General features: G+C 42.1%; 2 protein-coding genes and 1 long non-coding RNA gene across 6 annotated transcripts; 2 read left to right on the forward strand and 1 right to left on the reverse strand.

Annotated features, from left to right (window-relative positions):
* The first annotated feature begins 8,260 nt into the window (after positions 1–8,260).
* Positions 8,261–57,753, forward strand: IL1RL2 (interleukin 1 receptor like 2). 4 transcript variants are annotated; one of them, XM_032255542.1, is made up of 11 exons: positions 8,605–8,885; positions 9,398–9,467; positions 10,288–10,522; positions 13,105–13,300; positions 22,720–22,879; positions 33,089–33,160; positions 39,351–39,480; positions 40,264–40,400; positions 47,102–47,245; positions 54,110–54,271; positions 56,695–57,753. In XM_032255542.1, the coding sequence occupies exons 2-11, from the start codon at positions 9,410–9,412 to the stop codon at positions 57,186–57,188; spliced, it is 1,788 nt and encodes a 595-aa protein (XP_032111433.1). In that variant the 5' UTR covers positions 8,605–8,885; positions 9,398–9,409; the 3' UTR covers positions 57,189–57,753. The 4 variants fall into 4 exon arrangements, with proteins under 4 accessions (XP_032111436.1, XP_032111433.1, XP_032111434.1 ...); XM_032255543.1 differs by lacking the exon at positions 8,605–8,885 and having other exon boundaries at positions 9,120–9,675; XM_032255545.1 differs by lacking the exons at positions 10,288–10,522; positions 13,105–13,300 and having other exon boundaries at positions 8,261–8,622.
* LOC116534807 (60S ribosomal protein L23a) lies at positions 44,890–45,421 on the reverse strand. Its single transcript, XM_032255546.1, has one exon. It carries the CDS (start codon positions 45,413–45,415, stop codon positions 44,945–44,947), a length of 471 nt encoding a protein of 156 aa, XP_032111437.1. The 5' UTR covers positions 45,416–45,421; the 3' UTR covers positions 44,890–44,944.
* Positions 57,754–61,204: 3,451 nt separating the features above from the next.
* Positions 61,205–61,718, forward strand: LOC116534809. The gene is made up of 2 exons (XR_004261881.1): positions 61,205–61,401; positions 61,503–61,718. It is a non-coding gene; the product is annotated as an uncharacterized LOC116534809 (long non-coding RNA).
* The last annotated feature ends 9,943 nt before the right edge of the window (positions 61,719–71,661 follow it).

The following is a 71,661-nucleotide window of genomic DNA, read 5'->3' on the forward strand; positions in this document are numbered from 1 at the left end:
CCTGACAAAAACAAGCAATGGGGAAAGGATTCCCTGTTTAATAAATGGTGTTGGGAAAACTGGCTAGCCACGTGCAGAAAGCAGAAACTGGACCCCTTCCTGACACCTTACACTAAAATTAACTCCAGGTGGATTAAAGACTTAAACATAAGACCTAACACCATAAAAACCCTAGAAGAAAACCTAGGCAAAACCATTCAGGACATAGGCATAGGCAAGGACTTCGTGACTAAAACACCAAAAGCATTGGCAACAAAAGCCAAAATAGACAAATGGGACCTAATCAAATTCCACAGCTTCTGCACAGCAAAAGAAACAATCATTAGAGTGAACCGGCAACCAACAGAATGGGAAAAAATTTTTGCAATCTACCCATCTGACAAACGGCTAATATCCAGAATCAACAAATAACTAAAACAGATTTACAAGAAAAAAACAAACAAACCCATTCAAAAGTGGGTGAAGGATATGAACAGACACTTTTCAAAAGAAGACGTATATGAGGTCAACAAACATACAGAAAAATGCTCATCATCACTGGTCATTAGAGAAATGCAGATCAAAACTACATTGAGATCCCATCTCACGCCAGTTAGAATGGCGATCATTAAAAAATCCACAGACAACAGATGCTGGAGAGGATGTGGAGAAATAGGAATACTTTTACACTGTTGGTGGGAGTGCAAATTAGTTCAACCATTGTGGAAGACAGTGTGGCAATTCCTCAGGGACCTAGAAATAGAAATTTCATTTGACCCAGCAATTCCATTACTGGGTATAGATCCGAAGAATTATAAATCATTCTGTTATAAGGACACATACACACAAATGTTCATTGCAGTACTATTTACAATAGCAAAGACTTGGAACCAACCCAAATGCCCCTCGATGATAGACTGGACAGGGAAAATGTGGCACATATACACCATGGAATATTATGCAGCTATAAAAAACGATGAGTTTGTGTCCTTTGTACGGACATGGATGAACCTGGAAACCATCATTCTCAGCAAACTGACACAAGAGCAGAAAATCAAACACTGCATGTTCTCGTTCATAGGCAGGTGTTGAACAATGAGAACACATGGACACAGGGAGGAGCCTACGGTGCACTGAGGTCTGTAGGGGGGAACTAGGGGAGGGACGGGGGGGGGGGGGGATTTGGGGAGGGATAACATGGGGAGAAATGTCAGATATAGGTGATGGGGAGGAAGGCAGCAAACCACATTGCCATGTATATACCTATGCAACAATCCTGCATGTTCACATGTACCCCAAAACCTAAAACGCAATAAAATAAAAAAAAAGACTTTGTAAATTAAAAGTGATATATAATTAAAAAAATGTGAGCCTTGTTATTAAATATTTATTAACATCAATTTATTATTAATTTATCACTTTACCTGTCCAAAAAATGATAAAGGCAACATTTGTGTAGACTTTTACATTTTACAAAGGGCTTTAATTTATTTTTTCCTTTGACCCAGAAGGTGAGCAAAATTGGTGAACTTGCTGTACAAAATGCATGCCCGAAAGCTTGTTAATTCTGATGGTCAGACATGACCCCTGGTCAGTGCCTCCATCTTACAGCACTGCTAAAGGGCAGGTGACTGTCAGTATCTGGGGACAAGGGGCAGTTGGCAGGTTGGCTTAGAGTCTGAGTCCACTATAAACACTGCCTCCACTATCTACCTGGGGTGAAACCTTAGGAAAAGTAATTTGAGCCCCCATTTATTCATTATATAGGTATAATATCTAAGTCATAGAGTTAGGATTAAAAAGATTAAATATGTTATGACAAGCATAGTGCTTAGCATAAAGTGGCTTCTTAGAAAATGGTTGCTTTGTTAGTAGCTATTCTATGAATTGCTTATCTGAAGTCCTATTAGAATCTGCAAATAGAATGGATACAGAGGAGTTATAAATTAGAAATGACAATTGACACTAAGGACAAAGTACACAATGTCAAACTGAAGTTGCACGACCACAGAGGCCAGGAGTCCTGTCCAGCCTATGGCCCCTCCAGCAGCCCCCAACCGGAAATGGTGTTTCTTGTTGGAAGAATTCAGAGAGCTTTGCCCCACATTTTGCTTATGCTACTAGGTAACGTGCAAACCATTAGGAAAATCAGTGCTAATCACCATTTAAAAGTCATATTTTATGCCTCTTTTTATCAGATAACTTATCCCCAGTAAATGCAAAATAGGTTTTTAGGGAGTCTGTGGAGTTGTTTTACAAGAGGAATGCCATCTGGTAGAAAAAGACCTGGGAGTAAATTCCTGCACTGTCACAGCTTTGAAACCAGAACAAAGCACCTGGTTGTATGGAACCCCCGTTTTCCCATCTGTAAAACAGGACTTCCTGTGTTACAAGATGTTTATATGTAGACAGCCTCTGTCCAGTATATGGGACAGAAAGAATCTCAAAATACGTTTTCTTAGTTTTATTGCTTGATGAGTACAGATAAAACAAAAAACTTATTTATCCAAAATATATATTTTTCAAATTCCAGGGTTTTAGGAGTGTGTGGGGGTTGGGGGACAATATAATGTTGATGTTAACTTTTTTTAATGTGTCACTGCTGCTGCTTACTCCCATTTTAGCAAGTCAGGATCTGGTTTAGTATTTTTAATAGAGTACTTTCCCCAAGTAGTAATTGAAGGACTTCTAAGTATAACTAGCACGCAATTATAAAATCAGAGATTTCCTCTAGCTTATTTGTCAAAAGAAAATCTTTTCTCCTTTGACGTGAGGCTCTGGAAGTGTGGTGAGGTTGTCTTAGCGTGCAGGGCATAGAGAACATGGCACGTGGGGCTGGAAGAAAAAGGTTGTTCCTCTTTTACTAAAATAAAATACATGCACGAATCACCACAGTGGCAATAATTCATAAAATAGAGTACACATGAGAAAGTGTGTGTGGGAAGACAGATGAGAGGGATAATTTTTTGATGTGATAACATCCATTTTAAAACCAAAGCTGCTTGTGTGTGTGGGGTGGGGAGTAAGATTTAAGGAGAGGAAGAGTTACAGGAAATAGGTGATGCTATTTAAAATGAGCATTAATCATTCAAAACAAAAACATGCTCTTCTTACCACAGGCTGCTCAGATTTCTTCTGAAGAAGGCTTGGCTGCTTAAAGTACACAAATTCTACCCATACTTTAAATCTGAACCACAAGCATTAGCACAGCAGTCTCCAAATCTGCAGCTGTTAGACCAGTTGAGCCAGTACTACCTGACTCCAGACTCAGAGGAGCCTGCTGACTTCCCTAAAGCTGTGCTCAACCAGTTGAGACATTAATTTACCTACAGGGTGAAGTTGATGAAGCTTGTTTTTCTTAGGCCCTTTAACCTGGAAGTGATCCCAAATGTCATTTGGTTTCTGCTTCCAGGTCTGGGAAGGGCTGCTTTGATGCCATTCCACAGCGTTCATTGGTTTTCCTGTCAATCAACATGTCCTGAGAATGAGATTCCTCAAGCTTCTTTAGTGAAAGGATATTGCATGTTTCGCAATCTGTGTGGGACCCACTCATGCTTTGGTTCAAGTAGTTAATCCTTCCCTGGCTCACAGAGCATTTCCCCTCCTCAGCCGTCTTATGTCACCTAACCTGCTTAGCCAGGAACAGACTGCAGCTTCTCATTTGCTTTCAAGGCTTTGGACAGTGGCCATCTGTTTCAACACTTTCTATTGTCAGACGCTGTTCCGTAGTCCTGACTTCCACGTTATATTTGGTAGCTTCTGAATGCTTGCCTTTCCTAAAACTGGACCTACGTCCTCCCTCAAATTCTAAAACACAGGGGAAACGTTTGTGTTCTCAAGCCTACTTTTAGATTTTTAAGAAGTGCTAACCATGTGGTTAACATTATGCTAGACACTGAGAAAATTACAAAGTAAGAAAGAAACAGAAATGTAGCCAGAGAAGAGTGTGAAGAGAAAGTTGGAAACAATCTCATATGACAGAGGATCTTCAATCCATGACTGAAACCTTGGACTTTACTACTGCGAGTAGGTACGTGGGAGCTATTGGAGGCAAACAGTTGGAAGAACTTTAGACATAAAGAAACAGTAATAGGGCACTATTATGCAGCAGAATTGGGAGGAGGAAAAAAGTTAAATAGGGAGGTGGTTAGCAAGGTGGTATAGTAATCCCCTTGAGAGTCGATTATACTTAAGACATTTTATGAAATAAATTAGGAGAAACTTTTTTATTATGAAAGCAATAATGGTTTGAGAGAATGTGAAAATTTCTAAAACATATAAGGAAGAAAAATATCACCCATAACCTCACAACCTAAAGATAATTACTGATATTATATTACCTTTCTATGGATATAACAGACCATATAATACATGGAGTTTAACTCTTTTTAAAACTTAGCATGAAGATTGCCCACATTACTATAATTTGAAATATAATCTATAATTAGTCACTAAGTCTATCAAATGGCTGGTCCATAATCCAGCTTTGCTGTCTTGGTTGGATATTCAGATTATTTCTGGTTTTTAGCTATTGGTAGTCAAAGTGCAACAGCTATCCTTTCCCAAATATCTTTACTTCCCAAATCATTTGCTTAGATTCAGAGGGCAAGATTCCTTTTCAGGTTCTTGATGTTCCGTAGGGACATTTGCTCCTCTTATACAAGCAGTGCGTGGCACTGAGAATAATCATTATTAAATCACTGCTAACTTGATGGACAAAAACGTTATCCTTTGTGATAAGCATTACTTTGCCAGTTAACTCTTAATGTGGTTGAAAGTTTTACTTAACAATGACAGTTTGAGGCAGAGAGATCACTTGAAGCCAGGAGTTTGAGATGGTGAAACCCATCTCTACAAGAATAACACAAAAGCAAAAAGCAAAAATTAGCTGGGCATGGTGGAATATGCCTGTAATCCCAGCTACTCGGGAGGCTGAGGCAGCTGAGGCTGTTAGCTTCCTCTGTGCCATTCTGAAATTTACAAACTGTTTCCTCCTTTGAGATTTTGCACTAGCTGTTTCCTGCTTTGAGGAGAGAACTGCTACCAGACCTCCACGTGCTGGACTCCTTGCCTTGACTCGGGCCTCAGCTGCACCAGAGCCTTGCTGTAGGGAGGACTTCCCCAACACCCTCTTCATCACTTCATATCTGCCTTCAGGGTTCTCATCAACCTGAAATCATCTTTCAAAATTTTCTTATTTACTTGACACTAGAATGATTATAAACTCTAAGAGGGTCTGTCTTTTGTACAGCTGTGTTTCCAGCACTCAAAGTATCACCTGGCACATAGTGGGAACGGTATATATATTTAATGAGGACTGAGAAAACTAATGAATGGAGCTTGAGGGAGAGATTAAGCCCAGGACTGCAGGAGACTAAGTGCTTTAAGGAACTCCCTCTAGTCTCCCTGGCTGCTTCTTCCATTTTTGAAAGTTCATTTCATCCCAACAATAGCAGTTTACTACAGAAATGCTGCTATATATTCCCCAGCCTCACAGAGGGGAAACATGAGAACTTAAGGGCCTTAAAGGTGTAAAGATCTTGGCGGAGCCCCAAATCACTATCCCAACCTAATACTGGGTTTTGGAAAGTTTCGTTGTTGCGTGTGAATATATTTCTGTTTCATTCTCATTGGGAAACATTATCTGTGAACTACGGCCCATAGGAAATAATCAGATATTTAGTTATAGTATGCATTATGTAAAATATACATTTGTATATGAAATCTTTAATCCAAATGATTGCCCTGCTACCCTTCTGAATAGCCATCATATCTTAGTCTAATAGATTGGATATGTGTCAAATAGATTGGATATGGGTCAAATAGATTGAAGGTAAAATTCATCCAAGCCGAATTCTGTAATGCCTTCATCACACACTGACTTTTTGGTTTTTGCCTGTTCTCAGAATAAAGTAATGAATCGCTAAAGGAAGTTGATTTACTTCATTAAAGCAAACAAACAAAAACAAATGAACGACAAAAAACAAAAACAAAAAAACAAAAAGAAGCAAGAAAAAAAAAAATCCCTGGGCCAGGCATGGTGGCTCACACCTGTAATCCCAGCACTCTGGGAGGTCAGGAGTTCAAGACCATCCTGGACAACATGGTGAAACCCTGTCTCTACTAAGAATACAAAAATTAGCTGGGCATGGTGGCGCATACCTGTAGTCCCAGCTACGCGGGAGGCTGAGGCAGGGGAATTGCTTGAACCAGGGAGGTGGAGGTTGCAGTGAGCAGAGATTATGTCACTGCAGATCAGCCTGGTGACAGAGCAAGACTCCATCTCAAAAAAAAAAAAAAAAAAAGAAAACAAAAAATAAAACCAGAAACCAACTGAAAGCAAATTTCCCATGGCTATTGCTTAATGCTAAAAAACATTAAGAATACTCCCATTGCAAAAATATCTGCAAGTGGGAGAGAATTAGATGAGGAGGGGTTGGTGGCTGGCTGGTGATATGCATCTATTATATATTACACACTCTGTTATGGAGGCCTTACAATTGTCACCTCTGAAAAGTGGGCATAACCTCCCTATTTAAATGTATATAAAATAAAATTACAGGATAGCTTTTACACCAGACAGGCAAAACTGGCAAAATTTAAAAGTCTGACATTACCAAATATTGGTAAGAACATGAAGCAATGAAATTCTTATCATCTAAAGGATATTGCCATGGAAAAAAATTAGGGCTTTTTCTAATACAATTGAAAATGTACCTACCCAATGATTCTGCAATTCCATTCACTAAACGACCCCTGAAATACATGCACAAGAGGACATGACCAGAATCGTTGCAGCAGCACTGTTTATAAGAGCAAAACATAAATCTGGAAAAACTTAAATGTCTAAAGGAGAGGAATACATTTAAGTTTTTTTTTTTTTTCAAGATAATTGAGAACCTGCAGTGAATGTGATGGTTTCCTGTTATTTTAAATTGCTAAGGTTACAATGCCTGGAATCAGTTCTGCCTTCAAAGCCAAGTGTTCATTCTCCACCTATCAGGAAACCCATTTGGCATAGAGACCATCCCACGAAATGTAAGTTTCAGATCCACAGAATTACTAGCAAAGAGCAATGTCAGAAGTGTCCAGTAAGAGGCACTGCAGGGGACTGGGATGGCCTGTCTCCATGTCATACATTTTGGGGCAACTATACCCGTTAGTCGTGGCATACATACTAGTCCTCAGGCTAAGAAACAAGATAGGACACAAATGCATCTATTCATAAAGTGAAAATGAAAAAAAATAGCATAAATAAAAAGATTTAGAAATAACTTTCAACACAGCTCATAGCAATAGTTCTGAATGCAAATCATATGACTTTTATAAAAACAGTAATACCTTTGTTTTGTTTTGGATGAGGACATAAATCCTGAAGAACATGCATATACAGAGGAACTTCATTTACTGCTGGTGGTAGGGGAAAGAAATAATAATCTCTGTTTACAGCTTAACAAAGAGGTCCTGAAAGAGTGGGAGCCCTATTGAGAGACCCTTCAAAAAGATCTGTGAAATCAATACTATGTTCATCATAATATTAAGATCTTATATGCCTTTTTTATTCTCATTCTCTCATCAGTGTATGGTGGACCTTTTCAGAAATGACATGACATATTGTATCATGAGACTGATTGCAGAAGCAGATTATGAGAATCATCCAGTCATCTTCTAGTAAGCCAGACATCAAAGAGAGATGCGTCTATGTAGAACAATGCTACTTTTCTCAATAAGCCTGTTTAGAAAGTAATTTTTCATAAATTGTATGATATTTGCCTTAACATGTAATGGGTTTATTGTTACTTAAGAAAGTAAATGTTTAAAAATTATCACTTTTCATTTCTAATATAATAATATTGACAGGCATAACTAAATAGACAAAAGCACTTTGGAATCCTCAATACTTTTTAAGAGTGTACAAATCTGCAAACCACTAACCTTCAGCTTATCACAGGAAGTTTTGCTGCTAGCACAATTTGCTGCATCTCTGCTCCTGTGGTTGCTTTTGTCTCACTGTCCGTGATCTTACAAAGACAATCAGAAAGAGCTTGACCAAGAATCTGTTGAATGGAGATTACATTTTGCATCTTTTCCTACATCTCATTGCCCTGTGGGATAACTCTGGGGTGTCTCCTGATGACTAGGGTAGCAGGTCCCTGTTGATATCGCATTGGTAAGTTTTAGACAGGAACAGTCTTCAGGCTCTATAGTCGTTGAAGATCACAATGGGACGCCTGCCTTACAGAAATTAATGAGTATGAATCAGGCAGGTTCATGATACTCCTTAGAAGCCATTTGGGATAAGTTCCACTTTGGGGTCATTCCATACAGGCCAATGCACAGTAGGCAGTGCTCAAATGGGATTTGGAAAGGAATGAATAATTAATTTAGACGTTCAACTTGGAATAGACTAAAGAAGACATTACTGGTGATGAAGGACTTAGATGCTAGAAAATCAGGCTCAAAGACTTTCAAGCCACTTCCTAGTGATGATGCCACATTCCTTCCTACGCTCTACTGGGGAAGGCAGGTCTGCCCTGCCCACGGTGGCGGGGAAATACCCAGGCATGGAAGTGGCCTGACAGGACTCGGGTCACCGTCATATTTTCCACTCTCCACGAGGTCCGGCACGTTCCAATCCGGTAGGCAGGTCGACCCCGGGCCGGGAGTCTGCAGCTGAGCCAGGCATGGGTGGCGGCCCTGACGGTAGGAGAGGTGTGTAGGAAAAGAGGTGGCGACAATGTGCGTCACCAGAGGCCAGGGATCAGGTCCCTCGGGTGGGCCCCTGACCCGCTAGGTGACCGAGGGGGAGCCGACTCAGTCTCTGGGCCGAGGTGTGGAGCCCGCGGCTACTTTCAGCTCCAGCGGCTCCCGGCCTTCCTCGCTCCTTTCTCGCCGGCCCTTGCCAGGTAGGCCTGCCCTGGCTGCTCCCCAGTGAGCTGGTGTTTGGGGTTTCAGTTTAGACAGCCAGGTGCGGGCGGATCCTGAGGCCGCAGGAGCGTAGGGGAGGCTGCGCGCGACGCGGGCGGGGATGGGGTCCCACGTCCGGGCCCCAGGCCGCGGGATGCGCTGGGGGGCGCCCTGGCCTCGCGGGGGCTCGGGACGCGAGCCCGCTTCGCTGTCAGGTGGCAGAAGGGGCTCCCACCGGGTCCGCACCGCCGCCGCCCACTCCCCGCCCATCCCCCTCCGCGGCGGGGCGAGCTCCCCGCCCTGGATCCTAAAGGCCGGGCGCCCAGAGGAAGGACACAGGGGAAGGGCAGTCCTTGAGGAAACGTGGGGGCAAAGACCGAGGGCTCCCCAGGAGGAAGGGAAGGTCAGCGACCTGGGCGGTTGTCTTTGAGACTCCGAAGTCGCCGAAGCCGACGCCTGGGGCGGGGTCGGCAGCGCCCTCCCCTCCCACCCTCTTCTCCCTTCCTTGCAGCCGGGTTTGGGGATGTGGTCCTTGCTGTTCTGCGGGTTGTCCATCGCCCTTCCACTGTCTGTCAGAGCAGGTACGTTCCGTGTGTCCTCCGTTCCCAGAGACCGCCCTTGTCCACAGGCTCCTGGCCCCTCAAGGGGAGCCCCCAGTGCGAACCCCGAGGATCGCGCCAGCAGGAGCGCGGCTCCTTACTCTCCGCAGACCGCCAGGCGGAGTCCCGCGGAAGAGGAAAAGGCGACTGCTGGGATGCTCAGCCCTGAATGTCGCCTTGGAGCTTGGAGGTGACTTCGGGGAGGGGAGGGAGTTAGGCAAATTGCAAGTGAAGACTGGAGTAAAAATGCTCAAATGGAGTTACTACTGCCTATTTTATATGATAAAGGGTTATTTTATGACACAAGGTGAAAGCAAGGAAATCATCAATAGAACAAATTTCTTCTAAGAAATTTGGTGGAAATGAACTTTAAAAGTGAAACAATTTTTTTAAAAACAATCGTTTTGGGATGAAATACCTTTTACTCAAGACAGAGTAAAATAACTGGGTGGCAGAGCAGAAACAGAAAAGACAAGAAGGGCTCCTTTACTCTGTGGGAGGGGGATGAAAAGAATTATGGGTCTTAGACTATAAGGGAAAGAGGGAAATCATTCCTAATGGGGAAGACTTGTGAGGAGGGAATGGAGCAAATTATGGATGCATTTGAATAATTTATGGATACATTTGAATAACTTGGAATTATACTTTATAATCAGCAGGCTATTTTTGAGAAATTTCCAGAGTCAAGAAACTCCCAAATAAAATTTCAAATTGGCAGGAAAATTGAAGTGGATTTAAAAAAAACGAATAGTAAATGAAACCGAAGTTTTCTTACATGGTTGTTTTGTTTTTCTTTCCCTAGATGGATGCAAGGACATTTTTACGAGAATTGAAATGCCTTCAGCAAATCAGCCTTTTGCTTTTAATTGTACATTCCCTCCAGTAACGTCTGGGGAAGTCAGTATACCTTGGTATAAAAATTCTAGCAAAATCCCAGTGTCCAAAAGCACACAGTTGAGAATTCACCAGGACGAGACTTGGATTTTGTTTCTCCCTATAGCATTGGGGGACTCAGGAATCTACCAATGTGTTATAAAGTAAGTTCCTCATTTAAAATAGAACTAACTCGTGTGTGTATGCATAAATTCTTTTAGGAAAATTCTTAATGAACATAGAAAACTCATTGAGAAGAAATATGTTGTATGTTTTTATAATTGTTACAAGAAGATTTCCAATGAACACATTTTTAAACAGAACAGATTTGTAAATCATTTTTGGAATCTGATATGCATCTTTTCCCATGGAAATGTCACCTCAGGCCAGACCCAAGACAAAGTGTATTTGTTTCAATATTATTGTTGCCACCTTCCTTCCTTCCTTCCCTCCCTCCTTCCTTCCTTCCTTCCTTCCTTCCTTCCTTCCTTCCTTCCTTCCTTCCTTCCTCCTTCCTTCCTTCCCTCCTTTCCCCCCCCCCTTCCCCCCCCCCCCCCCTTTTTTTTTTTTGGACAGACTCTCGCTTTGTCACCCCAGGCTGGAGTGCAGTGGTGCAATGTGAGCTCACTGCATCCTCTGCCTCCCCAGTTCAACCGATTCTCCTGCCTCAACCTCCTGAGTAGCTGGGACTATAGGCGCACTACCACGCCTGGCTAATTTTTGTATTTTTAGTAGAGGCGAGGTTTCACCATGTTAGCCAGGATGGTCTCGATCTCCTGAACTCGTGATCCGCCTGCCTCGGCCTCCCAAAGTGCTGAGATTACAAGTGTGATCCACCACCTCCAGCCGCTGCCATCTTTCTTGAAATGCCAAAAGTTTTTGTGGGAAGTGGCACATCCAGATAGGAATAAGCCTCCTATGCGCCCTTTTCATGAGGAATCTGATTAAGGCAGGGAGTAAGCATCAAGTATGTTCCTGACCTCAGTGGAGAACCTGTGCTAAGAAATACGAGTGAGTAACATAGGCCTGGTGGTGACTGTGGTCAACTGGAGAGCATGTGCCCCTCAAAGGTAGCTGTCTATTCAGGTCAAGCCCATCTTCTCACTTTTCAAGGGAATCTGGAAATTGGAATTTGTGTGTGCAACTTTTATAATTTGTAAAACATTGTAAGGCGTGAATAAAACACATCTGTAGACCAAATTTAGCCTGAGGGCCACAACTTCGTGATTCTCCCAGGCTAGCTTGCACGACCTTAACAAATTACTTGATCTCTCTGAGGCTTGGCTTTTTCTGTAAAATGGAAGTAATGCTGGCTGATAGGGTTGAGGTGAAAGTTAACTGAGACCATGTGTAAAATAGGTACTCCATTCTCTGTCTCTTGTTTTTATTCTGCAGTATTTGCTGGCCCCTTTCTGTGTCCCAGCGTGGCCCGTGGGACGCCCCACTCCGATTCCTGCCAGATTCCTCATTTCTATACGCCAGACAGACTAAATGCACAACATTGAGTGGTTCACAAGTGGAAGTGGTCGTTAGCTCTGCTTGGCTCTCTTCCACAGATTTAGTCACTAATAAACCGCTCAGGGCATGTGGAAGTCTGCTTTCCTATTTTAGTCTAGGCTGTGAATTATTAACTAGACTTGAAGATCGTACATCACACAAATGAATCTGGATGCTAGATTTAAAATATTTAAATCTGGGTGCTGTGAAATGAGGAAAAATATTCTTTAATAGAAATTAGACAAAATTATTATCTGTCATGAAAGAAAATGAACATGAATTCTCCAAGGTTTTTATTAATAACATTCAGATAGAATATATGTTTAGTAAACTGTATATTTTTACCTTTTGCTTTGAAATAATTTTAAATTTACATAAATTTTGCAAGAATAGTATCAAGAACTTCTTTCGCCCTTTATCTAGATTCCTCATTTTTAAGAATATATTTTTAAATTAATCTTTTAATTTTCATCATATATGATATAAATTATAAACAATATTTTTCTCCTAAACCATTTCAGTTGTATGCATCATACCCTCTTAGCCCTTAACATTTCAATATATGTTTCCTATCAACAGAGTATATTTCCCATTTCCTTTCAATGTATATTTATTCATTTACATAATCACTGTATAGTTATCAAATTCAGGAAACATCACCATCATATAATACCTTAATCTGTAATCTATATTCTAACTTTGTCAATAGTCTCATTGAAGACCTTTATAATTTTTCTCTTTCTTTCCAGTACAGTTACCAATCTAGGATCATTCATCGAATTTGGTTGCCATGAATATTTAATTTCTTTTAATCTGGAACGTTTCCGTAGCCTTTTGGTTTTTATGGTACTGACATTTTTAAGGACTATAGGCAGTTGTTTTGTATTATCTCCTTTATTGAGGTTTGTCAGGCATTTCTTCATGATTAGGTTCAGGCTGTGCCATTTTGGCTGGAATGCTAGGTGAGTGCTTTTTGTCCTCTTCAGAATATTACTCAGAGGCACGTGGCGCCCACTTGCCCCTAGATGGTGATGTTCTTTTTCATCACTTGGGTAAGGTGTTGTCCAGTTTCTCCACTGTATGAAAACCATTTGTCCTATTGTGATGGATAATTTGTGTGGTGCTTCGTTAAAGGCAGAGGGTTTGCACAGTACTATGGAAATGATTGGAAAACATTCGAAAATGAGCTGAATTATTTTATTTTGTGATTTTTTTAAAAGAGTTTATGAGGTCTCAATCTGTCTTACAGGGGTAGAGACAGCTGTCATAGAATACATGTAAACCTAACTGCTATTGAAAAACATTGGTGTGACACTTCTGTAAGTGGTTTGCCGAATTTATCAGATGAGTACAGGCAAATATTACATGTTGGAAAAGATGATAGTCTCACATGTCACCTGCACTTCCCAGAGAGTTGTATTTTGGATTCCACAATGTGGTATAAGGTAAAAAACCTATTTTCTTATTGACATGTTTCCTCGTTTTCTTTAAAACCCACTGTTTGTTATAGGTTAAGTTGTATTTTTAAGGCAGAATTGTTAAAGAAATTTGTGTGCCTAAGATAGTTAGCTAGTAGTCATTGATAATGTTACCTTCCTAATTACTTGTTTATAAAAAAATTTTAGTGATTATAACTTTGTAATATTTTATTATTTGAATCCACCCTCTTCCTCCAGTTCTTATTCCTATTTTTCGGGCTATCCTTGGCTATTCTTGATTTTCTAACATTAATTATGTTTGTTTAAATGCATACTACATGGGAATGGTTCAATAATCACAAATTATAAACGGTCCCCCCCTTGAAAACCTCTTTCCTGCTACTGTTCCATATTTGCTCTAGGCTCCTCATACCTTCCTCAACATGTGGCTATCATGATCAGTGTCTGTGATTATTCTTGTATAATGCTATACTAGCAAATGGAAATATATAGTCTAGGTCTTCCTAGCCCTTCCTTTTTTATGCTCATCTTTCTGCACTTTGTGTTTTCATCTTCAAAGTTTCGCTTTTCTGGATGATCCTAGCATATGTTGACATAGAAGGTAACCCTTGGCATGGAAGAGCACAAGCTAGTTATTTGAGATCGGAATTAGTTTTTCCTGCTTGTTAACACTTGCCAGTGCACCCCTCTGGGTCATGAGTTTTCTTTATGGGAAGGTTTTCATCTATTGATTCAATTTCTTTAGTGGCGAAAGGATTATGCAAATTTCCTACTTTTTCTTGAGTGAGTTTGGTAAGATTTCATGTCTTAGGAAGTTTCCCATTTCGTTAAAAGTTTCATATATTCTGGAAAATTGTTTAGCAGGTCTTCTCTTCTAATGCCTGCTTCTGCAGACGTTAAAACCTTCAAGTATGGTTCACCTTTAGTTATTATTCATTCTCTCTTTCTTACACACACACACACACACACACACACACACACACACACTCTCACTCTCTTACTTGATTAGTTTCATCAGAGACTTGTGAGTTCTATTACTCTTTTCAAAAGCTAACTTTTGGCTTTATTGATCCTTTCTGTTACGTGTTGCATGTTCATTTAGGTTGTTCAGTTTCCTTTCACAAGAAATGTAGAAGTGAATGTCCTTATACCTGTCTGTTAAGGCACATTTGCCAGTGCATGCATTTATCTGACATATGATTACTAGCCCTAGAATTGCTCATTTGTAGGGCATGCCAATGAATAAAATATTCAACTTTGTTTAGATGTTGCACAATTGCTTTACAGAATTTTGTATTAGTTTATACTTTTGCCAGGAGTATTTTGTTTTATTTTATTTTATGACAGGGTCTCACTCAGTTGCCCAGGCTGGAGTGCAGTGGTGTGATCATGACTCACTGCAGCCTAACTCCTGAGCTCAAGTGGGAGCCCAACTGATTTTTTAAATTGTGGTGACAGAATGTTGCTATGATGCCCAGGCTGATCTTGAACTCCTGACCTCAAGTAATCCTCCTGCCTTGGCCTCCTAAAGTGGTGGGATTATAAGCATGAACTGCCATGCCTGGCTCACCAGGAGTATTCTAGATTTCCTAAAACCTTATGTCAAACTTCATATTATAAGACTTTCATTTTTAAAATCAATTTGGTGGGTATAAAATATACCTATTTGTTATTTTATTTTGCTTTTCCTTAATTATTAGTGAGATTGACCAATTTTTTCATATGTTTATTGGCCATTTCTGGATCCTCTTCTGAACTGACTGCTCATATTTTCTTGTGACTTACAGGAGATTTTATATCTTTATATATCTTGGGTATCACTGTTTGGAACACATTAAAAAAAACTTTTTAATTGAAGTAAAACATATACATATAAAATGCAGAAATCATAAGTGGACAAGCTTGATGGATTATCAGAAAACAAACATACCTTTTAATTATTCTTCCCCATGAAGTTCAAGAAAGAAAACAGTACTAGCACCTCTGAAGGCCTGCCTCTTCCATCTTGCAAAACTATGCCTACCTAGTCACCCCAAATAACCCCTTTCCGGATTAATACTATCATAGATTAGATTTGCCAGTTTTCAAATTTTGTTTAATTTGAATAAAATCATATGTAATATTTATGTCTAGTTTCTTTGGCTCAAGAGCAAACCAGTGGAATTATCCATGCTGTTGCATGTGGCTATATTTCATTCATTTTCATTGCTGTGCAGTATACTGTTTCATCATTATTGTTGTTAGACTTTTGAGTCATTTCCAATTTCTGGGTCTTAGAAGCAAAGCTGTATGAACACTTTTCTCACTTATGAATGCAATTTTATAGGGCATATTGCATGAGAGTGAAATAGTTGGGCCATAAGAGTATGTAGAAAATGCCAAAACATTTTCCATATTGATGTGCCAATTTACAGTTCCAGCAGCAGTGTATAAGAGTTGTTTATGCTCCTATGTCTGACAACACATGGTACTATTAGTCTTTTTAATTTTTGCTGTTTGGATAAATAAGTAATTGTGTTTCATTTCAGCTTTAATACCAAATGATAATGCTGATATTCTTTAAATTTTTTTTTCTTGGCCCTTGGGTGTGTGTGTGTGTGTGTGTGTGTAGTTTTTTTGAGTACTTGCTGGTGAACTTTTTTTTTTTTTTGAGACAAGGTCTTGCTCTGTCACCCAGGCTGGAGGGCAGTGATGCAATCAGAGTTCACTGTAACCTTGAACCCCTGAGTTCAAGTGACCCTTCTGCCTCAGCCTCCTGAGTGCCTACAGGATACCTTGTCCAGGAGATACCATTTTTTTTTCTGTGAAAAGCCAAATAATAAATATTTTAGGCATTGTAGGCCAGATGGTCTCTGTTTCAACTACTCAACTCTGCTTTAATGGCACAAAACCAGTTGTAGACAATATAGAAATGAAGGAGTGTGGTTGTGTTTAAATAACATTTTATTTACAAAAACAGATGGTGAGCCTCATTTGGCCCATGGGTGGTTTGCTAACCTTGTCTTGTCTATTTCTCATTGATTTGTAGTAGTTCTTTATATATCTAGATACCAGTAATTGTTACAATGTGTTCTTCTAAGCAATGGCTAGCCTTTCTATTCTGGTAATGAGGTCTCAACTTCTTGGTTTTAATGCAGTCTAACGTATCGATTTTCCTTTGTGATTGGTACTTTCTGTGACTTAAGAATCTTTTCCTACCCCAAGGTAAAAAGATATTTTCCTACATTTTCTTTTAGAAGTTTCATTATTTTTCTTTTTCCACTGAATTTTAATGTAGTGTAGTGTTGGTAGGGTCAAGTGGAATTTTTTTTCTGTATGGACTTATAGTTTATCTGTTCTTTTCACATTGCTTTGCATGCCACCTCTGACTTAAAGCAAATTGCTCTTTGTGTGTAGATCTGTTTTGGAACGTCTGTAGTGTTTCCTTCTATTTCTTTTCTCTCTTTTTATTTTTTTGAGACAGAGTCTCAAAAAAATACAGGGCAGTGGCATGGTCTTGGCTCACTGCAACCTCTGCCTCCTGGGTTCAAGCAATTCTCCTGCCTCAGCCTCCAGAGTAATTGGGATTACACATGCAGGCCACCACATCTGGCTAATTTTTTGGATTTTTAGTAGAGACAGGGTTTCACCATTTTGGCCAGGCTGGTGTCAAACTCCTGACCTCAAATGATCCACCTGCCTTGGCCTCCCAAAGTACTGGGATTACAGGTGTAAGCCACTGCACCTGGCCCTTATCCTTTCTAATTATTATGGCATTAGGTAACTCTTGCAAGTTTTGTGTAAGTTCTCTGCTTTTTTCCTTTTCTGAAATGTTGCCTTGGCTATTCTAACTTCTGTTTATGCAGCACTTGGAGAGGGACTCAAGAGTTATGACCAGCAATCCTAAGAGATTCGATCCTATGGGTCTTTTAAAAATTCAGATGTTCAGCCTCACCCTCTAATAACTGAAGCAGATCACACATGGGTGGGGCTCAGATGCCTTTATTTTTAAAACAACCCTTGGGCTTGTGAAGGTAGGTGAAATCTGGAGACCAGCAGTGTTAAGCAGGAGAGATCATCTGATACTGTACTACCTGCTCAGATTTGGTGACTCAGGTACGGCTGTTTTTGTCACGACCTTGTGCTCAGACCTGGAATCACTCTTTGGGCCTCAATGTTGTCATCCGTAAAACCAGAGGGTTGGAATCAATTCTGCAAGTATCTGGAGTCTGTGATCTTCCTGGTCCTGTGCCAAGCGATGTCATATGTCTTTAAAGAAGTTATAGTTTATCAGAGGAAGCAGACAAATAAACTAAGAATTTTATTACAGCATGAGAAGAACATAAAGAAAGCAAAATTAGAGTAGGTCCTGGAATGTCTGTGGCTATGCTTCCTGGAAAAGGTGCCTTTGAACTGTGCTTAATTAGCCTGGTGGATATGGGAAAGGTCAGTAATTACAGGGAAGCAGCAAGTGCAAAGGCATTGGGTTAGAAAGAGAATGGTGTTTGGGGGCCTTGGTTAGAGTTTAGGGTACGTGTAGAAAGATGGTGCTAGAAAATAAAGACCATTTATGCCAATCTAAAGAATTTTGGCAGTGAATCCTACCATCAGGAGAATGGCACGAGCAAATTCACATTTGAGAAAAGTCCTTTTGTAGGTACCAGTGAATACATGTGAAGGGCTTGAGGATGGTAGCATCCTGATCATTTGGACTATCCTAGAAATCAAGTTAAGAGTGGGGTTCATTTCAGAAAGTTATAAAGTAGAACTGATAAAATAAGAGAAAAGGAGGGGGAGAGGAGGTGGGAGAACTCATATCTGAGGGCCTCTATTTTTTTCTAATTGTAAGAAGACATTACGGCGAAAATTTAAAAGAGTAATGTAAGTAAATAGATGGTGACACAAAGAATTTCTAAGGTGAAGACCCTGAATTTATAGTGGTACCAAGATGCCCGTTTATGTGATTATCTCCTATAGTGCTCTGCTCATCTGGCTGGAAGCATGTAGCAGAGAGATGAAGGGATCCATCAGAATGGGGGCTTTGCAGGTGAAGATGCTGGAAGGACTGAGGGCTACAGAGTTGAGGTACTGGAAGGGAAGTGATTGAAGTGATGGACACATGAGTCCAGGATGGACAGGAAAGGAAATGATAGCTGAACCAGCCTAGAACTTAGAAGAAAATAGAGAGGTCAGGTCGGCTAATCCAAGTTAAGATAGAAAAGTGAGTTGAATGGATCAAAAGTTCAGGTGGAAAATTGTGATGCCCACAGTGAGTAGACACTCACCATCCACGGTGAGGCCTTTTGTCTTGTAGACGCCTTAAAGCTAAAAAGTCACAAGAACAAAACAACCAAACCACCTTACATTTTACTGAGTCACTTACTGCTAAGGCTCTGGATGGAATTCCATGTCTCCAGCTGGCTTCACTGAAAGGTGAAGGTAAGGATGGTGCATCTTCCTGGCTTTTCTACTGGAAATCACAGCCCTGGAGACATGGAAATTTCTCCAGCAGTATTGAAGTGCCTAGTCTCCAGTTTTGTGGGAGCTGAGTCTTCTGGTTTATTTGTCAGGGTGGCTCTTCCTGATGTGGCATGGCTTGACACACTGGAGTTGAGTAAGTGGCACCCCTGGTCTCTGAATTGCACGTGGTATCAATTCCCCACTTTCAGGGTTGTGGTAGAGATCGCAGGTTTCAGGGAAAGCTACTTCTGCAGTGTGGTTCTGGCCTCGATGCCCCTTCCTAAGCACTTTCACAGATTTTGCAAAGCATCTAGTATCTTGTCTTGAATTCTTTTCCGCATATAATACAGAATGGTTTTTGTTTGCTAAATCCAGACAGAGGTATATGGCCTCATGGCTGTGTTTCAAAGATTAAATGACCTAATCTATCCACGAAACATTTAGTTCAACATGAGTACATAATAAGTACCTAAAAAATAAATATTGGAGATTATTATTTAGTTAAAGGAATGAGTGAGCTGGAATAGGGAATCAATCAGAAAGTAGTATATTTAATTTTAATAATTTGGAGACAGGGGTTCTGGATAATGGCAAATCCCTATGGCAAATCCTGGCTTATGTATGGGAGGATTGAAAACTGAGAGAAGTCTCTAGGAAGTCTTCGAAACTGAAGAGCTGACAAAGGACAAGGTTTGGGTATTAAGACATCTGTGTATACCTGGAAAAGCGGTAATGTCTCCAATTTGGTTTTTGTTTCAATCCCAAATTACTCTTCAGCACAGCAGTTTTGGGCCCCTATCACTGCTCAGTCTGAACTTGCTAAAGTTACTTCGGGCTCTCCAGTTGCTAAATTAACATTCATTTTCAGCCAGATTGTGTCATTCAGCACTGCTGGGCACTCCCATCAGCCGGGAACTCCCTTCTCATTTCTTTATAAGACTTACTGATACTCTGTCTCTGCTTATCATTTTTGTTTCTGGCGCTTCCTTTGTAATCATCACTGAGTTCTTTTCCTCTATATGTGGGTCGTATGATTTGGGGTTCCCCATGGTTTCAGCCGTGGTCATCTTCTATGCTCACTTTGCTTACATTCAAGTGGATGATTTATAGAACCATCCATTTGGTTCTGTATTCTACATATGGCTCCCAATTCTCTTCCACTTTGAGCTTTCTTCCAAACTCCAGATTCTTTTGTCCAACAGTCTAATATATGTTCTCCTTAGACCCTCCCATCCCTACTGCTCACCCAATGCACCGTGGTTAGAGCTATTTTTTAATCTTACCCCAAATAGGATCATTTTTTTCCCATTTATTTGCATTCCTTCTTCTACCTAATAACACCTTTGCATACCTAAGTCCTGCTCCCTCTGTGTATTCCAAAATTGTCACTAAATTTTATGGATTGAAATTGCTTAAAATCATTGTTTTTTGTTTTGTACCTGCTATCCCTACTGCCCTGCCTTTGTTTAGGTTCCATTTGACCTCAGTTTATGGAACTAAAATCTAAATTGCTTATATTTAGATTTTATTTAAAAATCTTAGATTTTATTTAAATCTAAAGGGTCTTTAGCATTGCACTGTTTTAATCCTTTACTACATGGCAACTGAAGGATCTCTCCCAAAAGAAAATCTGATTATCTTATTCTCTTGCTCAGAAAGCTTCTGATGCTCAACTCCTCTTCAAAGTTTTATATGACAGGGCTCCTGACTGCCTCACCAGTTTTATCTTCATCACGCTTCTGTACCCACTGCATCTTAGCAAGAATTCTCAGGCTATTTTATGTCTCTGAAATATTGTACCTGCTGGGTCAGGAGTTTTCTTCATGGTGCCTGGAATATATAAGGTATTCAAATGTGGACTCTATTGTTCTTAATATTTTAATCTTAAATCTTGTTAGTGAGACATTACCCTAAAGATTTTGAATTTAAATCCAAGCTTGTTTCAAATTTAAACTTTGAAATAATATTCCAGTGGATCAGAATAGAGGCAGTCCAACTTACAGCAAAGCGACGGAATGGCCCTCAGCTGTCAAGGCTGAACTTTAAGATGATTAAAATAGTCACATCTTGAAAGAAAGAATGAATCAATCAGAAAGAGATGTAGGTGATGGGGAGGAAGGCAGCAAATCACACTGCCATGTGTGTACCTATGCAACAATCTTGCATGTTCTTCACATGTATCCCAAAACCTAAAATGCAATTTAAAAAAAAAAAAGAGAGAGAACTGCTCGACCATGGAAGCACAGAAGGGGAGGCCCAGAGACTGTGCCTAGCCAGGGACTATCCAGGGAGGACTGTCCAGGGAAGAGGTTTATGAAGTCCAAGGACTAAACATTGTGCTTTGTTTGGGCTGAGTGCATGGCTTATGCCTGTAATCCTAGCACTTGGGGAGTCTAAGGTGGGCAGATTCTTTCAGCCCAGGTGTTTGAGACCAGCCTGGGCATCATGGTGAAACTCCGTCTCCACTAAAAAAACAAAATAGGGCATGGTGGCAAATACCTGTAGTCCCAGCTACTCAAGAGGCTGGAGTAGGAGAATCCCCTGAGCAAGAACCTGTCTCAGGAAAAAAAAGTGCCTGTCTGTATCCTAAGGAAGACATCACAATATCAGAGTCAGATGTCTTCACACATCTAACGCTGATTAGTAATTCCCATTTCGTTTGATAAGCAGTTGTCAGAATTGGTTTCCAATACCAGGTATTTACAGGGAAATAATGTAAGCCTTCTAGGAAGTAACATTTCACATTACAAATGAACATTAATTATAATGTTTATAATAATTAATGTGGCATTAATTATTTATTACATCCTGCTGGGTGGCTCTATTCATGCTGCTCCAAGGGTGGAGAACGAAGTGTGACTCTGAACTGCCTAGGTGAGGAGAGAGCTTCACACTTGGGCAGTTAAATATTTATTCAATTAGGGGTTTGCATGTTGATTTTATCTTTTAGACTGTGCACTTCCTGAGGAGAGGGACTGCATCTTAGTCCTACATGGCCAGGCCCGTCACGGTGCAAGCAAACTGCAGGAACTCAAACATTTGAATGAACAAATGGACTCAATTAGCTAAGCAGTCACTCTGTGGAGTGTAGCTTCTTGAAGGACAGGGAACATGTTTGGGAAAATTCAGAAGTGGGCCCAAGGAATGAAAGAAGTGATTATTAACATGAGAATGTAAGCCTAGGACAGGACAGAGGAATGGTGAGGCTTGCCTTCTGGGTGTCTGCTGAGAGAGAAAGCATTCCTGAGACTCACTAGTCATCTGGTTGGTTGGGTGTGAGGTTGTTGCTTTGTCCATGGGGGAGGCGTGGGGAGTGCGAGAAGTGATGTGACATCTGCCCTCCATAAACTTGGCCAGCATCCTTTGATCACAGTTCAGCCCTTCAAATTGGATATTGGTGAAAAACTATTTTGGATTTCTATAAAGTCCAATGCTTGATAAATGCAGAAAGTGTAATTGGCCCCGCAATGCAGTGGGAGCAGTCACCATTCACCTGGGTTTCCAGTAAAGGGACTTGGGCCATTAAGTGGTAGTCTGCTGGGAGACATCAGTCCTTGAAGGTGGAGGATGTTCATATCCTTCTGCCAAAAACTTACCCAGGCTCAGTTTTCCTTTGTGAAGTCTTCCTCCCAACTCACATAGGCCATTCTTCCCTCAACTCCTGCTAGACTTAATGTTTGTATAACTCACTTTAGCCTGTAAAATATTCTTTGTCAAATCTGTGTATATCTATATACACACACTTGAACATGTATATGTATACACACATATATATATATATATACACATTATAAACAAACTGGGCAAGGAATTCTGCTGTGTTTATCTATCCGTCTATCATTAATCTATCGTCTATCTATTTTTCTATTTACTCACTTTGCTAGCTATCTGTGGTCTTCCAGTAAGATTGTAGATTACCCTAATTCTAGGGATCACACAGGTTTCTAAGAATTCATTGAATTGAATTTTGTTTTTATTTGTATTAGGACTGTAACGAGATTAAAGGGGAGCGGTTCACTCATTTGGAAACCAAGCTTTTTGTGAGCAACGTCTCGCCAGAGGACAGAGGGAACTACGTGTGTCAGACCATACTGTTACACTCAGGGAAGAAGTACAAGGTTTCAAATAGCATCACTGTGAGCACCAGTAAGTATGCTCATGTATGCCTGTTGCCTTGTCTTCTCTTGGCTTTGTGCGAACTGGCTTCCGGCTTTGGACTTTGGGTAGGAGTGATTCTAGGTCTTGATTTTCCTGAAGGCTAGCAGGGTCTCAGACCTGCCACTGTTAGAATCAGAAGCTGGGAGGAGTGAGGCAGAAGGACATGAGCAGCTTAGTCCCCTCATCTGAACAACAGAACGCTCAAAACTCTTGGTTGATTTGTGAGAATTAAATGAGATTATGCACATAGACTAGCTTCTGGAGTGCCTGATGAAACACAGGTATTTAGAAACTGGTAGATGTGATGAACGTGACTCCCATTTCAGCCGAGGTCTCCCCTGCCTTGAGTGCTGCAGAGCTCAGAGTTCTGGATATGGTCCTGGGATATCCTGCTGTGCATGGGACCTGTGTTCTCAGGCCAGAGCAGCCAGCTCTCTTGAAGATAAGCCCTGGAGGTTTGAAAGTATAGCCTTAGGGGAAGAAAATCCCTAAAAGTAATTTAGTTCAAACCACTAATTTAATTTAATTTTTAAAATTTTCAATTTGCGTGGGTACATAACAGGTGTATGTATTTATGTGGTACATGAAATGTTTTGAATACAGGCATGCAATGTGTAATAATCACATCATGGAGAACGGGGTATCCATCCTCTCAAGCATTTATCCTTTGATTTACAAATAATTCAATTACCCTCTTTAAGTTATTTAAAAATGTACCATTAAGTTATTATTGTCTATAATCACCCTATTGTGCTATCAAATAGTAGGTCTTATTCATTCTATATTTTGTACCCATTAACCATCCCCACTTCTCCCCTCATTCCCCCTACTACACTTCCCAGCCTCTGGTAACCCTACTTCTACTCTCTGTGTCCATGAGTTCAATTGTTTTGATTTTTAGAACCCAAAAATACGTGAGAACATATGATGTTTGTCTTTCTGTGCCTGGCTTATTTTATTTAACATAATGATCCAGTCCTATCCATGTAGTTGCAAATGGCAGGACCTCATTCTTTCTTATGACTGAATAGTGCTCCCTTGTGTATATGTACCACATTATTTTTATCTATCCATCTGTTAATGGACACTTAAGTTGCTTCCAAATCTTCGCCATTGTAAACAGTGCTGCAACAAACATCGGCCTGCAGTTATCGCTTCAATACACCGATTTCTTTTCTTTTGGGTTTATACCCAGCAGTGGGATTGCTGGATCATATGGTTGCTCAATTGTCAGTTTTTTGAGGAACCTTCCAACTCTTCTCATAGTGGTTATACTAATTTACATTCCCACTGACAGTGTACAGGGCTTCTCTTTTCTCCACACCCTCAGCAACATTTGTTATTGCCTGTCTTTTGGACATAAGCCGCTTTAACTGGGTTGAGATGATCTCATTGTAGTTTTGATTCCTACTTCTCTGCTGACCAGTGATGTAGAGCACCTTTTCATATGCCTGCTTGCCATTTGTATGTCTTCTTTTGAGAAATGTCTATTCAGATCTTTTACCCATTTTTTGATCAGATTGTGTTTTTTTTTCTATAGAGTTGATTGAGCTCCTTATAACATTCTGCTTATTAATCCCTATGGGTGGTTTGCAAATATTTTCTTCTCCTCTGTGGGTTGCCTTTTTGCTTTGTTGATTCTTTCCTTTGCTGTGCAGAAGCTTTTTAACTTGATGTGATCCCATTTGTCCATTTTGTGCTTATGTAGTATTGCTTAAGAAATTTTTTGCCCAGACCAAATAGTGCATATTAAGTCAGATGTTTCTTTGTTGATTTTCTGTCTGGAAGATCTGTCCAGTGCTGAAAGTGGAATTTTGAAGTCTCCAGCTTTTATTGTATTGGAGCCTGTCTCTCTCTTTAGCTGTAATAATGTTTGCTTTTAAATCTGGGTGCTTCAGTGTTGGGTTTTATGTCCTCTTGCTGAATTGACCTTTTTATCTTTATACAGTGACTTTGTCTTTTTTTTAAAATAGTTTTTGTCTTGAAATCTATTTTCTCCAATTATAGCTACTCTTGCTCTTTTTTGTTTTCAATTGGCACGGAATATCTTTTTCCATCCCTTTATTTTCAGTCTATATGTGTCTTTATAGGTGAAGTGTGGAAACAATCAATGGGTCTTATTTTTTTATTCATTCAGCCATTCTATGTCTCTTTATTGGAGGGTTTAGTCCATTTACATTTAATGTTATTATTGGTAGATAAGAACTTACTCCTGCCATTTGTTTTCTGCTTGTTTTGTGGTCTTCTCTTCCTCCTTTCTTTCCTTCCTGTCTTCTTTTAGTGAAGGTGATTTTGTCTGGTGATATGATTTGGTTTCCTGCTTTTTAGTGTCTCTATTGTATGTTTTCTGGTTTGAGGTTTCCATGAAACTTGAAAATATTATTTTATAACTGATTATTTTAACCTGATAACAACTTAATATTGTTTGCATAAACAAACAAGCAAAAAGAAAGCTTGTAAATATTATTTTATAACCCATTATTTTAACCTGATGACAACTTAATATTGTTTGCATAAACAAACAAGGAAAAATAAAACTAATAAAAATTCTACATTTTAACTTTATCCCTCTACTTTTTAACTTTTTGTTGCTTCTATTTATATCGTTTTGTACTGACCACATCTTGAAAAGTTGTTGTAGTCATTATTTTTAATTGATTCATCATTTAGTTTTTCCACTTAGGATAAGAATAGTTTCACACCACAGTTACAGTGTTAAAATATTCTGTGTTTTTCTGTGTATTTATTATAATCCGTGAGTTTTGTACCTTTGGGTGATTACTTATGGCTCATTAATGCCCTTTTCTTTCTGATTGAATTACTCCCTTTAACATTTCTTGTAGGACAGTTTGGTGTTGATGAAATCCTTTAGTTTTTGTTTGCCTGGGAAAGTCTGTTTCTTCTTCATGTTTGAAGGTTATTTTTGTGGATATACTATGCTAGGGCAAACGTTTTTAAAATGCCTTATGACACTCTCTCCTGCCCTATAAGGTTTCCACTAAAAAGTCTGCCGCTAGATCTGTTAGAGCTCCATTGTATGCTATTTGTTCCTTTTCTCTTGCTGCTTTTAGAGCTCTTTATTTATCCTTGACCTTTGGGAGTGTGATTATTAAATGCCTTAAGGTAGTCTCCTATGGATTAAGTCTGCTAGGTGTTCTACAGCCTTCTTGTATTTGAGTACTGATATCGTTTTCTAGATTTGGGAAGTTCTCTGTTATAATCCCTTCAAATAAACTTTCTACTCTTTTCTCTTTCTCTACCTCGTCTTTAAAGCCAATAACTCTTAGATTTTCCCTTTTGAGGCTATTTTATAGATCCTACATGCATGCTTTATTGTTTTTTATTCTTTTTTATTTCATCTCATTTGGCTGTGTATTTTCAGATAGCCTGTCTTCCAGCCTGCTAATTCTTTCTTCTGCTTGATACATTCCACTATTAAAGGACTCTGATGCATTCTTTAAAATGCCAATTGCATTTTCCCATTTCCAGAATTTCTGCTTGATTTTTAGAAAATTATTTCAATCTCCTTGTTTATCTGATAGAATTCTGAATTCCTTTTCTGTGTTACCTTGAATTTCTTTGCCTTTCCTCAACACAGCTATTTTGAATTCTCTGTCTGAAACATCACATATCTCTGTTTCTCCAGGATTGGCCCCTGGTGTCTTAGTTAATTCATTTGAGGAGGTCATGTTTTCCTGGATGATGTTGATGCTCGTTGATGTTCTTCAGTGTCTGAGCGTTGAAGAGTTAGGTATCTATTGTAGTCTCACTGTCTCAGCTTATTTGTACTTGTCCTTCTTGGAAAAGCCTTCCAGATATTCAAAAGGGTTCAAGCGTTTTGATCTAAGCTGTATCTGCTTTAAGGGGCACCCTAAGCCCAGTAATGCTGTGCTTCTTGCAGACTTGTAGAAATACTGCCTTGATGATCATGGACAATATCCGGGCGAATTCTCTTGATACCAGGAAGAGACTGGTTCTCTTTCCTTACTTTCTCCCAAACAAACCAGAGTCTCTCTGTCTTTTCTGAGCCACCTAAAGCTGAGTGTGATGTGACACAAGCACCACTGTGGCCATGACCACTATGACTGCTGGGTCAGACCTAAAACCAGCACAGCACTGGATCTTGCGCAAGGCCTGCTTTACCCTCTCCCTGGCTATTGCTTATGTTTGCTTAGGCCCTGGTGCTATACGGTCAGCTGGTGCCAAAGCCAGCCAGGCCTGTGTTCCTTTCATCAGGGCTGATTGCCACTGGTGAGGTCTCTCAGGCCCTGGGTGGATCCAAAGGTGCCGTCTAGGAGTCAGGGATTAGAGTAAACAAACCTTAGAAGTCTAACAAGTGTTTTTTTTTTTTTTTTTTTTGGTACTGCAGCTGAGCTGGCAGTGAAACCACAAGATGTAGTTCTTCCCACTCTTCCCTTCCCTTTCCAAAAGCAGAAGAGCCTTGCCATCCATAACCACCACCACCACCACCAGCCACAAGGAGTACTGCCAGACTACCACAGATGTTCCTTTAAGGCCCAACAGCTTTTAAATCAGCTTGTGGTGAATGCTGCCTTGCGTGGGACTCACTCTTTAGGGCAGTGGGCTCCCTTCTGGCTCCAGGCATGTGCAGAAGTGCCATCCAAGATTCAAGTCCTAGAATCAGGGACTTCAAGACCTTGCTTTGTGATCTACCCCCCTGTGGCTGTGCTAGTACCTAAAGTGCAAGACAAACTTTTCCCTCTGCTTTTCTCAAGCAAAAGGAGTTTTGCCGTATAACCCCCCACAGCTGGTAATGTGCTGAGTCTCACCTGAAGCCAGCAAGTTTCAGAGGCTCATGCAAGGCATTCAGTGTAGTATCTGGAAAATTGCTTCTGATTATTCAGGGCACAGGGGCTCTTCAGTCAGCAGGTGGTGAATGCTGCCAGGACTGAACCCCTTCCTTTAAGGCAGCGGGTCCCCTTTGGCCCATGGTGTGTCTAGAAATGTTGTCTGGAAGGCCTGGAACATGGGCCTCATGACTCTGATCATTGTCCTCTCTTGCTATGGCTGAGCTGGTATCTAAGATGCAAGATGGAGCCCTCTCCACTCTTCTCTCTCCTCTCCTTAAGTGGAGGGAAAGTGCCTCTTTTAGAGCTGCAAGCTGAGAAGTCCAGGGTGATAAAGAGGGGTGATGCCCACACTCCCTTGGCTGCCCTAGATGGGAACACTGAGGTATATGGCATTCCCCACTCCAGTCCATTGTCTCTGGGCAGCACTAGGACTTGCCTAAGGGTTGCAGTCCCTGTGGCCCAGACTGCCTGTCAGGTTTACTTCAAGACCCAGAGCACTTTAGCCTTTGGTAGTAAGATCTATGGGAACTCAAGTGCTGATCACTGGATCAGTATTTCCCCTCTGTCTAGGTCGTTTTAAATGCTCCCTCCATGGGCCGGTGGCAGCTGAGTTTGATCCAGTTTTCCTTTCTGCTCTAACAAGACAGCACCGAGTTCAGTGCCTCACAATTACTGTGTTCTTCTTCCCCCAGCAATCAGCGACACTTAGTACCATGCCGTCACTGTTGAGGATTAGGGAGGGTGGCATTGGTGATTGAGTACTGTTTTTTCTGTCTTGTTAGTGTCCTTTTCTTCGATACAGAGTTAAAGCCAGATACTATAAGTGACTTTTGGTTCTGACCAAGGTGTTTTTTCTGTGTAGATAGTTGTTAACTTGATGTTCTTGTAGGGGAGACAGTTGGTGAACTCTTCTATTCTGCCATCTTGCTCTACTTTCTCTCCCCAAGCCGTAAATTTTACAGAGGTCCAGGAGGGGAGCAGCTAGTGCTCGACTTACAACCACGGTCGGGACCACGGACCGGTCATAACACGATTTGGTCGTAAGTTGAGTAGGCTATATGTACAGTTGAAATGGTGCACACGGAGATGGTAGTGCTGCCGGAAGCTGGTCCGCACTGTCGTACGCCCAGCTGGGCAACGTTTGCGCTGCCAGACGCAGAGCAGTCGTGGCTAGCGATTGTGGTCGTAAAGTCGAATGGTCGTAAGTCGCATAGGTGGTAAGTCGATCAATACCTATTGAAGGTCACAAAGCTGGTTATTGTCAGAAACAGAGCCAGAGCTCTGGCATTCAGTGCCCAGGCCAGCATTGGTTTTTCCAAATACACTGGGCAAGAAGTCAAGGAGTTCCTGCTGTGGTGCCTTTCGCTCTTTCTTTAGTAGAAAGTTGTTTTCCATATTTACGCATCTAGATGAGAACTAAAGGCTCGATACTTCTTTGATGTAGACCTTCCTATTTGTCACTAGTTTCCATCACACTTCAGAGTACTTGGGGAGACTGAGCTATTTCTGGATGGTCAGGATCCTTAAGGGGATCTGCTCAGCATGGATGGCTCCCTGCTGCCTTTGCAGGACAGGGCCCTTTACTCTGTACAGTCCAGTGACTCCCTGTCTTCCAGCTGTTCTCCCACAGAGCCCTTCCTTTCTAGTCCTTCCTTGTTCTTTGCTGCAACTGCTCATTTGATTTAAATATTTTTGGGTGGTCTTCAATTTTAATTATTCTCACTAAAAGCACAGTAATTAAGAAAATTAATTTTATAAGGTGTTTTGATTTCCATGCATTTGGCTTTTATGCTGACCATTACCTCTCTGATAAAAGCACCTTCCTCATCTTGTTCACAGTTGAATCCCTGGCACCGAGCCCAGTGCCTGGCCTAGACCAGGCACAGATCTATTTATTAACCAAATGATTGACTATAATGAATTAATTTTACATTAGTAACTGGAGGAAAATTTTGAAAGGTGAAATTTATCAGGTAAAGTGAAGAATCCCTTAGGAAGTAGCTGGGTTCAGTAGTCTCTACTTCATGTTCAATAAACATTTATTTATGATCTGTTTTATGCCAGTATTATGGTATGGCCTGATAATTAAAAAATGAAAAGCATTGTTTCTTCTACTGAGAAACTGTCAGCCTGGTGGTGATGAATCTAGAGATTAAATGGATCATTTTAATATCATGTGCTAAGGGTAGAGTCATAGACAGTGTCTGGGGAGCAGGAAAAGAATAAGAAGGAGCCATGAGTGGCAAGCAAATGGTCTGGGAAGGCTTTCCAAGAGGAAAGGAGTTCCCAGGCGAATTTCAAAGAATGAATAGGATTCTTAAAAGTAAAGAATGAGTATGATTCATAAGAGTGAGAAGGGGTCTCTAGGCAGAGAGAACAGAGAGAACATTATAGGACAAAGCATGGAAGAGTTAAGCATTATGTTTATGTTGGATCTAAATGATTTTGTTAGAGCCTATGTAAGTATCTGGTAGGGAGGGTGGGAGCCGAGACCGTGGAGTTAAACAGGGGCAAGGTCCAGGGGGCTGCTTATGCATAGGCTTTACCATGCAGCCACTGAGGGCCTATACAAGTGCACAGTCCTGGGGCTGCATTTGTGCTGGGAGACATCGGTATTGAGATGGATGGAAGTCAGAGGTGAAGAGGGCTTTGCAGCTTGGAGACCATTTACGAGGCTAATAAAATATCCAAAAGAGTGCTGATAGTCTCAACTGGGGAGAAGGCCATGGGGGATTTCTTCTTAAAGCAATCATTTAAGAACTCTTTGCTGAGTACTGAACAAAGCTAGGTTCTGTGCCAGGCAGAGAGAACATGGTGGTGAAGAAAACAGCCACCACCACTGCTCTGATGAAGCCTGAAGGCTGAGAGGGAGGGGAGGCAGAGATTAATCAGATAGCTCACTAATAAGATGTGTAATTACAGGGAAGATGAAAGAAATGAAGAAAGGAAAAATCTGAGATCAAACAGATGAGGGCCTAGTGAGAAGGCAGTGGCTCGGGGAAAGCTTTCTGATAATAGTGATGTTGATGGTCAGGAAGCATTATGTGGGTGATAGAGTTGGGGAGATTTTTTCGAGACTGAGGAAGTAGCAAATGTGAGGCCTTAGTATAAGAGGGAACTCAGAGTATCTGAAGAGTGGAAATCAGGGTTAGAGTGATGATGAATGAGAGAAATTATGGTAAGTGATGAGGTTGGATAAGTAGTCAAGGGCCAAGATCAAGTAGGAACTAGCAATTCAGAGTAAGTAGTATGAATTTTATTCTAAGAACAATGACAGCCAGCCAGACAGATTGAAAACAGGAGAGTAGCATGGCTTGATTATCATTTCTGAAACAGCAGACTGCCTGCTGTGCACAGAATGATCCATTGCAGGGTGGATCAGAAGTGCAGGTGCAGAAGTGCAGGTAAGGCATGAAGGCACAGGTAACATGCTATCTTTGAAGATGTAGAGATGTGGATGGGTTCAGGACATCTTAAGAGGTAAAACCCACAGGGTTTAGTGTTGGGCTTAATATGGGAAGAAATATGGCATGGTCAAAAAAGTTAGCTAGGCTTTCTGACACATGCTATTGACTGGATGGTGATGCTATTTAGTGAAATAAAATGACTCTGGAGGAAAACCAGATTTAGGAGTGAGATCATGAGTTTGGTCATTGCTGCATTGAGTAGTATGAGGTGCCCTTGGATGGCGGAGATCCAGAGTAGGTTATGGCTTGTGTGGGCCTGGAGCTTAGAGGCAGGACTAGAGATATGACCTTCAAAGTCATTGGCCCTGAAATGATATTTGAAGAGGTGGGTGTGAATGAGATTGCTTAGAAAAAGAGTGGAAAATAGAAGGCTTAGGAATGAAGAAAAAGACAGGCTGAGAAATGAGGAGGTAAAAGTAGTTGAATTTGGTGATTGATAAGTTGAAGAAGGTGAAAGAAAAGCTGTTGCCTAGAATGGTTTTTGGATTTTACATATGTGTGTTCTAGTGGGTGGCGTTACATTAACTAGCTGGAGATAACTTTTGTTTGAGACATGCTGTATTTAAATAGTTTGTGGAATATACAATTACTATTACCATCATAAAAGATATGTATTTTTGTATTTTTCCTAGCTCCTCTCTTACAACTTTTCCATATCCCACCCCAAATATATAGGAGGAGTAATGGAACTAAGTAGGTGATTGTTAAATTTTGGTAGACACATGGGAGAGGAAAGAAGTAGAGAAAGACTCAGGGACAGGGAGTCAATACAGGGAGACAATGCTAGAGTTTGGTGGTAGGATGAAAGAGCTGGAACAATAATAGAAGAGGAAGGGATATAAAAGAATATGGAAATGCAGAGTTGGAGGAGGAAGATTGAAACTGAAGATGTGATGAACCCTCATGGATCTCTCACCCAACTTTGACAATTATCAACTTCTGGTTAGACATTTTTCATCTTTACCTCTACCCACTCCCACCAATTTTAAAGGCTATTTAAAAGTAATTTAAAAACATGATATTATGTATTTTTCCATCTATATAACATTCTTAAAAGGATGAAACTATAGAAGTGGAAAACAGATTAATGGTTGCTGTGGAATAGGAACAGCATGAGGGAGTTTTTTTGAAAATAAAACAAGAGGGTTCCTGTTTCTCTCAAGCTGGCACCTAAGTCAGGCCTTTGTTTATAGCCACTGCTTGAAAAGTGTTTTTGGATTATTAAGTAATGAAATTTTATTATACAAGCTTACTAGTTTATATTATAAACAATATAAGGCCGGGGGCGGTGGCTCACGCCTGTAATCCCAGCACTTTGGGAGGCCGAGGCAGGTGGATCACGAGGTCAGGAGATCAAGATCATCATCACGATGAAACCCCGTCTCTACTAAAAATACAAAAAATTAGCTGGGCATGGTGGCGCGTGCCTGTAATCCCAGCTACTCAGGAGGCTGAGGCAAGAGAATTGCCTGAACCCAGGAGGAGGAGGTTGCGGTGATCCGAGATCGCGCCATTGCACTCCAGCCTGGGTAACAAGAGTGAAGCTAAGTTTCAAAAAAAAAAAAAATATATCTATCTATCTATCTATCTATCTATCTATCTTATATATATATGATATATATCTATCTTATATATATATATCATATATAGTTTATACCAAAATATAATGGCCAAAGTGAACTCTCCTCATAGCTCAGCTTCTAGCTTTTTTTTTTTTTTTTTTTTTTTTGGCAATTCAGTTACTTCCGGTTGAAAATATGTATTTATGGAGTGAGATTTTGTGACAGTGTAGGTTTTGATTTTTCTTGAACAGAGCTGATTGTCTGCTTTGCAGGGCTTCGTGTTATTGCATCAAAGTTTTTGGGAATGTGTCATATGTGATTCTAATACAATTTCCTGTGGGTATGATTTCTTAACAGAAAGAGTTGAATATGGAGGAAGTATCCCTAAAATCATTTATCCAAAAAATAATTCAATTGAAGTACAGCTAGGTGAGTAAATCATTGAAGCCATTGAAATCACTAGGGGAAGAGCTTATTATGTCTGCTTATCCTGGTGAATATTTTAAACCTTAAGGATGAAGATGAATCCCATACACACCTAGTTTCCAACTTTGGATATTCCTGACTGAGCTCATGGGGAGAGGAATCAAAATAAAACACCAGAGAGCCGAAGCATGGAAAAGTTGTGGTGGCAGAGAAGTCTGGCAGTGAACACTATGGGCCTAAAGTGATTACTATAAATTCATTTATGCAAAGGCAATGAAAATGCAAATATTCTTGAAGAAGACAGTACATAATATAAATATAAAACTATTATTAAATAATGTTGACCAGGAGTTCTGGATTATATTCCCTCACACTGCAAGGAATATTAAAGGAGTGAAAAAAATTATTATATTGTATTGCTTAATCTACGTGGAAAAGGATCGACAAGCATTATCTCAGTTTGGGATCTAACTAGAAAAAAGGGGTCAAATTATTTTTTAAAACTTAAAAATAATCACTAGTAAAATAAATATGTTGTATAACATCTGAAGAAAAAGGAAATTAAGCAAAAATCCCAACACCTCCCAAAATAGAAAGTTATATGTGCCAAATAGTAGTGTATCAAAATACATAATGCTAAAAGTCTCAGAAATATAATACATAAAACAACACAATTGTTTCAGATTTGAACATACTCTTGCTCTGAGAAATTTACTAGGAAAGTAAGATTCTACATGGCTCAAATAATATAGTAAAAGTAATGTGTCTAATACATAGATCACTCTCAGAACATCTATGTAAAACTCAGAGTCCAAAAGAGAAATTGTATAGATCATGGGGTATAATCATGATGCAGTGAATGTAAAAATTTGTAACTAAACCAAAACAATAAAATAATCACAGTCATTAAGTATGTGAAGTGATGGCTTTGTTACTTAGCTTGATTTAATTATTCTATAATATAAACATAGCAAAACATCACATTGTACCCATAAATATATACAATTATTGTCAATTAAAACTAAACAATATTAAAAAATGTAAACAACAGAAAATCCATCTTTCAGCTATTGCATTTTTGGTTAGAGAACCAAAGCCATAGATAAGGAATATTAGAAAATAATGATAGTGAAAATACTTCATATCAAATGTCATGGTGTATGACCAATGCTGTACTCCAAACAAGTTTATATCTTTAAATAACACAATTATTAAGTGTAGAAATAATTAAAGTATACAATTAACCATTTGATTCTATAAAAAAACAACAAGAATAAAAGTAGAAAATAATGAATTTATTAAAGGAAAATAAACTAATACAGTGTGTCCCAGAGTTGGTTAAGGGCAGAAGAGTTGTGGTGGGGATGGAGGAGAAAGATAAACTTCCAGCAAATCTAATCTCCTAAATGCAGAGACAACCAAATATAAAACATTTAGAAATATAGGAAAGTTTATACAAAACAACAAATGATAAAGAGATGAAGTCTGTTTAAAAGCCACTAGGCCCATATATTTTTAGAATAATTCTTTTAAACTTTCAAGGAAATAATAATGCCCATAATAAAGGATAATTGTCTACACATTACTCACTATATGAATACTTTTAAAAGACAAATTTGGATGTTTTATCTCTCTTAACTGACTTCCTTTCCCATTCCTGCCTTTATAAATTCTAGCCAATGTGTTTAGATAAGAGGGAGTCTTAGAAGTCTTGGAGGGAGGAAGATAGACTTATAATTTGTAAAACTTGATCTGTTGGTTTCTACTTAGAAATTTTAACAAAATTAAGTAAAAAACTATAATCACTAGCATTTGCTTACTAATGTTAATACAAAATAAACACTCAAAGTTAATAGAATTTTTACATGCCTAAAATAGCATATATTTTGTAATTGGGGAAAACGGCATTCACATTTGCAATACAAGTATCAAAATAGTAAGGAACAACTGAACAAGAAATTAGAAAGACTTGTCAAAATGATTAAAAATGCAACATTTTAAGGTGGAACATAAAAGAATATGTGTTTTAGTGAAACTCCAAAAGATGTTTCTAAAAAGAAACAGTATTAAAATGTTATTTCTCCTAGATTAATAATTCAAGTTTAATATAATACCCATTAAATTTTTCTGAATATACTAAAACTTGTCAAAGCATTTCTAAAATTTCTGTCAAAAATTCTGGAAAGAGTTAACCAAGAAAAATTTAATAGAAGAAAAAAGAGAGCCGTTTCCTTGTAAGTATTAAAATGTATTATAAAAATGTAGATTAGTATGTCAACAAGATTGCTGACTAGGGGTTTCTAGCACTAATTCCCCTACAAAAGGGCCAAAATATCAAATAAAAAGCTACATTTTAATTAGAGTGTCTGAAGGAGAGCACTAGAGTACAGCATAGAAATGATGGAGCCCCTGTGGAGCACAGAAACTCAGGATGGCAGCATGGACAGGGGAGGAAATCACCCTTTCTCTGTAACTCTTTTTCCCCCACCAAGATTGACTTGGAGCCAAGAGAAACTTCTTGCAGCAAAAAGGTGTAAGCAGAAGGCCCCTGCAACCTTCATTAGTACTACAGACACCTGCAGTTCTTGCTACAGAAGAAATCTGCAGTCCTCACAGGCCCTGAGCCATGTGGGGAGCAGCCTGGAGTTCTCATGGCTGCATTGCTCCAATGCAGGAAACTACCTTGTGCGCACCCTTATCCCCCGTGACCCACTCTGCTACAGCATGGCACTATCTTGGAATTCTAGCTACTGTTAGAGTGAGTCCTGCTGTGGGGGCCACTAGCCACTGCATCTCTCCACCCCCAAGGCTCTGCCATCATTCCGCCATGTTCATACGGGGTGGCTACAACTCCACAATCCTGGTTACTTGGAGTATAAGCCCTGAGAAATTACTGTGATCCTCATGCTCAAATGTACATAGTGCCCTGCTTTCTGTATGGACAAGCAGTCCTGCACAATGGGGAAACTTCCCCTGGCCAGCAGTTCTTCTCTGCTCACCCTCATAACCATGAGGGTATATATGCTCACCCTCAGCCTGAGAACCAGGCCAGCAGTCCTGCCCTTGGCAAGACCACAGCCCTTTTCCATTGGACCTACTGTGTGTGCACACACACCCTTGGCCTGAGAACCAACCTGGTAGCCCAGCACCCTGCAAAGCCATGCCACTGTCAGTACAAACTCTTGCAGCCTAGGCCACTGAGATACTCAAAGATATTACAGATGTGGATTGTAATTGAAGAAACTGCATGAAGACTACACTTCTGTGACTCTAGAACCAAAGCCAACATGCCCTATTTAACTGACATGCTAGGATGCATCTACGGAAAATATCTTTCTCTAAGAAAGCTACTCCATAAAATTAGAAGAGGTGATTGTTGCACTAGATGTGCACCTATCAACATAGGGACACAAGAAACATGAAAAAACAGGAGACGTGACATCTCAATGGAGCTCAATAATTCTCTAGTAACAAACCTAAAATAAAATATACTAAATGCCTGAAAAGGAATCCAAAATAATGATCTTAAGGAAACCCAGCTAGATAACAAGAGAATATAAGCAAATAATTCAATGAAATCAGAAAAATAATTTATGATCTGAATAAGAAATTCAACAGAGATAGATATCATAAAAAAAGAACCAGAGAGAAATCTGAACTTAGGAAGTCAATGAATGAAATAAATGCAATTGAGAATTCAACAACAGACTAGAATATTATATAACAACTTTCTTTCTCTTCTTATAATTTTAAAGTTTTACCTGATATAAGTGTAGCTACTCCTGGTTGCTTTTGTTTTCCATTTGCATGGAATATCTTTTTTCATCTCGTCACTTTCAATGTATATGTATGTATCCTGAGTGGACCTACTGTGAGTCTGTGAGTAAAGTAAGTCTCTTGTAGGCAGCACATAGTTGGTTCTTGTTTGTTTGTTTGTTTGTTTTGTTTTTTAAATTTATTTTGCCACTATATGTCTTTGAATTAGATAATTTAATCTATTTGCATTCAAAATTATTATTGATCAGTAAGAACATGACTCCTGACATTTTGTTAGTTGTATTCTGGTTGTTTTGCAGATCCTTTGTTTCTTCATAAAGAATTTTGTGATTATAATAGACTATTTTAAGCTTATTACAATTTTACTTTGGTCACATAAAAATACTCCAGCCATTTATCCTCCCCCTAACAGTTTATATTTTTGTTGCCTTAATTCACATCATTATAGATTATGTGTCCCTTAATAACTAATTGTGTCTGTCGTTATTTTTGAACATTTTGACCTTTAAACTTAGTACTAGAGGCTTGAAAGATTTACATAACACCATTATAGCATTGAAATATTCTGAATTTGATTTTGAACCTCTGCTAGTTTTGTGCTTTCACATGTATTTATGGTGGTAATTATCATCCTTTCACTTTCAGTTGCATCATTTCCTTAGGCATTTTTTGTAAAGTTGGTCTAGTAACAATAAGTTCCCTCAGTTTTTGCTTGTCTGGAAGGGACTTCATTTTTCTTACATTTCTGAAGAATAGCTTTGCTGGATATAGTATTCTTGGATAGCAGTTTTTATTTTCATTCAACACTTTGAATATAATATCCTTTGTTCATTAATTGGAAAAATTAATATTGCTCAAATGTCCATACTACTGAAAGCAACTAACAAGTATGGAAAGGAAATATTCAATGCAATCCCTATTAAAATACCAATGACATTATTTTGACAAAAGAGAAGGTACAGTCCTAAAATTTGTATAAAACCACAAAATACCCTGAATGGTCAAAGCAATCTTGAGGAAAAGACCAAAAGGCCAAAAACCGAAAACAAAGCTGGAGGCATCACACTACCTGACTTCAAAATATACTAAAAAGCTATAGTAATCAAAACAGCATGGTATTAACATGAAAACAGACACAGATCAATGGAACAGAATACAGAGCCCAGAAATAAACATGCAAATCAACCTCCAACTGAGATTTGACAAAAGTGCCAGTAACACACATTGAACAAATAAGTCTCTTCAATAAATGGTGATGTGAAAATTGGATATCCACATGCACAAGGATGACACTAGACCCCTATCTTTTAACATATTTAGAACTCAACTTGAAGTGTTTTAAAGACTTAAATATAAGACCCGAAACTATGAAACTACTAGAAGGAAACATTAAGGAAATGTTCATGTCATTGGACTGGGCAAGGATGTTTCGGATAAGACCTCAAAAGCACAGACAATGAAAGTAAAAATAGATAAATGTGATTATATCAAACCAAAAAGCTTCTTCACAATAAAAGAAACAATCAACAGAGTGAAAACACAATCTACAGAATGGGAGAAAATGTTTGTTAACTATGCATCTGACAAGGGGTTAATATTGAGAATATATTAGGAACTCAAACAGCTGAACAGTAAACAAAAATAAACAAAAAACAACACAAATAATTTGATTAAAAAATGGACAAAACACATTGCTTCTGGGATTCAGACAATATCCTGTTTTCTTGATGGGGTGAAAATGGTATAGATATTTGCTTCATGATAATTCATTAACTCTACATTTCTATTCTATACCCTTTAGTATATGTGTGTTGTATTTCACAATCCAGTTTTTAAAAAAATCACTTAGAATAAAGGACACTCCTTGAATGTTACAATTTACTATCCTCATGGGACAAAATCCACTGAGACTATAAATTGATGAAATATAATTTGTGAGTGCGTGTAGAGGCAGGATAATGGAAAGAGGAAAAGTGTTGGGGCCACATTTATTGAAGTCAAAATATCACTGGATTTGGTGTTAGAAATCTAGAGTTAATATCTCATTTCTTCCTCTAATTAATTTGGGTAAGTCTCTCCATCTATCCAAACATCGGTTTTTGCATCCTTAACATAGGCATAATAGCACCTCCCCTTTTCCTGCCATGTAAAATTGTTTTCACATGGCATTTGTATACTTGACGATGTTTGGCAATGTATGTGTATTTGTTTACAATGGATGTCCTGGAAGTCCACTTGCTCCTCATGGTTTCTCTCCAGGAAGAGAAAAAGGTAGATTAACATTAGCCTGGGGGGGTATTTCTGGTAATCAAAAGGTATTCGAGGCTCGAGAGTAAGATGCACTTGTTATCCAGGTGTTAATAAATTTGAAAGTTTGTAGAATTTTCAGTGAATATTGATGATTTTGTTTTTTTAGGCACCACCCTGATTGTGGACTGCAATATAACAGACACAAAGGATAATACAAATCTACGGTGCTGGAGAGTCAATAACACTTTAGTGGATGTTTGCTATAATGAATCCAAACGAATCAGAGAAGGGGTGGAGTAGGTGTTTTGCTTTTCTGAATTCTCTCAAAGCTATCAAGGGTTTCTCTGTCTAAGTGAATCTGGTGTCACTACTGCCTTCTCCTACTGTCTTTGCCTCTCAATGATTCATGTTATCAATTCCACCTACCATATAGTGAGGGAGATATGTATCCCTGAGAGCAGTAAGATCTATTTCTCTCCACTACTACTTAAGATTAGTCCCACTTCCATTCAGTTATATCATGAACCATAGGCCTTCAAAGCTTAATGCCCTGGGCATACTAGGCAAACACCGGAAATGACACAAATGTGTATTTTGCAACAGTGGAAGAAAGAAATAGTAGTATAATTCATTACTATGAGAAAGAAGCACCAATGGGGACTCTTAGGGAAGATAGTGCATAATCATTAGCTAATTGAATGGGTATAAACTCAAGTTACGGTGGTATAAATGGAGTGGTGTAAATAAAACTAATGAAGTCAGAGGGCAGAGGAGCTTGTATTGGGTTCTGCAGTGTGGATAAGTTAGGATATGTAGCGAGAACAGGGGAAGGGCCTGTGGGACTGAGGACGATGTCTGTAGCTAACAGAACCATACATCCTTGACACCATGCAGAAGAAAATGCAAATTTGAAAATATACATTCTACATACTCACTGGGCCAGACAGCAAAGTATTCTTAGGATAGCATGATAGTCCAAAGTGTTCTCCAAGAAAACACTTTATCTCCAGAAAACAGATTATAAAATATGTTGGGTAAATATAACTCATGTATTAATGACTGCCTCTTTTCTTTTGTAGAAGCTATGTCTCTTTTCAGGAACATAATTTGTACACAGTAAACATCACCTTCTTGGAAGTGAAAATGGAAGATTATGGCCTTCCTTTCATGTGCCACGCTGGAGTGTCCACAGCATATATTATACTGCAGCTTCCAGGTAATACTCCAGTGGGTTACACACTGTTCGGAGTGTTCAAAACGACTGCCTGGAAACACATCTGAAGGAGGAGTGACTCTAAATGCTCAGTGTGAGGCATCAGGGTGGGATTAAAAGGACAAACTCAATATGAAATCTACAGAAAAGCTCATGCAATGGCTCATGATGTTCTTGGAGCAAGGCTGTGATTTTATTGCAGTGTATTTTGAAAGTGCCATATTTTCAATACATTGAGATTTTATACATCAAAACAGAAAGAAAACAAAAGCTTTTCTTTATTTAGCTTGATTGCCAAATGTTTTGCTTTTGATTTTGACCTTTTAGATTTTTCATGAATAATTTGATATAAAGTCAAAATGCCTATGTGTGTTTTTACCATGTAACTTTGTAAAATTATCTATAGAGGCTGAATTCTGAATATTTAAGCAGGAAGGCTTCTGTCTGACTCAATGTGTATACAAATTACACTCTGAGCACCTTACAGAGCTAACTGATTATCCATTGGAAGTGATAAAGTCAGTGTATAGACAGTGGAGGGTGAAGCCAGAATCTTGAGAATAACTTTGAATTCATAACATATCCGGGGAAGTGTATGAAATACCTTGCTAAATGCTGTGAGGTTTACCAAGACAGCTGTTCTTCTTGATTCTATTAATATCATTTGTGTGTGTGTGTGTGCGCGTGTGCGTGCGTGCATACATGGCTAGCTACATGAAAGAGTCCTCTCTCTTGAATTTGCTGGTGTTCTTTAATGATCAGTTGAACTTACGCTTGCATACATCCAGCTAAAGTCCCACCAGAAATGTTTTTCTAGACCCTAACAGAAAACACAGTGGTTGCTGTATGGAGTTAGCAACTGTGCCTTTGCCTTTGCCGAGCTCCTGGCCTCCCAAGTGTCCCTGACCTCCCTTAGAATACTGGTGAATAGGCATCTGAGCACGGCAGCTTGCAGCTCTGGGTGTGCACATTCCCTGCCCCATTTTTGTGTCCTGAAGTCCAGTGTCGTTCTGGCCTCAGCTGCCTTAACTGTGAGTGAGCACAGTACCCTCTCCTCACCCTGGGTGCATAGGGAATCCTTGGGTTGTGCCATGTGGAAGGACCCTTGGGCTCATCTGTCACCACTGCCTATTTTTTCTCTTCTCATTGGCTTTTCCTTGTCGTCAAGTGTCCCTTTCCATCACTTTTCCCCAGTCAGTCTTGTGTTTGCCACCTCTCTCTCTGGTACCTCTATGAGGTTCCATCATCTATGCTGATTTTCCTTCTGTGTCCTCGACCCTGTAATCTCTTTCCCCATTATGGTGTCAACTGTCATCCCCAGGCAGGTGCAAACAGATTCTAAATATCCAGCTGTGTTCTGTCTTCCCCCATGACAGCCCCGCATTTCCAACTGCATATGGGAGTGCAGATACACTGGCTGATGTCAGAAAGCATGTTTAAACTCTCCAACCTCCTGGTTCTGTTTTTCTTACCTTTGTTAATGGGACTCCCGTATCTTTCACATTACTCAGGCGCAAAATCTGGGATCATTTTGATGTCTTCCCTAATCCTCCCTCATGCCAAGGCCCAGTGAGTTGCCAAGTTCAGAAGATTCCTCTCTTCCTGTCCACTCCCACTAACAAGCTGGATGGTAGAGTGGCTCCTGCCCTGGACTTTAAGGCCAGGTTTTCAGGGTCAGATCCTATCTTGTCTACTTAGGAGCTGTGTGAGCACAGCACTGTCACTCAATCTCTCTGTGCCCGTGTCTCCTCACCTGTGAAATGAGGAGAATAAAATCTTCCACAACTGTTGTAAGAAATCAGCTGGGATTTTCTTTTATACCTTTTTATTGTGGAATATAACATACATATATGTTATAACACATGCACACGTATGGTAAAGGACACACAGAATATCTGCATCATATAACAAGTCATTGTATAGCAAACACTCATGAAACTATCACCTGAAGTAAGAAAAATGCATTGTCTGAAAACCCCTGCGTGTTCTTCCTGATCTTCCCTTCTTGATAACCATCCCCCAACTTTCAGGAAAGTCATTTCCTTGAGTTTCTATTTATGCTGCTAGTCCTAAAAATATAATTTATTTTTGAGTTTTATATTAAGAGAATTATATAGTATGTTTTATTTCTTAGGTGTGGGGGGCTTATCGGTGTATCACTGATAGAGCAGGTAGCGTAGTTCATTGATTTATATTGTTGAATCCTATTCCATTGAATAACTAGGTCACAGTTTATCCACTGGGCTATAAATATGTGGTTTGCACTGTTTTGAGTTTGCAACTATTAACAAATAATACTGCTATGGAAATTCCTGTTCATGTGTCTGTGTACCCATGTAGAGGCATCCCTCCGGGATATATCATTGAGAGTAGAACTGCCAGGTGAGAGTCTGTCATCAACGTTTCTATATAATGCCATACCGTTCCTCAACGTGATTCACTGATATTTACTACTAGGCGGTGAAACGGAAACTCTGGCTTGGCATTCAGGGCCTCCCTGATCTACTTGTTACCACTCATTTCCCAGTTGTCACCTTCCTCTACGCCACAGAACAGAGAGCCAGATCAGAGACAAAGGTGGCTCTTTTGTGGGCTCATATTGTGACCAAGGAGGTGACTTTGAGATGAGAGCAGAAATGTGCAGTAGGTCAGTGAGGACAGGTTGAAAACCTGTTTTCACCCAAGCAGAGCCTGCTGGCATTTCCTCCTCTCTGACTCCCATTAGCTTACAGCAGAAATGCAGCCTGGCTTAGGCCAGAGAGAGCAAGAGACTCGGGGTCCACCTCAGAGAAAAGAGGAGAAGCTGTTGTAAGAAGCCTTGGAGATTCTCCAAGACTTGAAGTGGTTACAACTTAAATCTGCCCCAATCTAGAAGTTTTAGTTCTTTATTGGGTAACCTAGACTGAAGCTGACCAGTGGTGATTTCCATGCCAATACTGACTTGTTGAGCTATAGCTAGTGCTTGACTTACGACCACGATTGGGACCAGCGGACGGGTCGTAACATGATTTGGTCGTAAGTTGAGTAGGCTATATGTACAGTTGAAATGGTGCACGGAGATGGTAGTGCTGCCGGAAGCTGGTCCACACTGTTGTACGCCCAGCTGGGCAACGTTTGCGCTGCCAGACGCGGAGCAGTCGTGGCTAGCGATTGTGGTTGTAAGGTCGAATGGTCGTAAGTTGCATAGGTCGTAAGTCAATCAATACCTGTATCTGAAAGCACTGTGCTCCGAAGGATTCTGAGGCCAAGTCCAGGCTCAGAGGAGCTAATGCTGTGACCAGTTAGTTAACACTTGTCAAGCTTATGGAGGGATGGAGTCCTTTATCCCCTTTGTTTTAAGCTCGTGCTTCCTAAATCCCTTAGTTCCTGGCAACACTCATTTTATCTCAAATGTAGAGTAGCATTGGTTCCGCTGATGTAGTGTTGTCTGTCCTGACTGAGCTCCTAGGAACTTCACCCTCTTAAGTCCAAACCTCTTGTTGGTTTACCTGGGGACAGAGCTAACTTTATAGCTTCTCCGTTTGACTTCCTTATGTTTGTCGAAGACACTTCCAGATTTGAATCTTATTTGGTTTTTCTGAAGCAGAGTCTCTAGAAAGTTGTTTAAATTGGCTTTGTTCTTCCGTGAATTTGCATATTACTCATGCTCACCCACCATCTTAGTTGAAGGCTGTAGTAGTCAAATGGCCCAGATGGTGAATACCACCGTTAACCTTAACAGGACATCTGGTACATCAACAATGTGCTTCCCATTTATTTCTGTTTCAAAGCCCCAAGTCCTCTGGACTTATTCATTAATGCCCTGTTTCCAATTTAATTATCTTCTAGCTTGTTTATAGAACAGAGGGCATCAACCCACCTGAATGCAATGAGTAAAGAGACCGAGAATTTTAGAGCATCACTTCTGTCTACGTGCCAGAGGCTTTCTCAGCCTCATCAGTACCGTGAGCATAGTCTTCCTGTCGTGACAGTTAACAATACCAAGATCTCTGACATAGACACTGAACACTCCCAGACACACAAGCCTTCCCAAAGGGAGAGGTGGCAATGTTGCCCCCAGAAGGAATTATAACAAGAGCTGGGAAAGGGCAAAGAGGAGTAGAGGACGGGAAAGCAGGAAGGATCTGTCTTATGATTGAAGTGAGAAGTTCTCACTAGTGGCCAGGATTGGATTGGACACCAGTGTGTAGTGTAGCGCATCTATACTGGCTGCACTGGGACTTAATGAATTTTTTGGGCACCAAGTGTGTTCTTAGTTACTGTGCCATGTATTTAAAGACATGCAATAGTAAATGGGAAATCCTGGGCCTCAAGATGTTTACAACATGGCCTGGCCTAGGGTAGGTGGCCATAAGCTCTTTGATGAGTATTTTACAGCCACTGTGGAAAACATTATGGTGGTTCCTTGAAAAACTAAAAATACAACTACCATATGATCCAGCAATCCCACTGCTGCTTATATACCCAAAAGAAAGGACTTCCGAATATTTTTTTTTTTTATGGTGAAAAGATATACATATATTTAGAATTAGCCAGCTGGACTCAGTTTAGATGATCCCAATTTTGTTGGCAACATCCAAAGCATCGTAATCAGGAGCCAGTCGAACATATGCCTTCTTCTCTCCATCAGGCCGAATCAGGGTGTTGACCTTGGCCACATCAATGTCATAGAGCTTCTTCACAGCCTGTTTGATCTGGTGCTTGTTGGCTTTAACATCCACAATGAACACAAGTGTGTTATTGTCTTCTATCTTCTTCATGGCAGACTCAGTGGTCAGCGGAAACTTGATGATAGCATAGTGGTCCAGTTTGTTTCTCCTGGGGGCGCTCTTCCGAGGATATTTGGGCTGCCTCCGGAGTCGCAGTGTCTTGGGCCGCCGGAAGGTGGGTGACGTGCGGATCTTCTTTTTTTTGTGGCTGTGGACACCTTTCAACACTGCCTTCTTGGCCTTTAAAGCCTTCGCTTTGGCTTCGGCTTTAGGAGGGGCAGGAGCTTCCTTCTTCGCTTTCGGCGCCATCTTGTGACAGGACTTCCGAATATTAAAGAGGTATCTGCACTCTCATGTTTATTGCAGCACTGTTCACAATAGCCAAGATATGAAAGCAACCTAAGCATCCCTCATGGATGACTGGATAAAGAAATTGTGTCATAGATGCACAATGGAATATTATTCAGCCATTAAAGAGAATGAAATCCTGTCATTTGCAGCAAAGTGGATGGAATTGGAGGTCATTATGTTAAGTGAAATAAGCCAGGCACAGAAAGGCACTTATTGCATGTTTTCACTCATACGTGAGAACTAAAAAAATTAATCTCATGAAGGCAGACAGAAGAATGGTGGTTACCAGAGGCTGGGAAGGGTAGTGGTGAATGGGGGATAAAGAGAGCTTGGTTAATGGGTAAAAAAAAATACACTTTGATAGTAGGAATGAGATCTAGTGTTTGGTGGCTCAACAAAATGACTATAGATAACAATAATTTATTGTATAATTCAATATAACTAGAGGAATAGATTTGGAATATTCCCAGTACAAAGAAATGATGAATGTTTGGGGAGGTGGTATCCTAATTGCCCCGATTTGGTCAATACACATTGTATGTTTGTTTCAAAATATCCCCCATAAACATGTGCAAACACGTACCCCATAAATATGTGCAACTATTATGTGCCTATAAAAATCTTAAAAAATTAAAGTGCCCTAGGGGCTCAGAAAAAAGAACCCCATCTTCCTCTCCTCCTCTACCCACCCCACCATCCAGTGAGGACTGGAGGATCAGGAAGGGGCTGAAGAAGGAAGTAGTGTGTGAAGTGGGTTTTAAGACTAGGAAGGATTTTCCTTCCTCTCTCCTTCTTCCTTTTTTCTAATTCTTTCCTTCCTAGAGGGCCTTCTTTGGTGGTATGGGTTTGGGCTGTGGTAAGGCAGAAGCCATGCTGTTCCTTTTCTTGGATGTGTAGAAGCATGTTTCCAGGGACTTGAAGTTCCGGAGGAGCTGGTTCTGCTCCTTGGCTGTCTCCTGCCCACCAATTAGGCTCCCAATTGCTCTGCAATGTATTCACGAAGCAGAGTAGGGTGTAAACATTCTTTCTGAGACTGTGTCTTTTGTACAGGCACCCAGCCTGGAAATCGATGGCACAGAAAGGATGAGGCAAGAGTTTGGCTCTTGGCCTGTCTTGTGGAGTGAGCGGTGCTGGCTTCCAGAGGAGACAACGGTTGGCTCTTTCAAAATGATGGGAGTCCAGCTGTGCAACTTTGAGTGGCTGGGAAAGCGGTTATAATAGGATTGTCATCAAGAACAGACAGCAGCAACAGCTGGAGAAGGTGTCCCGTGAACATACTCAGCCTTCACCTCCGGACAGTCTCATGTTGACTCAGCAGAACCTGGACATGTGTGTTTTGAAAGCAGTCCTCACACAGTTGGGTCCATGCTGCGTCTGCCACTGGAAATTAGGGCTCTGCAGGCTTTTACTCTCATAGGTTCCCAGGGACTGACTTGTTTCCTAACAATCATGGTCCAGATGAGATTATTCTGCTCCCATACCCCTCATTTGGCTTTAAAGAAATATTTAAGCAGTGCCCTCATTGACACCCAATACCTTTCCATTTGGCATTCATAACATGATCTATGTTCGTAACGAAAGTAATGGACTCTTTGTATCATTTTCATAATTATAATTGTTTTATTTTTTTGCTGTCATTTGTAGCTCCAGATTTTCGAGCTTACTTGATAGGAGGGCTTATTGCCTTGATGGCTGTGGCCGTGTCTGTTGTGTACATCTACAACATTTTTAAGATTGACATTGTTCTTTGGTATCGAAGTGCCTTCCATCCTACTGGGACCATAGAAGGTAAGTGTGTGTAATCACTGAAAAAATGTCTCAAAACTGGCAGCCTGTTATACATATACAACTATTTCAAATATACTTTGGTGTATTTTACTAAGTTGTTGGCAAATTTAGGAAAAGGAATCTCCTTGGAACTGCCTATGCTTTAGAGAAATGATTTGTCCCTAATCACCAGCATCACTTGGTCAGATAAGGTTTAAGGCTCTTGTGATTGAGGAAATGTTTGCTAAGCAGCAGGGGGAGATCATCTTCTATGTCCTGCTGCAACCATGTTACAAAGGTTTCCACATCCATCCTCCATCCACTGCAGGAAAGTTTGTCCAAGAGCAAAGTTCTCTCCATCCGTGACGTGTGCTCAGCACAACGGGTGCTTTTGTGGAATCTGTTTTATGGAGAGGGATGAGCTGCCTGCGGTTGGCGCTCTCTCTAGGCCCTGTACTTGTGCCTGAGGGGATTTAAGTCTTCAACTCTCAGATATGGAGAGAGATCAACCCAAATTTGAATGTGACTTCTCCACTTACTCCCTGTGTAAACTTAGAAAGATATTTAACTTTTTTCTTTTTCTCAGCTATAGAAAGGAATAGAAGAAGGAAGGGAGGAGAAGGGGGTGGGGGAGAAAGAGACAGAGGAAAGGGGAGAGACGGGGAGGAGGGAGGGAAGAATGGAGGGTGGGAGAAAAAAAAGGAAGCAACGGAGTGGTCAGGGGAGAGGGGGAGGAGAAGGGAGGAAGGGAGAAAAGAAGGAAGGAGGCCGGGCACGGTAGCTCATGCCTGTAATCCTAGCACTTTCGGAGGCCAAGGTGGGTGGATCACAAGGTCCGGAGTTTGAGACTAGCCTGGCCAACATGGTGAAACCCTGTCCCTACTAAAGATACAAATAATTAGCCGGACATGGTGGCACGCACCTATAATCTCAGCTACTCGGGAGACTGAGGCAGGAGAATTGCTTGAACCCGGGAGGTAAAGGTTGCAGTGAGCTGAGATCGCGCCATTGCACTCCAACCTGGGCAACGGGAGTGAAACTCCACCTGAAAAAACAGAGAAAGAAAGAAAGGGAAAGTGATTAAATCCTGCTTTTTGACAGTGGGAATAACTGAGTTGAAGTACATGGAAGCATGCAGCTGGGGCGTGGGGTACAGGCAGCCTCCATTGCTTGTCTGGAGGTCAGAACAAATCCCCATCACCACAGCTGTGGGTTTCAGTCTCCCTGCCAGTGCTGTTTGGCAGGGAAACGCTGCAGTGTGATCCTGACTCCTGAGAGCCTGGCATTTCCCACCATAGTGGTTGTGACTCTTCGTGCTCCTTTTTTCGGTTTTGTTTTGTCTTAGAACAGAAACAGTCTATTAAGGCCTTGAAAAAGTAATAAATCTGCTTTAATGTCCCCTAATTAGATGGAAAAATAAATATAAGCCCAAAGAAACTCATGCAGCTGAACCTGTGTGGAGATGCACAAATTTATACCTTTTAAGTCCAGAGGCTTGAGTGACAAGAGCAGGAAAGGGAGGGAAACTGAGTGTCCAAGAATGTTTTATGGGCAGCTAAAACATAAAAGAGGTCACTGGCATCAGGTGCCAGTTTGCATATCAAATACACGGCACAAGTTGTTATCCGCATGTTTGATAAAACATAGATATTCTAACTTGGACTTTTTCCTAATTAAATTTCAGAATTCAAAATTAGCAACCCAAGCAATGTAGAAAGCAATTAACTCCTTTTTAATTACAAAAGTCACCCGAACCTTGAGTGTCCAGTACAACCTGAAGTGCTTCTAGCACTGTGGATAGTTCGATTGGGCATGACGGGTCTCTGTTTTTGGCTCTGGCCTCTGCAGAAACCACCCTGTCTAAGCACACCCATGTCTTTGAGAAGAAGACAGTTCAGTCCCCCACCAGTTACTGTTTTCTGACACAGATGTGAGTGGTTCAGTTGCTTTCTACTTTTTGACGAGCAGAAGGCTGTGTCACTTTACGTATTCTTCCTGGAAGCTCAGGCCCCATAGTGTGTCTCTCTCACGCTCTCACTGAGTCACTGCAACTCCCAGGAGCGTGACTACAGCTGTGACTTATGGGTGTTGTGCAGAGTGTGTGGGGAGGCTGCTAGTGAGGTCGAGTTTAGCAGGAAGAGAAAACAGGAATAGTGACTCACGCTGAGCAGTGGGGGCCGAGCAGATGAGAGAGGCAGCCCCGCCCTCTGCCAAGACTGGGACTTAGCCCAGACTGCACCGGTGGGAAGAGGACTTGGCAAGGGAGGCTGACAGGCAGCCAGGGATTCTTCTTTTCTTTATTTTTATTTGCCTGATTCAGGAAGGTATGTGTGCATTTTGTGATGAAATTCTCTACAGCTCCGCCTACGAGAACGACCCCGTAATATCTCTGTGTGTTGACTTTCACAGTGAACTACTAATGAAACTCTGAGATTAGTCCCAGATCCTGTTTACATCCTTGTTCCCCTTAAGGATAGTTTCTGAGTTGAATCAGGAAATACCGATTAACAGATGAAAATGAGGAAGCAAGAAATAATGTCCTTCTTAGGATGAGTTGTTTATCCTGACTGGGTTAGCTAAGCTTTATCACTCAATTAATAATTTGGTGTGCATGACTCACCGTTTTAGGAGGAGGCATTGACTCCTAAAACTTCAGGCCTGGCTGAAGTCAGCAAGTTCCATATCTTCTCTAGCAAGCAACTAGAGCTTTGAAAATTCTCCTGGCAGGAGTGCATGTGTGTAGGAGGATGGAAGAGTCTGTGTACACATCTCCTAGAGAGATTTCAATATGCCTCACCGTACTCCACGTAGGTCTTTGGAGAATGTGCATGTAGAATAGAATGGTTAAAATGAAGCCAAGTCAAATAGATCAGTGAACAAAGGGAAACCAAGTCGGGGTAGAGTGAATGACATCTTTAACAATTATTAAAGGTGAATTTTCTTTCCAAGCTAAAGCAAAGGCAACAACAAGATCCACTGTGTGCTGTTCACAACAGCCTTTCAAATTTTCATGCAAGAACACGGCCTGTTCTGAGACTAATTTCCAAAGGCAGATTTTGTGTTTTTTTTTCCATAGGGAGTCCTCATTTCAAAAAGGCATGGTGTAGGGAAGCTTGACTGTAACAACGTTCCCTTGGTAAACGTAACAGCACATTTTGTGTGGCGTTTCTTCTAGTGTTTTCTATGCCTGCTGGGCTAAACCACCAAACCTCCTGCAGTTCAGTAAAAGCATTTGTGTGAAGGCCAGATTGAATCTGACGTTTCCACTATTCTGGTTTGATCAGGCCTAAAATTGAGAGAAAGTAGGGAATTGAGTGATTTTTAGGTAATATTTCATAACTATTAATTTCTGTGAATGAGCTTTTACATATTTTTGCTAAGAGCCAAGAAGGACATAACAATTTTAAGGGAGTAGAAATAGACTCTGTGTCTTTGAGGGGGCGTGGCAAAGTTTTGGAAGAACACGTGGGACTGGAAATGTTGCTGGGGCCACTTCTGGAAAATTCAGACTGACACAGTTGCACAGGACTAATCAGGGATATGTTTTGTGAAATTTCCTGCTCCCATTTCTCATTTTAGCCACAACAAAAGCAACGGTGGACCTGGGTTTAGATCAAGGCTATGCACTCACCAGTCGGAAGTCTTTGGAGAGATCGTTCAGCCTTGCTGGTCTCAGCCTCCTTACTCATAACCTGAAGATACAACCATGTCCCACACAGTTGATCATGAGAGGCAAAGCTGGGAAATGTTGAGGCGCTGCTGCCTGGCAAGGCTCTTCAAAATCAGTGGCCTGATGCAAAAAGCAAAAGACTACAACTTGATCTTTTGCTGTTAATATATTGGTCAGTAAATCATGAATTAGTCATTTGAAAGTGATGAAAACTCACTACATTTTGAGAACATCAGCAAGTTCTATTTCTATTCAAAAGTTTAGACAGAAAGAAAAAAAAAGGTAACCAAAAAAATTGGGTGCATTTGCATATTTTGAATTTTTAAAAGATGTGAGACTTTCTTGCTACTCAGCTCTCTTCTGATCCTGAAGCTGGACAGCAACAAGTACCTTTATCCTCAGACATCTTGTTTAGAAAGAGGAAACATTTGCAAAAGAGAGAATACACTTAGCAGACATGGTTTATTTGTTTTTTTAAAAAAATCAGAAGCAGTAGGAAAAAAAGGAGAAACAGATTGAGAGAAGAGAGATACTAGTGGCAGGGCCTGAGGCAGGTGACAATAAGCCTCCACGTCTGGTGTAGTTTAGAAGTTTAGAAAAGACCAGGAAATACCGTATTTACTGGAGAAGCTATTCTCTGTGGCAAACCCAGCATCAACTCACCCAGCCCTTTATCAGAAACCAAAGGATAAATATCACATTTTTAAATGGGAAAATTAATTCCTTCTCCAAAAGCTCAGAAACATAAGAACCTTATGAAATGTTTCTTTTTCCATCTTCTATCTACAGAAAAAAAAATCCTCTGGCTTTGGAAAGTTGAATGTGTGCCATGAAATTTTACACAGAAACGTATCCACTTATTTAAGTGGTGCTCCCAGTGACCTTTAAGATTCCACAAGGAGTTTTAGTTGTGTTGGGTTTTTGACAATTCAAGACACAAATTAGTGATCCCTTTTGTACCTGCCCTGTGATCACACTTTAAAAAGCTGAGTCTGACCTCAACTTTGTCCCCAACATAGATATAAGCTCTTTGAGCCTCCTTAAAATTAACCTTCATTTGGACATTTGGTGAGCACTGACAGAAGCCTCCTCTGAACCCAGTCCTGCTCCAGGGGCTGAGGGTAGGGCAGGGAGCCAACAAAGTCTCCACTCTCACACAGCTTCCTTTCATGATGGGGTGGTGAGGCAGAGAAGGAGTGTGCACATATGTACATGCGTGTGTGCATGCATGTGTATGACTGCATGTGCATGCATGTGCACGTGTGTACGTGTGTGTGTACTACCATTCTCCATAAGAGATGGCCAAGAATGGTGAGCAGGGACCCGAAGGTCAGCAGTGGTAGGTGTGAGAATTGATGGAATGAGAAAAGGTGATATGTAAACTGTCAAGATCTGTTCATGTTTTTATTTCTATTATTTGGACAAAAACTGGAAGAGTACAACGTTTTCCTTTCCCTTGTTAATCTTAGAATCACCCCTTTCTGTGAGTCTATTCATCAAACAACCTCTCATGAAAAGGGAATAGAAAAGGACACCACCCGTCTCTAGTACCTACTAGGCTGCCTGAGTTTCTAAACAGCCTAAAGCTCGAAATCGTGTTTTCCAATGAGACACTCACACTTACCTCTTCTTCCACTCAAGCCCTCTGGTCCTCCTGACGTTCCTTATTCATTCACACAATTCATAAGTAGGGAATCATTCCTCCTTCCATGTCCTGATGATGCTCCCCTGCAAGCTTGTTTACCATCCACTCTTAGACCCTCACTTTTTTTTTTCCTAAACTCTCCCGGCCTTTAAAATCCAAGAGCTGTCCCATGTTCATTGTGAATTTTTTTTCAATTTCTTCCTGTCTTTTCTGTTAGTTTGGCTCTCGTCGCCTTGTAGTGCCTTGTGTTATTTCATCCCTCTGCATATGAATGGTCTGCCCAGTTAGGTCTATGTCTTATTCATCTCTGCGTTGATCAACACAGGGGCTGCTTTTGAGGTTGCTCAATAAATACTGATGCTGATGACTTGCGCCATTGGGTTTGACTTCTCTCAACAGCACTGCCGGTTATTAGAGTCTGCTCAATTGCTTGTTTTCTTGTTTCACAGACCTGAGTCTGTGGGTTTGTAGTGATGGAATTCACTGATGGTTCTGAATCAGGAGGCAGTCATCCCATTTTGCCTGGTGCAGTTAGGACAGTGCTCCGTCACGCAGGACACACTGAGGGTAACATGGGTAAATGGGTAGAGTTTCCTGCTTTTTTTGTTTGTTTCTTTTAGAGATCCTTTTTTTGTTTGTTTTAGAGATGTGGTCTTATTCTGTCATCCAGGCTGGAGTGCAGTGGCATGATCATAGCTCACTGCAGCCTTGAACTCCTTTTTTTTTTTTTTTGAGACGGAGTTTCACTTTTGTTGCCCAGGCTGGAGGGCAATGGTGTGATGTTGGTTCACTGCTACTTCTGCCTCCCAGATTTAAGCGATTTAAGCGATTCTCCTGCCTCAGCCTCCAGAGTAGCTGGGATTACACGTGCCCACCACCATGCCCGGCTAATTTTTTTGTATTTTTAGTATCGACAAGGTTTCACCATGTTGGCCTGGCTGGTCTCCAACTCCTGACCTCAGGTGATCCGCCCGCCTTGGCCTCTCAAAGTGCTGGGATTACAGGCGTGAGCCACCACACCTAGCCACATCCTTGAACTCCTAAACTCCCATTTCAGCCTCCTGAGTAGCTGGGATTTCAGGAGTGAGCCATCATGCCTGGCTAACTTTTAAAAAGTTATTTTCTTTGGAAAGTCTTGCTATGTTGCCTAGGGTAGTCTTGAATTCCTGGCCTCAAATTATTCTCCTGCTTGAACTTCTTTATTACAGGCATGTGCCACTGCACTGGACGAGTCTCCTGCCTTTAATTCTCATTTCTGGCCACATCACGGGGAGTGGTGGGCTCAGAATCAGAAGATACGGGGCGGGGTTAGGAATTACAAATGTGATGCAACCTACTCAGCCTCAGCTTCACTCTCCGCAGTGAGGATAAGACCATCTCCCTGAGGGGTCCATCTGTGAGAGGAGATGATGTTGCTTGGCAGCCCCTCGCACCAAGCCAGCCAGCTGGGCACTCTGAAGTCATGGAATCCAGGCCGAAGGACAGCACGGTAGCCACTCAGGCTTCCGGTTTGTTAACATGAAAGAATTTGGTAGCAGCAATTCCACGCGCTTGTCCATTTCCTTTTCAGATGGGAAGCTGTATGACGCCTACGTCTTATACCCCAAGCCCCACAAGGAAAGCCAGAGGCACGCCGTGGACGCCCTGGTGTTGAAGATCCTGCCAGAGGTGCTGGAGAGACAATGTGGATATAAGTTATTTATATTCGGCAGAGATGAATTCCCTGGACAAGGTGTGTTTTAAGTGAGGTATAAAAATAACAAGGAAAGTGACCCCTCTGTTCCTCCACTTTACTAATGGCGGTGACTCTGCTGGCCTTCCCCATGGAACCACAGGACGTCTGTGAGCAGCGCCCCCTACCTGCCAGCCCCCAGCCCCCAGCCCCCAGCCCCCAGCCCCCAGCCCCCAGCCAAGGAGCTTAGTTAGACCCAAGCTTGCTGCCCTCTCTAGGCTCCTCCCTGCTACGCAGTGCCTGGGATTCTTGCAGCAGCGCGCGTCTCACTTTCAGTGAGTATATGGTTAAGCCATTCGCTTGAACAGCTGGCCAGTGACGAAAGGTGGCAAGTGGTCATTTGCCCTCACGTCCCTAAGACAAACGGCTGGGTTGTTTCCCCATTGGTTTGAATATGTAAATCAGGTCGTGCTTAAAGCTGGTTTTATAAACCTCAATCCTACTTGCCTTTCCCCTCCCTAAATACAACGGAAGTTTTAAGTTTACTTTTCCCATTTGAAGAAGGTGGCTTTGGACAATTCAGTTATCATCTCTGAACCTCAGTTGTCTCATCTGTAAAATGGGGAGAGGAGTGCTTCCCTGACTCAGATGAGAGCACTGAATGAGAAAACCTGAGAAGGAACCCCCGGCATGGAGCTCAGCACATCTTAGACACTCACACAACAGTGCTTTCCTGTCCCTTTGTTCTCCTTTTTGGAAGGCTACACAGCAAAATGGCTGAAATCTGAAATAAACTGTTTTTCCTAGTCACCAGCAAATGTCAGTTCACTCACTTATTCAACAAATATCTACTGAAAACCTCTATGTGATGGACACTATTCTAGGCACTAGAAAATCAGCCAAGCAAAAGGGCCTGTCCTCAGGGAGGTTCCAGTCTATTCTTATTTGCTATGAGATGTGACCATAGACTGAATAGCATCTGCAGAGCTGGGAATTTAAAGAACCCTCCCTTCCCCAAGCAGTCATCAGGACATGTTATTTGGTTTCTAAATTAGTCACATCACTCCTGGTCATTTAAATAACTATAAAGAACAAAAGGAAAACACAGATTCAAGATTAACGCAACATTTGAGCTAACTACATGTTTCCTATCCTTTTAAAATCTATTTTTAAAAATGTGTTCATCTGTTAATGTACAGCAGACCTTCAGCTAGTCTGGGAATACAAAGTCAGGCATCATCAGATACTTGTTGGCCAGGGAAGGTGACATACCAAGAAACCACATGCAAAACATGATTCATGACTACAGAGGACCAGTGCTTCAGGGAAAGCCACAAAGGCTTCACAGAAAAGGTGAGAAATGTTAAAAAAGAAAGAAAAGAAAAGAAAAACTCCAAAAATTTCTATTAATTCACATTGGGAGGCCAAGGCAGGAAGATCACTTGAGGTCAGGAGTTCAAGACCAGCTAGTGGTAAAACCCCATTTCTACCAAAAACACAAAAATTAGCTGGACATCAGCAATCCCATTACTGGGTTTATATCCAAAGGATTATAAATCGTTCTATAAGGACACGTGCACACAAATGTTCATTGCAGCACTGTTTACAATAGCAAAGACCTGGAACCAACCCAAATGCCCATCGATGATAGACTGGACAGGGAAAATGTGGCACATATACACCATGGAATATTATGCAGCCATAAAAAACGATGAGTTTGTGTCCTTTCTAGGGACATGCATGAACCTGGAAACCATCATTCTCAGCAAACTGACACAAGAGCAGAAGATCAAACACCGCATGTTCTCACTCATAGGCGGGTGTTGAACAATGAGAACACATGGACACAGGGAGGGGAGCACTACACACTGGGGTCTGTTGGTGGGAAATAGGGGAGAGTCAGTGGGGGGTAGGGAGTTGGGGAGAGATAACATTGGGGGAAATGCCAGACATAGGTGATGGGGAGGAAGGCAGCAAATCACACTGCCATGTGTATACCTATGCAACAATCTTGCATGTTCTTCACATGTACCCCAAAACCTAAAATGCAATAAAATAAATAAATAAATAAAAAAGATGTATAGAACTAGACCGTGAACTCCAGGAAGACAGGGACTAAGTCTGCGTTGCTTACTTCTGTACCACCAATGTCCACTCCTGTCCTGTTGTATGGCCAGTACTCAATAAATGTTGAATGTTGCAAAAAAAAAAAAAATTAGCTGGGCATGGTGGTGCATGCCTGTAATCGCAGCTACTCAGGAGGCAAAGGCAGGAGACTCACTTGAACCTGGGAGGCGGTGGTTGCAGCGAGCTGAGATTGTACCACTGCACTACAGCCTGGGCAACAAGAGTGAGACTTCATCTCAAAAAAAAAAAAAGTCCATTTTCTCCCCTCAGAGCCTGTTTCTAATATTCTCAGTAGCATTATGACCCTGGACTGTTTTAATTGTGAGCTCTTCTGAGTCTTCTTTCTTTATTTCCAGCTGTGGCCAATGTCATCGATGAAAATGTTAAGTTGTGTAGGAGGCTAATGGTGATTGTGGTCCCCGAATCGCTGGGCTTTGGCCTGTTAAAGAACCTGCCGGAAGAACAAATTGCAGTCTACAGTGCCCTCATCCAGGATGGGATGAAGGTCATTCTCATTGAGCTAGAGAAAATCGAGGACTACACAGCCATGCCGGAGTCAATTCAGTATATCAGACAGAAGCACGGGGCCATCCGGTGGCATGGGGACTTCACAGAGCAGTCACAGTGTGCAAAGACCAAGTTTTGGAAAACAGTGAGATATCACATGCCGCCCAGAAGGTGTCCACCGTCTCCTCCAGTCCAGCTCCTGCAGCACACGCCTTGCAACTGCATGGCAGGTGAGCGAATGGGAGGAGGACACGAGGTTCACCACGCACTGACAGGGGGTTTATCATTGCGTGGTGGCTCCCAGCTGGAGGAGGACGCATTTCATCGGGGCTCTCCGCTCTGAAGCTGGCAGGTGCATACTAGTGAGAGAGTCTGTTGTGTTTGTTATCATTTGTTTGCTTTGATCAGAGCTGCTGCTTCTGGGAAAGACAGGGCTTCTGCAGAAGGCCCTTGTTAGCCTATGGGCTCATTGATACACTTGAGCACTCATGAAGCCCTGGGTGGGTATGCACTTGGGCCCCTTGGAAATGGGACACAGAGGGTTTTAGAGATGGCAGTGGACATGCCCGAAAGTTTGCCCATGATAAGGCACCCATGGAGTCTGAGATGGGAGCCTGCGCTGTCAGGGGACAGGAGGAGGGCAGTCTAGCACCAGGAGAGGGTTGGCAAGGATAGCAGTATTTGTCCATGGCTGTCCAGTGTCCGCAGGGCCTGTGCTCAGGTGTCATTTGCTGTGTCTGTGTCTCTCACTCTGCCAGTGCAGACAAAGAGCTGTGATCACAGCCTTAGCACTTTGCTTCCAGAGAGAGTTAAAAGTCACCCAGACCAGTGGGGACCCACAGGTGTGGCCACGACTACCTCTTGGTTACCCTCCCAGTAAGCCCATGCTTGAGAGGCTTTATCTGCCGATTTATAAGGTAATGATTCACAAAGAGTTTTGATACTAACAATTAGCTGTAAACCCTCATCACTCTTTTCCAAGACCCTGTCTTGAGGGAATTAGGCATACCGCAATCCACTGAAGCTGTGGTTGGTAACACCGAGACTTAGTAAGCAGTCAGTGGGGGCTGGAAGGGAGTCAGCCCTGAGAGGCAGCCGGTGGGGATGGGAGCAGGAGTGAGAGGGTGTCAGGAGGCCTGTGGCCCTGGGATGGCGTGGGGAGCAGGTGGGTTGGGAGGCGCTGTGCCTTCATTCACAGGAAGAATTTATGTTCCAAGGTGACCTCACATTACACATTCATTTAGCATCCTACAGAGGCCCTGACTTGACATTGATACCCTCTTTTTTTAACATTTGCTTTTTAAAATTTTTATTTCGGTAAAATACATGAACATAAAATGTACCATTTTAATAATTTTTAAGTGTAGAGTTTAGTGGCATTAGGTACATTCGCACTGTTGTGTGGCCATCACCATCATCCACTCCAGAGTTGCTTCATCTTCTGCAGCTGAAATCCTGCACCCATTAAGCTATGCCTCCCCATTGCCTCCCCATTGCTCTTAGGTAGGACATACTTAAAATGCATTTTAAGAATAATAACATTAAAAACGGCTGCTGTAACTCATTAATACTCTTACATTTTTGATACTTTTCAATAAAAAGAAACTAGAGATGCATATTGAAAAGAGGGAAGCTTTTTGACTTACAAAATTGCTGTTAAAGTATTCACCAACAGTGCTGGTCTCCTGTAAGTCGGAGGTTTCCAGAAAATACCTTTTCTTCCCATGGGTCGGCTTTCTGTTTTGCTGACAACCTCGAATGATGTCCTGTGAGTGTGGTCACTTGCTTACAAATAATTAATTGCTAGAGAATCTGTTTTCTAAAGTTCACGGGCCTATCTTTCGGAGAGGACACATCCCAGCGTCTCTCCCGCTCCCCCTCACTGTGGCTGCCTCTGGCTCCCTCCATCCTGCAGAGAGAAATGGCTGGGAAGGAAGGGGGCAGCCTGTTGAGATGCCCTCGAATTGGAATGGAGTGGGGGGATTTCCCAAATCCTCACCAGACCACAAGCCAGTGACACTCACCCATTGCGGTCTACATTTACTGCACAGGGGTTAGTCAAATGGCCAGAGGTGGTGCCCACCGCCCTCAGGGGGGTTCCCTGTTGTGACCTGGTCTCAAACGCACTCCACAGAAGGAAGGGGAATGCCCTCAGCCACCCTACAGGCCCCGTGCCCTGCTCCAGTACTACAGGCCGCCTCCAGAGACCAGCTCAGAGAAGAGAACAGTGGTGATTGAGGGGACAGAGTGCGGAACAGATCAGCATCGCTCATTTTCCTCTTGGGTGCAACAGGAGAAAGGGCCTGCTTCATTAAACTAGCAAATCCTCCATGAGGAATTATGACTCCATGTTGGAGACAGAAATCAAGATGCAAAGAAATTTTTTAAAGTTCTACTAATTCCTAATGAAATAATCAGGATGCAATGCAGCAAGAATATAAATAATTAAAGCAGCCTGGTGTCACCACTGAGGTGTAGGCAAGTTGGCAGGTGACAGCTCTGATAATGGTCTGGAGTCCAAATTTGCATAAAAAAGAAGGTTTAAGGGTTCCGTGGCTAAGGGACAATGAGGCAGCTTATAGAAAAGCTGACAGCCACCCTCAGTTCACTCCCATTTCCCAAATGGGCTTGGTGCAAATACGAGGTCAATGGGGCCCTATCCCTAGTCCTCGGGGGTAGGCTCCAGAATTCTAGTCCAAGCAAAGTGAAGTCAGTTTCCAGTGAGCCAGTTTGCCCTCACCACAGGCCAATTTATAATTTAATGATTCACAATGTTTTTTAATACCAAAAATTAGCTGTAAACCCTCATCACTCCTTTCCAAGGCCCTGGCTTAAGGGAATTAGAGATTGCTCCGGGAATCCCCAGGGACTGACCCGGAGGCAGGGCTGAGAGAGGGGATAGCACCAGAGAGCTAAAATACAGGTGCTGAGCCCCTGGGTTACCTTTCCATTCGCCTTCCTATAATGATCGAGTCAGCCACAAAACCCACTTCCTTTGATATCTCTCCTCAAATACCCTGAGTCGGCTCATGAGAAAAGTCCTGGGAGAGAACAAGTCACATTAAATAAAGGGCCTGGGAAGGTGTGGTCTTTCCCTGGAGGACCAAGTGAGATGAAGATACACATGCGAAAGTGCTTGGCAGACAATGGGAGGCCGTCAGGAGCTGGCCCGACAAAATGTGGAAGGTGCTCAGGGAGCCTCAGCCCCCAGGACCTCCCACACCCATCAGGACCCCACAGTGACACAAACCACTTCCTGCCGTGCCATGGTTGGTTGACCTTTCCTTGGCACTTGGTCCTGTTTCATATTTACAGACTTCCCTCCTACACATGCTTGTTTGGCTATTGATCTGGGGTGGTGTAGAGTGGAAAATTCCTTCCTGGTTTCCTTGTAAGAACAGAGGCTGTTCCAGATGAAGTCTGGAATGAGCTACCGAGGAAGATCCTGGCTCTAGGCGCAGTGGCTGCTGGGTCTGAATGGTAGAGGCCACACATCTCCAAGAAGTAGTATTCTGAGAGATGGGAACTCTGTGTGGGTGTCCCCTCCCATACGCTCAGGGACTTGAGAGAAACGCTGCTGTTCCCTCATACAATTCCACTCTCATCTCCCAGGCTGTTTCTGGAGATGGGCTTTCCACTTGAGAAGGACCTCAGAGCCCTGGCTCTTGTCATCCAAATTCACCTTTCCTCTGGGGACTCTCATAGTTGCTACTGCTCACCTGTGATGCTCTTGCATAACCACCTTACAAAGATAACCCAGGAGAAATGGAAGCCTCAGGGATATACCACCAGATGAACTGACTGCGAGGTGGAGATTTTCACATTCCCAGGTTTTCCTCCTCAGCCCCCATCTCCCACCACATCAGAAAGGGAGAAAACAGATCTTTCCTGCTTTCAGGCCCAAAACTAGGCTCAAGAAGAAAGAAGAGTACTCTCAGAACTGTCTAAGACTTGCTGGACTGACACCTATGGTCGGAAGATGACTTATTTCGCTCCACATCGCCTCATTTCTACACCTATTTTCTGCTTCAGGATGAGGCTGGGGTTGGCATTCTGGACACCTGGTTGAGCTCAGGCTTAGAGAAGAGGAGGATGGGATGAGAGCTGGGGGGCATCAACATGGTCATGGTGAGTGAGAGCTGGGGGCATCTCCATGGTCATGGTGGGTGAGATCTGGGGGTTGTCTTCATGGTCATGGTGGGTGAGAGCTGGGGGCATCCCCATGTCATGGTGGGTGAGAACTGAGGGCATCTTCATGGTCATGGTGGGTGAGAGCTGGGGGCATCTCCATGGACATAGTGGGTGAGATCTGGGGGTGGTCTTCATGGTCATGGTGAGTGAGAGCTGGGGGCATCTCCATGGACATGGTGGGTGAGATCTGGAGGTGGTCTTCATGGTCATGGTGGATGAGAGTTGGGAGCATCCCCATGGTCATAGTGGGTGAGAGCTGGAGGCATCTTCATGGTCATGGTTGGGTGAGAGCTAGGGGCATCTTCACGGTCATGGTGGGTGAGAGCTAGGGGCGTCATCATGGTCATGGTGGGTGAGAACTGGGGGTGTCTTTATGGTCATGGCGGGTGACAGCTAGGGACATTCCCATGGTCATGGTGGGTGAGAACTGGGGGCATCCCCCTGTCATGGTGGGTGAGAACTGAAGGCGTCTTCATGGTCATGGTGGGTAAGAACTGGGGGCTTCTTCATGGTCATGGTGGGTGAGAGCTGGGGGCATCCCCATGTCATGGTGGGCTGAGCCCTACATGGAAGCCTGTGCTTGGATAGCATAGCCCTTTCTCCTGTTTTTCTACAGTGAACAATTGAACTATAAGTGTTAAAAATATCAGTAATTTGTGAAATAAATGTTATTCTCATTTGAGCAACACAAATCAATTTTGTTTGTTTACTACGCCTGTCAAAATAACAAAATTTTTTTTTTCAGTTTAAAAAATGAAAAGGGATTTCTGCTACAATCATCTGACAGTTAGCTTGTCAACATTCAAATATTTTTCCCCTTAAATTCACTACCTTTGTGGTGTGGTCCACTGAAAAGTTGGGCAAAACTCAAACTGTGATTGTAGGCATAGAGAAACATAAGAGTCATGTGCAATAGCTATTTTTTCCTACATTTAGTGTATGCACTGTTTCTCAGTCTGACACCCACCAAGATGGTGGTGGATTAATTGACGTCCCCCACCTTGGCATGGGGGAGCCTGGAGACCAAAGCTTTTTGTTCTGATGAGTGTTTTGGTCCCCTCATCCTCCCTGATAGTGGTCTCATTTCTCCACATTTCTTCACTGAATTTTTTTTTTTTTGAGATAGAGTTTTGCTTGTCACTGAGGCTGGAGTGAAATGGTGCAATCTCAGCTCATTGTAACCCCCACCTCCTGGGTTCAAGCGATTCTCCTGCCTCAGCCTCCTGAGTGGCTGGGATTACAGGCGCCTGCCACCAAGCCCAGCTAATTTTTTGTATTTTTAGTAGAGACGTGGTTTCACCGTGTTGCCCAGGCTGGTCTTGAACTCCTGACCTTAGGTGATCCACCCACCTTGGCCTCTCAAAGTGTTGGGATTATAGGCATGAGCCACCGCACCCAGCCCTTTCTCTTTTCTTATTGTCATCAAGGCTTACTCCCCCAAATCCCCAACACTGCCACCAGTCTAGTTAGCATGTTTCTGGAAAATGAAAACATAGCATAAGGAGAGAGGCTTGGGCAGAGGTGGGATGATTTTCCAGCAGGACACAGTGTGTCCAGGTCACAGAGCCACGCTGGCATTCTCTCCTTGTCCCAGAGTGGGTCAAGCACAGATCACAGCCAGGAGAGCAGAAGTTAAGGCCCCTGGGTTTTAGCTGAAAGGCTGGCATCCACTACTTTTTTTTTTTTTTGAGACAGACTCCTGCTTTATTCCTCAGGCTGGAGTACAGTGGGGCGTGATCTTGGCACCCTGCAACCTTTGCCTCCCTGGCACAGGTGCTTCTCCTGCCTCCTCTCTCTCGAGTAGCTGGGATTGCAGGCGTGCACCACCTTGCCAGGGTAATTTTTGTATTTTTAGTAGAGACGGGGTTTCACCATGTTGGTCAGGCTGGTCTTGAACTTCTGAGCTCAAGTGATCTGCCTGCCTCCGTCTTCCAAAGTGCTGGGGTTACAGGCATGAGCCACCAAGCCCAGCCAAGGCTTTCATATATTTACAGCCTCAAAGTACAATGAGAAACATAGTTTAGTAGGCAACTCAGTATACACACATGAATGGAAAAAGCTTTGTTCTATATGTTCTATTTTGCTCAAGTCTAGCTCAGTTTTTCAAAATGCTTGCCAACTTGTTTTAATAACCAACATATGCCTTTCCTCTGCAATCTGGAGAGCTCAGCCTCTCAAGCTACTGGTCCCCACGTCAATCACGATAGTTTGGCTACTTTGCTTTCTTCGATTAACAAGGCTTTATCAAGAATTTATTATGGCTCTTCTTTTAATTATCTGACTTCCCGGTCAATCAGCTTTGTTTGTGGTTTAAAATGACCACAGGGTAGTAGAAGTGAACATAGATTTCCTGCCTGTGTAAAAGGATGACATCAAGAGGAAAAGAAAGCAGCCCATTGGGTGAGGAACCTTGAGAAAGAGAAGAACATTTCCTCTCTTGAGACACAGGACAACACGTTGACGCCCAAGCTCAGCAAACAAAAACTTTGGTGCCTGCCCACGGGGCCATTGCGCCCTCTAGTGGGTGCTGAGGAACTGCTCTCCGGCTCTAAGCTCACAGAGCCCCCCTCAGGCTGCTGCAACCTACCCAGGTGGCCAGAGTGGAGCCTTACAGGTGGGCAGGCACCCAGGGGTGCACACATTAGCCTCTCGGGACTTTCCAGCTTAAAGCCAAGGATATCCATCTTCTTTTTCGGCCGTGGAGAAGGTGAAAATAGTGTCATTTTCGAATGTGTTCCTAACTCTTGGGCTTCTGAGACTGCCGCAGCGTGTCCAAGAGTGGTAAGTAGGGACCAGCAGGCTCTCCTTACTGTGTACTCGCAAGAGGGGACTTTAGTCATAGTGATTTCAGAGAGCTGGCCCTGGTGTCAGGGTGCCTGGGCTCCAATCACAACTCCACTACTTGCCGATGGAGTATGCTAGCTACATCCTCCTGGCAACTTACAAACCTGTGTCCAGTTTCTTCCTCTGTAGAAAGGGCATACTACAATGTTGGTATCCTTATTGCCCACTACAAAAAGGGCCAGAGAACATGAACAGGACATTTACAAAGTAAGGGTTAATTCACACAAAAGCCTAGTGAACGAAAATGTGTGTAACATCACAAATGATCTGATGCCTCCGGGGCGGGGGGAGGGGTGGTGGGACATTTACCATGTGGCAGCCCCTAAGCCAAGCTCTTCAAGTACATTACCTCATTCACAGTCAATTATCCTATATCCTCTCCATTTTAAAATGAAGAAAGTAAATGTGTAAGAGATTAGGTAACCTACTCAGGGGTAACACAGTTGTAAAACATGGCCCCAGGGAAACGTATCACTGACTGGGTATTTCATGGTGTTATAGCAATCCTGTTAAATGGTCAGGTATGAGAATGGTAGTATTGTTAGGTTTCTGAAAGAATCTTATGTTGCAGGTGACATACTGAAACATTTGTGAATGAAATCCTATGATGTCTCAGATTGACTTCAAAATAATCCAGTGCAGGGAGTGGTAGAGGACATGAGTTTGTGAAATAAGACTGGCCATGAGAGTTCATTCACAAAAAATAGAACAGTTAAAAAATTATTTTAAAACAAACTCTCAACCCCTGGACATTGAGGCAAGTTTGCTGTAAAATAAGACACCCTGGCTATTCGGAACAGTCGGATGAAACTAGGGAAGGAGATACTTTGTTTGTTTTCAAAATATAAACTGCTTTTTCCTCCCTGATTATTTGCTCATTGGGTAAATTTATGAAAACAGGAAGCTATAAAAATATTCACTATCCTTTTGGTGTATATATAAATATTCTCATAGATTTGAGTTTGCTATACCAATCTTAGATTTATGAATTGCATTAGTCAGGGTTTTTCAGAGAAACAGAACATATGTATATACAACTGTCTCCCGTGAACATCTGTTCTCTGCAAGCTGGAGACCCAGGAAGGCCAGTGAAGTTTTTCTTTAGCTAGAGTTCAACACCCTGAGAACCAGTGGTGCTGATGATATAAATCCCAGTCTGAAGGCAGAAGATGAGATGGCTCAGCTCACTCAGGCAGTGAATGAGGCAGATTTTAAAAAGGGGTGGAGAAGTGTTCTTCCTTTCTCTGCTTTTTGTTCTACTCAAGCCTTCAAGGGATTTGGATGATGCTCTCCTGCTCTGGGGAAGGCTATCTGTCTTACTGAGTCCATTGATTCCAGTGCTGATCTTCCCTGGAAGCAACCTTACAGACACATCAAGAAGTAATATTTAATCTGAGCATCTTTTGGCCCGGGCAAGCTGACATATAAGATGAGCCATCACATGGACGTTTAAGTTTGTTCCAATTTGTTACTTTTACAAACAAAGTACATTCATCTGATCATTTGCCTTAGATGAACTACTAGAAATAGAATTTATATATTGAATAGATAGATTTATATCTGATCATCTGAGGTACTCTTCCAAATTTCCCTCCAGAAATCTTGTACCAATTGTGGCTCCCACCAATGTTGGCTGAAGGTGTCAGAAAGCAAAAGTGTTCTAAGGTGTCCCAGGCCCAAGTCTGAGTTCCTACTTTGGTAATGACACTGGGACATTTCTTGTTATATATATATTTATATTTGTGCATTTCAAAAGAAGTGATCAAGCTGTGTTGGGTTGTTTTTAGTCTTGAAGGACCTGGTAATACACTTTTCTGTTTCAGAGTGTGGCTGTGCAGTTCCTAGCCCTGCTAGTCTCCTGCCTTGTATGTTTATTCATTGCACCTGCTCTGCTGCTGGTGATTCTCAGCAGGGCACATTCTCAAGCAGGCCTCGCTAGGGGTGGCAAAGGCCCTGCTACAGAGCCAGGCTCTGCTGTTGCTTCCGTCCAGTTGGGTCCATCCTAAAAACTTAACAGGCCATAACACGGATGAAGAAAGTTCAGAGCTCCAAACAGAAGGGGAGAAGCATCTAGCCTTTCCCAGTAACCACTGTGGTAGAGTAGGTTACTTAAAACAGTAGCAACCATAAAACCTGACTGGTGTTATCTCTTTTCCCAGTCCCAACTAGGGCAAAACAAACAAAAAAAGCCCATGCTGAGTCTTAGGGTCTTTTGTGTTTGTGATTCCCATGTGTGTGGTCCCAGAGAGAAAGAAGATGGAGGAGGCAAGGGCTTGAGGTCAGCAGGCGGCAGTGGAGAGCTGCTCTCCTGTGAGGAGGCTGAAGTCACCTAAAACAAAGAGAAAGCTTGGGAGGTTGGGCTATTCCTGACCCTGCTCTCATGTCACCCTCTCTGATTTCATTTCTCATGTCACAGTTGACAGAGCACAGATACTCTTGAGATATTTCTCTCTCTTTCTTTCTTTTTCTTCCTTCCTTCTCTCTCTCTCTCTCTTACTCCTTCCTTCCTCTCTCTCTCTCTCTCCTCTCTCTCTCCTCTCTCTCTCCTCTCTCTCTCTCTCTTTCTTTCTTTCTTTTTTGAGATAAAGTCTCACTCTGCCACTCAGGCTGGAGTGCCATGGCACAATCTCAGCTCACTGCAACCTCTGCCTCCTGGGTTCAAGTGATTCTCCTGCCTCAGACTCCCAAGTAGCTGGGACTACAGGTGTGTGCCACCACATCGGCTAATTTTTGTATTTTCAGTAGAGACAGGGTTTCACCATATTGGCCAGGCTGGTCTCAAACTCCTGATCTCAGGTGATCTGCCCATCTTGGCTTCCCCAAGTGCTAGGATTAAAGGCATGAGCCACCATGCCCGGTTCTCGAGACATTTCTAAAGGGGATGCTTGGAATCTTGAGAAGACTGTAGGTCTTCTTGTAAGCACTCAATTATCTGGTCATTGAAATAATGCCAAATACTTGATTGGGGGCAGCTGGGTGGGTGATGAAGGACATTTACTCCCAGCCTCCATGCTTGAAAATCAATTCCTTTTCCAGTTTTCCAACTTTTCTGTTTCAAGCAATATCAGTTAGGTGTCAGAATGCCAAAACATTTTCTAATTGAATGAATAATAGTTTGGTTCTATCTTATTCTGTGTGAAAATAAAGGGTCTTTATCTCTCAGCTCCTACAATAGCCAGTAAATGCCTAGGAAGGTATAGCTGTGGCTTTCTTTGGAATTGTGGACCCGTAGCATGTTGCTGGCACCCTAGACTCTGCAGAGCTTAGCCCAATTAATGAATGATGAGAACATGGACCCAAGAGCAATGGCGAGATTTGCTTGGGTCTCTCCTGCCCATTGAAATTTGCATATCTGGGCCGGGCGCGGTGGCTCAAGCCTGTAATCCCAGCACTTTGGGAGGCCGAGGCGGGTGGATCACGAGGTCAAGAGATCGAGACCATTCTGGTCAACATGGTGAAACCCCGTCTCTACTAAAAAATACAAAAAATCAGCTGGGCATGGTGGCGCGTGCCTGTAATCCCAGCTGCTCAGGAGGCTGAGGCAGGAGAATTGCCTGAACCCAGGAGGCGGAGGTTGCGGTGAGCCGAGATCGCGCCATTGCACTCCAGCCTGGGTAACAAGAGCGAAACTCCGTCTCAAAAAAAAAAAAAAAAAAAAAAAAAGAAATTTGCATATCTGTAGTATGGCTTTCAAGCAAGGTATGGACCATCTGGCCTAATTTTATTTGTATCTATAATCCGAGCTACGGGTTTGAAGGACAAATATCAAATGGTGGCTGATTTCTGTTTCAGTGTTGAGCATGCGGACTCCCTTCAGGCTTTGCTCAAGGCAGCTCCCAAGAGTCCAGTGGGGAACCTGGTGTTAGGAGGTGCCTGTCCCACCTCTCGAGGGGGTGAGACCAAAAGGCGGGCTTTGCTTGGATTTCGGGAAACCTCACCTCTGTGAAAAAGCATTCAGGGATCTCAAAGGACTACCCTTGTACTTCCCTCACCCCACCTGTCTACCTTCCAAGCCAAAGGTGCATGGTAGCCACTTTAGGGGGAAATGAGAGAACTCGGGTGGTCATTTAGCCATGCTATGACAAAAGTCCCAAACTGGCCTTTGTAGTTTCATTGTCACCTTCTGCCACTCATTGAACACATGGGCCTCCTGTATGGATGCAGACGTGAGCGCAGAAGCATGTCTCTGCCCTGATGGCATGCATGACCTAATGGTTGGAGGAAACAGCCACGAGGAAGGGGCGGGAAGATGGCTGGCGGTAGGAGAGTGAGGAGGTGCAGAGAGAGAAGAGGAAGGAAATCATGGAAGAGAGCCATTTGATGAGAGCCTCTGTCTTTCTTTTTAAAAAATGAAACGCTAGTCACAAGGGTTGTGGCTGAGCTGTGACACCCCCGCCTTCCGACCCAAGGAAGAGGCACCAGCTCCCGCAGCTGGTTCTGACCTAGGGACCAGGTGATGGGCCGGCTCCACACCACATCAGGCTTGAGCATGGGAAAGCGCTGCAGCCAGAAGCCATCTAGGAGCTTGGAACAGAGCCCTCGTCTCCTCCAAGCCAGCTGGCTTCAGGTAAGCCCATGGCTAAAACCCCCACCAGGTGTGTCCATTTGGGACTTTGTTTTGGCTTATTTAGAATAAATAATTCACAGTGGTTTTCCCTCAGTACTCGGAGAAACTGTCATCGGGTGAAACCAACCTGAAATAAGTACTGAGATCATGCTTTGAGATCCTGCTGGTGCGTGGGAGCTGTGGCAGCGGCGGTGGTGCGGGGTGGAGGGAAGGTCGGTCCTGCTTTGCTGAGGACAGAGCGGCCTGGGGAAGAACGGCCTGTCCTCAGGGCTTGTCCTCACCTCGCTCCATCTGCCCCTGAGCCTGACTGCCACGCCACGAACCCTGTGGACGTTCCCGGGAGGTATCTACTAGTCTGACCTCAGTGACAAAGAAGGGACCCTAGGACCCAGCCAGGTGAGCAGCCTTAAGTCCCAAACCCAAGTGTGAGTGCCCGCGATTGCTCCACGCGTCCTGCAGGGGGCGCCCTGGTGCTTTCCCTTTGCTTCTAAAGGGATTCTTAAAAAAAAAAACATGCAAACTTGATTTGTCAGGAAGCAATAAAAACTCATGCAGAGAGCTGACTGGAGCCCAGATTCTACTTGCCTCATTGCCTCAGAGACACAGAGGAACGATCCCATAAAGACACAACACTCAGCCCTAGGCTTTAGAATTGGATGGATGAACATTTTGCTGTAGACTTTTCTAGAGATGTGCCATCAAGGTAGGAAGAGCGTCAAATGAAATCTCACTGTATAATCACAGCAGCCCTATAGACTGTTGTGGCAGGTGGAAGACAGATGTAGCCAGGTAGTTGAGTTCAAGGCAGTGTGCTACAAACATGATTTTTTTCCCCATTGCCACTCCCCTTTTTCCGTTAGGTAGATGCTCCCTTCAGTTATTTTTGCTAAGTTTCATAGTTTTACAGTCACTTCTGGTGCTTTGAAGTCATTTGGGGTTTATCAGATGCAGCTCTGGTTCATGTTAAAACTTTAATCATTTGATTCAAAGATGTTCTTTTTCCTCTACTCCGCTCAGGGGAGGTGGGAGCTGAGACTCTAGTGGCTGGAATAAAGGTGGTGATGGGCTGCTGTCACACACCTGTCCTCTTCCTCCCTATCTCCCACCTCAGTTGGAGCAGTGAGAGATGGAGAAAAAAACCATGTCTCCATCTTTGACTACATATGGTGGCTCTCCCTGGGGTACCACAACTGCCGTCCCTGATCATTGCCCAAGGGCATCAAGTAGATGGATGTTGATACCTTCATGTCCTACAAGGAACTCACATCTGAGGAGAAACCCTGGCAAAGGTGGGTTTTAGAGGGACCCAGCTGTGCTTTGAGGCTGCCGTGCAGTGGGTAGCCTCACATGCACACCTGTGGGGTCTGTGCTACATTGTGCCCGGAGCTTCCAGCTCAGCTCAGCTCCCCACCGTAGTCTACTTTCAGGTCAGTGGGTGCGCTGGTGCTCCATCTCCCTACTTCTTAGGAATCAAAATCTCTGGTGGCATGTGCCCAAGTTTGAGGAGAGCATGTGTATATGCCCCACTTCATCGGGCAGGGCCTCACCAAGCCACCTCTTCTCAAGTCACTTTTCTCTAGTTCAGGGGCTCAGGGACATTTCAGATAATCTACCAGCTAAGCAGGTGCACAGCAGGAATCAAAATCCAGTCCCACTTTATTGATAGCCCTTGAAGTTTTAGAATAACTCTCTTGGGGAATCTCCCCTCACCCTGCTAGAGTGAGGAAGAAATAAGCTCTTTTCCTGAACCAAACATAAAGGCCAAAAGGCGACCTATGAGCTCTCCTCATATGTGGAGTGATTGTTCGTTGGGGTGGGGGTGCAGGTGGGGCCAGTTCCTAGGGAACGTCTCCCTCAGTAGGCTTGTGGCTGGTGCTCAGTATGTTCTTGCTTCAGCCTCACCCTCTGCTGAAGATCTTAAACAAGAGACTGTGTGGCATCTGACAGCATATTTTCTAAAAGAAGTTCTGAAAATCAAAGAAAAAAGACTATAGAAAAATGAACAAATGATATAAACAGAAAATTCAAAGCAACAGTACACCAAATAATCAAGACACATAGGAGGGCCCAACCTCACTAATAATAAGGGACATGTCATTACACATTAGTTAACTGCTTTATATCTTGCAGATTAGCAAAGTTTAAAGAGTCTGGCCATGTTGGTGAGGTCATGGGGCAGTGGGGATACTTCTCTGTTGAAGATACTGCACACAATGGTCAAATTGCTAAAATCACCGTGGAGAGCATTTAGCAATAATGCTCATAGCTGTTCTAGGCACATAGCCTAAAGAAGCTCTCATTCATGCAAAACAAGGGCATGTGCGTAAGAATATTTATTGATGTGTTACTTGTAACTGTGGAAATTTGGAAGCAGACTAAATATGTCTGTGGATAGGAGTACAGAGAAGCTGCGTACATCCCCCAAATCCACTATTATCTGCAGTTTAAAAAGAATGAACCTCAGCTACACGTATGAACATGGGCAAACTTCAAAACCATGTTGATTAAATCTTTCAGAATAATATGCACAATGTTTATATTAGTTATATATAGCAAAATATAACATACAAAACAGAATGTAAAATTATCTCACAATGTTACTTGTGAGTTTATGGTGATCTTATTCACTTCCAGCTATAATGTAGGATGCTTTTGTTACCTTATTCTGGGGTCAAGCTTTTGGGAACAACTTGTCTCTGTAACACCAAAGACCGTTGATTCTATGTCCCAAATAAAAGCCTGCTATTGGCTTGAATGATAGTAACAGAGTTTTATTATTGATAAAAATAATAAAATTGATGCCTATCACTGGATCCTGTGTCTCAATTAGACCTGGCTTTCTATACAGGCAATTAGCTGGCCAGTAGCATTTTAGGGATGCTGGAAAGCTGTGTTGCTCCAGAACGTCTCTGGTGGAGACCAGTCTACTACTGCATACATTTCTAGAATTAAAATTTTAAAACATATAATGTATGCAGTCAGCAAGAGTATTTTATTAACGTCTTCAACAGCTTCATTCACACACCTGCAAGGGCACTTTTATTTGATTGCATTTCAATTTGATGGCTGAGATAGAAAGGGGACAAAATGGAAACTTTTTATAGGAAAGGAGAGGAAATTGACATTCCGTGTGGGCTGCAGTGGGGAGAAGGCATAAGTGAGTTCCACTCTGGGGATGGTGTTACAATGTTCTTTGGAGAAAAGGACCAAGCAG

This window comes from Sapajus apella, unplaced genomic scaffold, assembly GCF_009761245.1.
Source record: "Sapajus apella isolate SASKATOON/1434 unplaced genomic scaffold, GSC_monkey_1.0 scaffold89, whole genome shotgun sequence".
Taxonomy (NCBI): Eukaryota; Metazoa; Chordata; class Mammalia; order Primates; family Cebidae; genus Sapajus; species Sapajus apella.

Excerpts from the sequence above, each read along its gene's own strand:
- IL1RL2 (XM_032255542.1), top strand. The coding sequence starts at position 9,410 with ATGTGGTCCTTGCTGTTCTGCGGGTTGTCCATCGCCCTTCCACTGTCT. Across the intron at positions 39,481-40,263 it reads CGAATCAGAGAAGGGGTGGA|AAGCTATGTCTCTTTTCAGG; the intron begins GTAGGTGTTTTG and ends TTTCTTTTGTAG. Across the intron at positions 47,246-54,109 it reads TCCTACTGGGACCATAGAAG|ATGGGAAGCTGTATGACGCC; the intron begins GTAAGTGTGTGT and ends TTTCCTTTTCAG.
- LOC116534807 (XM_032255546.1), bottom strand. The coding sequence starts at position 45,415 with ATGGCGCCGAAAGCGAAGAAGGAAGCTCCTGCCCCTCCTAAAGCCGAA.